The 71,383-nt window shown below is 44.7% G+C and overlaps 1 protein-coding gene across 1 annotated transcript; it reads left to right on the plus strand.

The window, feature by feature from the left end:
• The first annotated feature begins 5,100 nt into the window (after positions 1-5,100).
• On the plus strand, positions 5,101-33,570 carry FAXC (failed axon connections homolog, metaxin like GST domain containing). The gene is made up of 6 exons (XM_051615480.1): positions 5,101-5,369; positions 5,809-5,944; positions 11,758-11,954; positions 19,214-19,431; positions 24,547-24,663; positions 26,243-33,570. The coding sequence occupies exons 1-6, from the start codon at positions 5,101-5,103 to the stop codon at positions 26,524-26,526; spliced, it is 1,221 nt and encodes a 406-aa protein (XP_051471440.1). The 3' UTR covers positions 26,527-33,570.
• The last annotated feature ends 37,813 nt before the right edge of the window (positions 33,571-71,383 follow it).

Here is a 71,383-nt window from a genome sequence, read left to right on the forward strand (position 1 = left end):
TTCCAGCTGTTGGAGAAGCAGCAGCTCAGTCCCTCTCCTCCCCTGACCTACCTTGAAGCTCCACTTTACTGATGTGTCTTGGCTACCCCCAGAGCCCTGGTGGGTCTGCCCTGAAGGTGCTGCTGCCCCAGATGGGCACATCCACAGCCACCAGTGCCTGCCATCACCACAGGGACACTGACCAGTGTGTCTCTGCCACACCCCGGGGTGTTAAAAACCAGTAAACCCCAATGCTGTACTATCTAAACCCAGCAGCACTGGATTTCCTTCCAATGTCAAAGAGAGGTGGCCTGGTGTTCATTTCCCTCCTCCTCACCCTTCCCAATCCTAATAGTGAGACCATCTAATTCCTTGAGAATGCAAAGCATTTGAACACAGGACAGTTCCCTGATCATGAGCTTGCCTCTGCTCTGCAGCCAGGAGACCCTTTGAATTTTCAATCACCAGAAGAAGATTTCTCAGTACACCACAGTAAGAAAAGTCCTGCCAAAGCTGCCAACAGAAGGTGTCTTCTAAGGAGCAATGTGTGTATGGAGGATGAGATCTGCCTCATCTTGCTACGGCTGCTGACAAAGTACTCTGCAGTCCCCTTGTTTTTTCCTTCTCCAAAGGAAGTATGAAACCCCAGATTGACACAGATGCCAAAGTTTCTGAAGCTGTAGTCAGATGCGATGATGTCCCATGAAAGGGCAAAAAAGGGAAGAAGCAACATGGGCTGCAAGACCTCATGGCAAGGAACAGAAGAACCTTCACATTGCCTGTCTAGGCAGGACAGCATTCCCATGTAGGTTGTGCAGCAACTTACTGAATCCTACCTGTAGGTAAGAAAGAAGCTTCTGTCTACAGGCCTACTTGGCAAGCACCTTTTTCCAGAACCTAATTCACAATAAAGCAAAATCCTGCTATCTGCTATGGTGCTCATCAGTTCCCCTTCCCAGAGGCTGCAGGCAGCAGGCCCTTGGCTCTGCAGCTGCCTCTCGTATCCCTCTTTCTTTCCAGAGCTCTCAGGAGATGAAAGCACAGAGCTGGCCTCAGGGACATGTCCTCTGGAAGGGGCTCTCCTCCCTGTTTCCATTCCTTTTCATTTTCCTCCGGCAGCCTTCAGCTGGGAGTTGATTCACAGACAAATGTGTTGTGCTGGAATGATCTCCTCTTCACATCTTGTGGTCCTATTGCCCTGGATTGACAGGGTTTGTGCTCACTAATGGTACATTGCTCTGTTTTGCAGGGTCTGCAGCAGCTAGCACTCTGCCATTACCACCTTAGACTAGTTCCTAGCTAATCTAAGGCAGATGCATTAAACAACTTGTTTCCCCCCAAATCCACTTCTTTTACTTAATGAGGTTATCTCTGAAGACCGTGTGCATCTTTTGAAAGAGTAAATATGGTAAGGAAAGGAAATCAGTTTCAGGAAATCTGAAAAAACTTCATACATCTCTGTTATTCATCAAATATGAACTGAGAGACCAAGCAGGTCACAGCAGTATGCACTGCAAATCTTAATTCTGATCAGAGGATGCTGTAAATGGGAGAGGGAGGGCACTTAGAAACAGGCAAAGTCTGGGAGCCACTGCATCAGGCCATGGCAAGCAATCTGTAGCTGTTCCCAACACTATTCTGCCACTGAGCAAGTTTCACATGAAAGATCTGATTATAAAAGTGTGTAACTAACCCCCATAACATTATGAGGGTTGCCAGGTATCCCAAAAACTTGTGATAAAATAGAAACGACTAAAGAATTGTGACACTGTAGGTCTGTCAGCTGAGTAGCTTTTTTTCTGTATGTCTGGCTCTGTATAGAGAACTAATGCATGTGACCAACTTAGGAGCAAGCTGCCTGCCTCAGTATTTCCACCTGAAGAAAGCAGGAGGTTTCATGCCAAGCCTTTTATTTTGGCAAAAGCAAGGAACCCTGAGTTCTTTACATCATCCAGCACAGTCTTGGGATGTGCATCACCTCAGAAAGTGGCTTTGTTCACCAGAAAGTGCAAGGTACACTCGGGGGAGCTGCTGGAATTGCATTCGATGTGGACTTAGACATAGCTGCTTTGGTTATAGCACAGAAGTCGTCTGGACTCTAGATGTTTTGCAGGTCTTGTGTATTTGTACCTTTGCATGTCATTAAAGTTATCATTAACCTGCTTTCTAAATCCAGCTCAAAATGCAGCATGTCCATTTTGCAGCTTTACACTGACTGTTTTTATCTGAATAATTAAGAAGACATGTATATAAAACTCAAGCTGCCCAGAGAGATCATTAATATTACAACAAAACCCATCCTGGCATCAGTCAGTGATTGTTTCAGAAGGATCTCGGAGCGCCTGCTGGCAATGAAAAGTCTTTTTTTCATCCTCTCAAAAACTCATTCCTTACCACTAAACCCTATTAAATTATGTCTTCTGCAGACAAGGGCCCAGTGAGTTTGGGCTATTCAAGGAGAAGGAAAGCATTTCTGTACACCGGAGGCTGCCCTGCCAGCACACAGAGTGAGAGTCCCACCTGCTCAGGGGTGTCACTCTGGGGACAGCCAGTCGCTGCACAAGGGCACAGCAAGACTTCAGGCAGAGCAGCCCATGAAAACAACCCATACCAATTACCAGAGCTGTTAAAAGCTTTATGCTGTCCAAATTCTGGCTGCTTGGAACAGAGAGAGCAGTGAGTAGGAGCCATGGGTGACACCAGCGCGGCAGACGAGCAGAAATGGGTGGCCCTATTTCTTGAGCCCCAGGGCTCAAGACCTGGTGAGTGAAGCTCTGCTCTTCAGTTGGCAGCAGTAGAGGAAAGCAAAACTCAGGGCAACGCAGTGAAGGTGAGCCTTGATTTTCAAAACGCTTAGTTAGTTCTCAGCCAACATACAGATGGAACAGCTTCTGCAGCGGGGCGGTGCAAAGACCCATCCCATCTGGTGGGCTCAGAGCACGTTTTCGATTGGTAGGCTTATGTTTGTGCTAACTGGAAAAAAATCTACTGATTTTATTTGGTTACTTTGTCTTCCCTTAGGCAGCTGCACTAGAACAGATTACAGATAAAAGTGTCCTTTAATGTATTAAATCTTCGTTTGCGCTGCATGATGTGTTTGAGGGATCCTGGCTCCAGACGGTGCCATGCTTGGTGTGTGTTTGCAGCCAGACAGGTGTGTGGGTGTAGCAGTGCTCGCTCTTACTTGCACCACTCCAAAGAATGAAAAGTGATAATTTAGCAGAGAGGCAGAGCTGGATTCCCACCCTCCCTGAGTGAAACAGTGAGGTGGCAGAGCACAGCTAGTGAGTCGAGTGTGTGGGACAGGTATGAGGGTACAGAACTTGTGTTTCATCCGTGTTCTTTATTTGCTGGTGTTAAGCTCTGGCTACCAATATGTGACATTTTGACCTGCACCTCCTAGGCCATTTGCCTCTGACAGTCAGGCAGTGGCAGCAGCTGGCCTGTGGATGCCCGGGACCCTTCTCTGCCCTCACAGAGGCTTAGATCCCATCTGGAACTGGATCCCTCTTATCTGTAACACAGCAAGCAAAAGCTGAGACCAGCTACCAAGCTGTGACAGTCCAGATTTATTAGGCTGTCTGCCACTTGCAATAAATCTTCAGCCTGAGATTTGCATGTGCTGTAGTAGAGAAAAAACACTTTCCTTCTTTGTCTCTCCTCTGCCCTGTCATAAGAATTCAACAAAACCTCATGCAGCAAATGATCAGCTGTGGCATGAAGTGGCTGCTGCTCTCACTTTCCAATCTGACTTCGTTACCTGTTCATCATCTGCAGTGTGGAGAGGCCCAGGAGCTGTGAAGAGGGTGCTCAGCTAGTGCCTCACAAAGGCTGAGGGCAAAGGAGCTCAGCAGGTTTTGGAGGGAGCAACCTGTTTGTGGAACAAGATTTACCAGGTCCCTGGGATTTCTCTGATCCCATTAACTCCTGAGAGCAGTGTGTCAGCACAGCATCAAACACCTGCTGTGCATCAAACACTGCGCTCTAGCGCTGTAGCCTGTGGTTACTGAGCACCAGTAAACAAGTTAAAAGCCAGGAATAAAATGAAATGCTGCAAAGAGCTGCTGCAGGAATGTGTCAGAGCACAGCATCTTCACTGATGCTGCACAGCAGAACTAAATGCACAACTGGCCACTGCTGGCACTTGGAGAACTGGGCACATGGATCTGAACTCCACAGCTCGGCACAGACATCTCATCTTCCTCCTTTGTCTAATCTGTCCCATAGACTGAGGTAAAGCTTCTGCAACACCCTGGTCATAGACCCTGTCTATCCCCTACTGGACACTGAAAGTTCCTCGATTTCCGTGCAGAATTGGGTCACTTCTGTTGCCCCTGATGATAAAACCTCCAGCTTGCTTTTTGGAGCAGCCGCGCACATACCGCAGCGTTTAACCAAGAAGCATTTGGGCAACGGTATTAATCAGAAACAAAGGGCTTGGCTGGCATTTCAGGATCAGTGTGACGTGGGGACTTGGCAGAACAGAAGGCGAATCCCCGCTCCCACCATCATGGGGCAGCGGGAAGGTTGCAGGCAAGGGCGTGCCGGGACCCCGGGTGCCAGGTTCATCCGGAGGGATCTGCTGTGGGGACGCTTGGCTCCTGCCCTTCCTCTGTTATCTCACAGCCTGTCAAGGCGCTGTCTCCTCAGCCCCCTCACGGAGCATCTCACCGGCCGGCCGGACAGCCGCGGCGGGATGCCCGGTGCCTCGGGACGCTGCAGCCGGGCACCGGGACGTGCCCGCACGGCGTCCTTCCTCCCCAAACCGGGATAAAATCCGAGGCCTCTGCTCCTCCGTAGAGGAGCAGCAGACCACGGAGACCGGCTGCCGGGCGCAGCCCAGGCGTGCAGCGCGGCTTTTCGCCCTGAAGGTCGGAGAAACGCAGCTGCCCGCTGCTCCCGCCCGGCCTGCAGCGGGAGGGCTGCCCCGCTGGGGGACGCGAAACCCCCGCACGGGCAGGCCCGGCCCCTCCCGTCCCTTCCCCTCTCCTCCCACCCTTCTCCGCCCTGCGCAGCCGCGCAGCGAGGGCTGGAGGAGCCGCCGGAGCTGGGCTGGGCTGGGCTGGGCTGGGCTGGGCCGGGCAGGGCAGCGCGGCGGGGGATGCGGGGCCCGGGCGCAGGATGCTGTGGGGGGTGGGCCTGGCGGCTCCCCGCTCCTGCGTGGCGGACCTGAGCCGCAACCGCAGCCTGGCGCTGGGCTGGGGCGCGGGGCCCGAGGAGCCGCCGCCCGCCTTCTATGGGGGGGAGGTCGTCGCCTTCCCGCTGGCGGGGGGCGGGGGCGCGATGGCGGCGCTGGGCCCCGACTCCTGGTGGAAGAAGACGCTGTACCTGACGGGAGGTGCCTTGCTGGCCGCCGCTGCCTACCTGCTCCACGAGCTGCTGGCCATCCGGTGAGGCTGCGGGGGGCTCCGGGGATGGGGGGCTCCGGGGGGGCTGCGGTGGCGGCGAAGGGCGCGCCGACCGCGGGGCCGGGACCTGAGGGGAGGAGGAAGCGCTGAGGCCTGGTGGGCTGGTTTCTCTGGCTCAGCCTTTATGTAGGTACTGGTTTATTTATTTACCGCTTCCCCCCCCCCCCGGCCACGTTCGCCCCTTGGCAGCAGCCGGCTCTGAAGGGGTGCCCCCGCATCCTCTCCACAGGTGTCCCGGGGGGGCTGGCAGCCCCCAGGCTGGCCCTGCTGCCCCCCCCGGCCTGTCACGGCGGCCTCCCTGTTCCCCGCTGGCTCGGGATCCCACGGATCAAATCCCTGCAGCGGTACCTTGAGGGAGGAGGATGCGTGTGCTGTGCCTCGGTCCCTGTTCTTTCTTAAAATCCTGTTCTGTGTTCGGCAGGAAAGAGGAAGAGCTCGATTCGAAAGATGCCATCATCCTGCATCAGTTTTCACGGCCTACCAACGGCGTCCCGAGTTTATCTCCTTTCTGCCTGAAAATGGAAACTTACTTGAGGATGGCTGATTTGCCCTACCAGGTACACTCTGCAGGTTTCCTGTATGTTTTGGCTTCCTGGGATTGCACGAAATGGCAAATAGGCATCCCACCTCTGCTCCCCCGCAGTCTGTCTCACCTGGGGAGATGTAAACATACACCTACGACAAGGTGGGTACACAGACACTTCTGTGTCTCCAGTTAAATTTGGTGAATAACCTTTAAAGGTAGGAATTGAATTGCATTGGTCTGGAACAGCTTTAGATTTAACTGGTGAAGCTAAGTGAGTGTTACAAGCTAACTTGGCTGGAAATGCTGAAGTGGGAGGGGGGTTTGGAGTTTACGTAATGCTAAATAATACCCTAAAACTGAAGTGTAACATTATTTGGGCTTTGTATTTCACCCTGCTAAAGAGATAAGATTAGGCAGCTGCAGCTTCTTAGTTTTCTGGAGTTTTTCTCTCTGCAGCTCTCCTGGGAAGATGTGCTTGCCTCACGCTTTACCTCCCATCACCAGTGCTTCCCCACCAGTGAAGGAACACAGGGTTGCTTTTAGAGGTTGTGAATCCTGCTCCTTAATTGTGGCTGGGTGCAGCCCTTGCCATCCTCCTGCAGGGGAGGAAGAGAGCTCTGCAGGTCAGGAGAGCAGAAATTTCAATCTAGCAATCTCTCCTGTTAGCAGCAGGGTTTAGTTGTAACACTGCAGGTCTGGCGTGCATCTCAGGCACGGGATGGGTTTGTTTTCTGTTTGTTTGAAGCACTGAGTAGGTTTAAGATGATACTACAATGGTGACAAATATAACAAGGATCCTAGGAAGGAAAGAAAAATCTTGTAATTTTTTTTTTTCTTCTTTTTATTCCTCCAAGTGATGTAAATTTGGCATCTCAGTTTGTCTGAAAGAGTCTGAGCTATAGGTAGTTTGCATGCTGACTCCACATGGGTTCAAGTAACTTTTTACTGCTGTATACCAAGGTTTTAGGAATAATGTTGCATTTATGTCCAGTGTTTTACAGAGGAAAACCAACCATACTGCTGCTTAAAATACAATGGTGGTTGATACTTCTTCAGCTCTGTATGTGATTAAACTCCTTTAAATCAGAAGTGAAAGAAAACCCAATTACTACATGTTGCTTGAGTCTTTAAAAGCCTAAGTTTAATGTTCATTATCTTTAGATTTAATGGTACTTAAATCAGAAACTTCAGAGCACTACAGAGGGAGATTTCCATCCTGGGGGATGTATTTTCCTCATTTAGGTTTACAGAACCTGCAAGATACTGAAGTTTGAACATGTCATTGTGGCAGAAGAACTAGTGCACATTGCTTCTCCACCCAGAGTAATTTGGGTAGAAATTGCACTTTTGAAAGGAAAGCTATTTAATGAGCTCTGTTTTCTTTCTGATGGCAGCTGATGTAGTTCAGAGGTTTGTGATGATCAAACTTGCTCTGGTGGATATTAATTAGAGAAAGCTGCAGTGTAAGAGATCTTTGGCAGGTTATGATCACTTCTACAAGATAACCCTGCACATTTTTGCGGTGCAGGATGGGGCTGTTTAGGCAGCTAACATCAGCTTTTTTGGAGAGAGGGATTTACAGAGGGGTTGTCTTCACCTCTTTCTGTATTTTCTGCACTGACTTCTTGGTGTTGCATCTCTGTTGTGAGCACACTAAGGTGGCATGGGTCAGCAGGACCACCAAAAGCAGCAGCCTTACCTTCAGCAGACACCTCTTGTCCCTTCCTGCATGTGCTCTTCCGTGCCAGATTTGGCTGGGCCAGACCTGACCTACCTAGAGTCCTGAAGGTTTAGTTTATTTGGTCTTAACCCAGCTTGGTTCCCCATGTGCTCCATGTGCCATGCTGCAGGAGCAGGAATGGGTCCCCTAGGTGCTGGAACAGCAGGTTGCTACTTTTAGCTGTGCTAGTTTATATGGGCTGAAGGTGTTTGTGGGGTTGCTGACCCTGTGTAAGGTTTTGGAGGTAAATTTGGTGAAGGCATCATAAGCTGAGGATGCAGCTTTTTTTTTTCTGGAAGAGGCAGATTCCTTTTCTGTCCATGTGTTAGGAGTACAGTCCTGGATTCAGCTGTGGCAGGTGGAGCAAGGTATGGATGTCACCGTGGGATTAAGAGGTAGAGGAGTAGGAGAGTAGGCAGCAGGCAGTGCCTTTCTCAGCTGGAGTTACGAAGTTTCCTACATTCGTACTTCCTGGAGACATTTCTTTTGTTCCCTCATGGCTGTGCTACCTGTTAGGGCACTGTACATGACAGAGACATCTGATGGCCCCCCCAGTGGGTGGTGGGGTGGGCGTGGAGGGAGGATATAGCCAGATGCAGGAGGACACACCTTGCTTCCCTGTGTGCTTGGAAAGGCTGTGATGGAGAAGGAATGGCATTTTGGGAGGCAGCTGGTCCTGGGTCTCTCCTCTGGAGACTTGCTGTGATCATTACCTTCTGGGGGAGGGTATGCTTCAAAGGAAGGGCTGTGAAATGGGGTGAAGAAGAGGGAAGGGGGTGGTCAGACCGCTTTTTTTCTTTCCATTTCTTGTGTTTATTATAATGCATCAGACTATTGGATAAAGCTGTGTGTTACACAACATACCTTAATGGAAGGCAAGAAGTGGAATGGGGTGACACATTCCTACCTTACTGCCATCTGAATTTCTCCCAACAGATGTGCTCTTGTAATGTGCAGATGTTTTCTTGAAGTGAGCCTTTCTAAGTGTGACCTCTCCATCAGAAATAATTCAAGCAGCCCCACCCCAGCTGGGCTGTTGTAATACCTAGCTATTTTTTTCAAAATGTTTGATGCTTTTCTTGGTAAAGCTTGCTTTGAAAGAGCCCATTCTGGGTGCTTGTGGGGATCTTCTGGGTGTTCCTCAGTTCTCTCACCAATATGAAGAGGTGAGCATTTATGTAATTGGATAAGTAATTAGTACAGCAGAAATGTGCTGTTTTCATGCCAGGTCTGTGAAGATGGTAGCCTCCTTGGGAAGTGACATGAGTAAAAGTAAAAGCATAAGCAGCAGCAGTTGAAAATGTGGAACCTAGTTTCTTCTGAATGGTACTATAAAATTACCCCAGAAGTGCCCTATGCCATTCGGTTTATAAATGCCTCTATAAATGAGATTCTGAGGAGCTGTTGTTATTGTTGCTTTGCAGGCTGCAGTTCAGTTAAATGTACTATGAGGTACAAGAGGGTGCTTTGTTTGGTTGTTTTTGTTTTTAAATGGTAATACTGTAGCTTTTCTCTGCTTTGCAGCTGGAACAATTTTTAAGTGGAAAATGGATAAATATTTGAAGGCTATTAGTAGCAGCCATAAAGATAATGAGGTTTCAAACCTAAAATTAATCATTTGAGAACAGTGGATGCAAGAACAATATAATAGAATTGTCAAGAGACTGGGGTTTTCTCAGGTCATTGATTGATGTTTCCTGGTTTATTTGATAAGCTGTATGTAGTGAAACATGAAAACCCCGAGAAGGCTTTTTTAAATTAAAGTGAGTATTGCATGCAGTTTTGGTCCCCGCTCTACAAAAAGGATGCAGAGAGGCTGGAGAGGGTCCAGAGAAGGGCCAAAAGGATGATCAGAGGACTGGAGAACCTGCCATATGAGGAGAGGCTGAGAAAGCTGGGTTTGTTCAGCCTTGAGAGGAGAAGGCTCAGGGCTCCAGTTTACCATGTTCCATTACCGTGTTCCAGTTCTTCAAGGGTGGCTACTGAGAAGATGGAGACTCCCTATTTAGGAGCAGTCACATGGAAAAGACATGGGGTAATGGGCACAAGTTGCTTCTGGGGAGATTCCAACTGGATACGAGGTAAATTTTTCACCATGAGGACAATCAAGCATTGGAATAGTCTCGCAAGGGAAGTGGTAGATTCCCCCACCTTGGACAGTTTTCAGTCTCAGCTTGACAGGTGCTGAGCCATCTCATATAAACTATAGTAGTACCTAGAAAGGTTGGACCAGATGATCCTTGAGGTCCCTTCCAACCTGGCATTCTATGATTCTGTGACTTTCCTATAAGAACGTTAGCTCTCGTTTGTATTTTTGAGAGTGTAATATTAATGCAATACTAACAAGTTTTTATGCAGTATTTTTATCTGTGTTATATATGTGCTTTTGAAGAAATGTGCAGTTGAATAATAAGAATAATAAGGTTTTGTTTTTGTTTTTCTGGATTGAAAATGATACAGACTACAGTAATTGCAGTATGTAATAAACACATCTTCAAGTCTAAGTAGCTTCTACAAAACATCAGTGTGCACAGGAAGGGAAGTCTGGGGCTGAAAGGGCTTGATGAAGTCAGCAGTGCTCAGTGCCATGTAGACACACTATGTAGTTCCAGAAGAAGCTTATGATTCTGTAGTAAATTAATAATTAAAAATTGTGGAAACCTATAAGTCAGTGTGAGTGCTGAAAGAGCCCTTTTGATGAAGGAAAGGTCTGGAAGGTGGGAAGACGGGACAGTTCTCTCCTGGCACTTTCAGGTGTTAGCAGCTTCAGAGTTTCTCCCATAGACCAGAGTATTAACCCCTGTGTCACCCACACGTGCAGGTGGGGTGGATTCAGTTGCTTTGATCACCCACACAGGGATGCAGTAGATGAGACATCATATAATCTGGTGTCCCTACCATGCTATTTGTTTGGGCAGAAATCCCAGAAGAGGCTGCAGCCAGAAGGCATTGAGTTCCCAGCAGCGTTACCCATTGAGTTCCCAGCAGCGTTACCCGTTCTGTTTTCATCCAGGAGGGAAGAGCCTGTGGGAATGGCTGTGTGCTCACAGTGCTCTGCAGACCCTGGTGTTGAGCAGTAGCCAGGATGCTGTGCTCTCAGGTTGAGCTGGAGGTGTGTGCTGTGGTGGACACTCCTTGCTGCTAGAGCACCTTAACCCATCTTTATTGGATTCAAGAAGGGTAGATAACTTGAGTCCAGAACTGCTGGCCCTGAATGCTTCTGGCCAGAGGCCAAGTGCTGAGCTTTTACTGTGAGTCTTTGTGGTTGGGCCTTCTGAGCTAAGACTTTTTTGTTCCCTAATTAACAGGATGGGAGGATGGGAATCACAAGAAAGCAAGGAAGTTCTACCTTGTGTCTCTGCCTTCAGAAGTAAGAGAGCAATGAAGTTAAATGCCTGATTATGTTTTTGAAGCTGGCAGTTCCTCTCATGTCTGTCTGATGACATAAGATTCTTGTATCTCTGTGTTTCATTTTCTCCAACTGGGAAATGGGAAAAATACGTTGCTTCTTCTGTGAGAGGGCTACACTGAGCATATGCAGTGGTGCTGGACTCTTGGAAAACCCAACTGTAATGAGGGTGTCTGTAAATGGATGAAATTTCTCAGTTAGGAAGTTGCAGAAGCATATGTGACTGCAGATTTCCCTCCTGCCCAGTGAAGGAATGATATGCCTTTCATTATAGGCTTTTGATTGTGTAGGTTTTATCCTTGGAGGTAATGCAGCTATCTGAGGTAGGTAATGAATTAACCTTTATAAAGCACTTTTAAGATGAAAAGTACTGCTCTGTGCAAGAGCCAGACTTAGGTGTGAGTCCTGTCGTCAAAAACTTGTTTAGAATTACAGGCCAAATCTTCTGGGAGACTGAACATCTCCAACCCCTTCAGCAACCAGGGTATTTAAAGAATATTGTATCACATAACATCCAACATAAATAGAAATAATTTTATCTGAGTTGTCATGTAGGGTAAAGCTGTTGCTCTGATTGAACAGCTACCACTACAATATTAATTAAAAAAAAAAGAGTTTGTTGGACAATGGTGCCTTTATTCTCATTGAAATAGCTCCAGAAGGGCCTTTGTTGTCTGTATGTTGGTTTGTTTACTTGCCTTTTTTTTTTTCTTAGAACTATTTTGATGGAAAACTTTCCCCTCAAGGGAAAATGCCTTGGATTGAATACAATCACAAGAAAGTATCTGGCACTGAGTTCATTATTGACTTTTTGGAAGAGAAACTTGGAGTGAATTTAAATAAACACCTTGGTCCACATGAAAGAGCAGTTTCCAGAGCTGTGACAAAGATGGTGGAGGAGCACTTCTACTGGTAAGCTTGGATGGTGACACTGGCTGCGTCCTTGTGCGGGCAGATCTGCCCCTGTGCCCCACATGCCTGCATGTGAATGCTTATTTTCACTTGCAAAAAACTTGGGTACCCAATTATTAATTTCACAACTCTCTTCACCCTAGAAAACTCCTGCTTCTTTCTGTGTATGCTAGTTTCAACTGGGGTAATTCCCCTGAGAAGTTGTCATGCTGTGTAAGCAAGATAAGGAGTCAGGCTGTTCACCTGCAGCTCTGCAGAAGGGAGCAGGCAGTGAGCTGTTCCTCTTGTCCTGTTTCATATGGCCTCTGTGTAGAAACAACCTTGTTAATAAAGAGCAAAAAATTAAGGTGGCTGAATATATTTGATGTTTTGTGGGGTGCAGAGGAGCAAATCCAGCATTTGTTGTTAATCTAGAATATTGTGTTCTTGTGGTTACTGGTTTGAATTATGTGTGTGTGATTATGATATGGATTATTGCCTTTCCTGTAACGCAGGATACTCCTGTTGGTGTGTATTGTTGACAGCACTTGAGTTGGTAGGATATGGTGTTAGCCACAGTATCCTGAGAAGCTGAAGTATGTATATGAATGGAAAACATATATATAACCTTGTTGATACCTTATGCATTTTACTGGCATCTATGAAAATAATACCTTTGATTTCCCATCCACTTAACATTTCAGCCCTTTAAGTGCCCTTTCCTGTCTGGATTCGTAGAAGTAAGAGGTGGACTTAGATGCTGCTTTGTCAGCAAACTCAGCAAGCACAAGTCTTTTTCCCAGTAGTTTGCTTTCTGGCACTTGTTAAAGTCCTTGATGTACTGAGTATTGCATGCACGTTGCACTTGTTTTCTTCAAAACAATGTGTGATTGAAGTTGAATGCATTTATCTGCCTTTTCTTTCACCCTTTGATTGAAGAAGAGCAACAATGTGTACGTACAGTTTTTCAAATAATTTTTATTGTTTCCTAGGAACAATTTTATCATTCAATAAGAAGGTTTAAATGATACGATACAGAAACGTAATCCCTGCCTTCTAAGAAGTGTGACCATCACCATCTGCAGTGCCATAGCCTCAGAAATCTGACTCAAATAGCCTGCAAATCTAACTTGTTTCTTTGGTTTCCCATTTTTACCCTCAGTTATTATAGCTGCCAAAGGGAAGATGAGGACTTTTAATCCCCTAATGCTCCATCTCCTTGCCTTAGTGTTGTTTTGGGGTCCATAGACTTAACTTGTTTAAATGTAACATAACTGATGGCAAACTTGAGTGCTGCAGTGTTTCAATTACAAACCCTGCTTTCCTTTGTGAAGCTGTTGCCTCTCTATCCAGGCTCCCTCTGAGCTTACTTAGCACTGCTGGGCATGACACAGGGGAGCATGCAGGATATTGCAGATTCAGGTGTTGACCTAGGTAGGTGGCATTGAAATTGGTGAACAAAGCTGGGCCAAGTAGGAACAGAGATGTGCATGCCTGGCTGTATATCCCTCTTGCCTTAGTTGCACAGTTGAGTTGCCCTAAGGCATGCATTTTTGCTGCAGTGGAGTAAAACATCCAACTCTTAAGCCTTATCCTATATTGGTGAGGTTATACCATGATGGTTCTCTGTGCTAGGCAAAGCTTGAGCTTGGAGACATCACAATTGTACCACTGTAATCCCTGGATAACAACTTTGACCATCCTGTAGTTACACCAAATGAAAGCAGCCAGGCTTTAGCTGAGTAGGACTGCATTTCTCCCTGACAGCATTGTATCTGTGCCTGTGGGATCCCTTCACCTCTGTCCTTGAACCTGCCCACTTCCCACCAGGAGGCTAGGGCTTGTTCCTGGTGTCCCCAAGCCCTATGGTGAGGGATTTCTAACAGTGATCCCCTTTCTGCAGAATAAGGTTTATAAAATCAAGCCTCCAAAGCAGTGACATAAAACATGATTCATGCCAGCAGCATACAAAGTAGCTTCATCATAAATAAGTAGCACTGGAGTACATTTATTGACCAGAGCAGTGAAGTACATCCTGTGGCAGGCTGTCTCTGGATGGAGCTAATCCTGGTGGGTTCTCAGCATCTCCTCCTGTAACATTCGGCTTTTGCTGAGGTAATTGCTCCTCTTCACCAATTACTTTGCCAGTTAGTGGCTCTTACAGGTGTAAATTGCTGCTCTGGCTGGAGTTGAGAGCAGTGCAGGGCTGTTCTGAAGCTCATCCTCTAGACACTCTGCCTCTGCCCCAGGCTACGTTGCCTGGCGGGGGTCAGGCTGAGAGACAGTGACGGAGTGAGCATCCCTATTCTAGTGCCAGGATTAGAGCATATATCTTGAGATGCACAAGTCTGATTTGGAGCTGCCACTGGAGCTCCTGTTCCCTGGAGAATGTCATAGCTGTCAGGATTTTGCTGTGCTTAAATCAGCCAAAGAAGAAAAAAGCCTGCTAACCTGAATGGGTGTTGGGCTGAGTCAGCAGGGAAGAGGTGGGAGCAGGCCAGTATTGTGGCTCTCAGCCCAGGTCCTGGTTCTGGTGCAGACCTCTGTCACCTGCTGGAGGTTTGCCCTGGCTCACCTCTGCTGCCTGCAGTGGCCTGTGGGCCCTCAGAGACCAGCAGGGCACACAGCCATCTTCAGGATGCGTTGAGTTTTGGCTGTATCTGCAGCATGTTCATGGGATCAGACCTCTGTGTGAGATGGGCTGGAGGATGTCAGATTCTCATGTCCTTCTGGTGCTGGCATGCTGGGCTCAGCAGCACTGCCAGCATTCAGACTAGGCAGCTCCTGGTGCCTGAAGGGCTAGCAGTCAGTGCAAGGTGCTTTCTGGCACTTGATTCTCAGGAGAGGGATCTCATGTTGGTGATGCTAATGTGTTTCATGAGAATCTAAAGCTTTGAATATGCAGCTCAACCAAACTAACCCACTAGATTGGTTTAGCTGTATTGTCAAACCCAACCGTAGTGATTCATAGGTGTGTATATATACACGTATTTAACTAATTTCTTGCTTTGTCTCTCAAGAGGTCTGTGCAAATACCACATTATGTGATTGCTTGAAGTACAGGAAAAGCATGGAATGAGAATACAAATGCATGTGACTTTGGCTGATATTCAGACTTGCCATGTATTAAACATAAAATATGTCTATAATATAATTATATTTAAATATCTCCAGTTAATTATAAGAGCAATGTCTTTCCTGCTATTAGCAGTTACGAGGCTTGAATGCTGTTGGTAGCTGAAAAGCCAGTTGCTCTGGGCCAGCTCACAGCAGGTGAGGTCTCTACAGCTGATTGTGGAACAAATTTGTTATAATCCTTTTGTATATCAAGAAATTCCAGTCTGCACAAAATCAGATAGGAAAAATACCCCCAGTTCACATTCCTGTGAGCACCTCCTCCTTGCCATGATGTTCAGACACTTTAGAGATAATCAGGCAAGCTGCTGTTGATGAGTCACTTTCTCCATCTCCTCTCCTGATTTATGTATTGAGGCCAAAGCTGCTGTTACATTTAGACTCCAGATTTGCTTCAGCCCTGCAGCCTTGCTCTTGAGCAGTATTGTTTTATTTATACTCTTTAAGATTTGTACAGATGTGCTGACACAAATGGGAATGTTAATGTTTCCTGAAGTGCTCAGTTCAGGTCAGCATTTAAAATAATTATGTCATCCTTTAGCTACTAACTGAAGTTTTAACTGTATAGTTATGCTGAAGTAGGTTATGTAGACTACCTGATTTCTGGCATTTCCTAACAGAATTACAGGATTGTTCTGGTTGGAAAAGACCTTTAGGATCATCCAGTCCAACCATAACCTAACTCTACCAACCATTAACCTAACTCCACTGAGTCCAATGCTGAACGATGTTCTAAGCACCACATCTACACATCTTTTAAACACCTCCAGGGATGGTGATTCAACCACCATCCTGGGCAGCCTGTCCCAGTGTTTAATTACACTTTCAGTGAAGATGTTTCTTCTCATATTTAATCTAAACTTCCCCTGGCACAACTTGAGGCTATTTCCTCTTGTCCTGTTGCTTCTTACAAGGGAGAAAAGAACAACCCTCACCTCATTACAACCTCCTCTCAGGTAGTTGTAGAGAGTGATAAAGTCTCCCCTCAGCCTCCTCTTCTCCAGACCCTAACATTTTGTAATGTTCATAATACTTTAGTAATGTAGTCTAACCAGAGGGATGATGGGTGGGATTAAAGGCCAAGAAACATGTTTTGGTAGGTGGCACTTTTTAGTGAACCTTTGCATAGATTTAACAAAGTGCTTGTAAAGACAGTTTAAAAAGTGCATTTAACTTTCTCAGAATCTGAGCCTACTTTTTTCTTTGCTTTTGCGTGCTCAGAACCATAACATTTTAGAGGTAAACTCTGTGGTTGTTTAACTGCCTTCATTGCCCATGGAAATTTGAGTTCTGAGACATACGACAACTTTACTCACTCAAAGTGACAAGCAGATTGTGCTTGACAATTTAGCCTAAGCAGGTTTATCCTGTGCAGTTCTGCTCTTCTTGCCTTGCTGTCCTGATCATTAAGTGCTTCGTCTGATCTCTGCCTCTTCTAGACCCGAAGACCTGCTGCCCCGTAGCAAGCAAGTGCCAGGGAACTGTATTTTTGCTCTAAAGTATAGGCTAATTAGCTTTGTGGGAAACCTTGTTCATCCTGTCTCATGAAATTTAAGCCATCCTGGATGTGGTTGATCATTCTTGGTGTGGTGCCAGCTCGCTGGAGTGGTTGGAGTGAGCAATAGTGATGACAAGTCCATACGACCAGGTTAGTCTTGTGCAAAGGGTTAGGTTTACAAAATGCTGCAGCACAGTGTCCTCTCTTTTTCAGTTTTGTTTTGGCTTCTTTTTCATGTTGTCCCTCTCTGTGGCCAGGCCTGTTGTCCTAAAGCAACTAAGTTTTGTTGCAGAGCTGCCACCTGAAGCTGGTCAGGTTTCTGTTGGGGAAGGAGGGTCTCAGCAGAGAGACACACAGCAGTGCTCTCAGAGAGCAGGTTTTGCTTAACTTACTGAAGTAATCAGTAGTAACTTACAGATACAGACAGTAATTACTTCCTGGTGTTTGCGTCAAGACCAGAGATGTTTTTTTTTTCCCCCCTGTTCAGAGCTGAACCTGCCTAAGGGACCTTGTCCTTTCCCAGCCCAGTGAAGCATGATTACTGAAAAGTTCTGCTCTGTGGAGCACCCTTATGCTTTCAGCCCAGTCTTTGTTCCATCCTTCTTAAATCTTGTTTTACCTTTGTCCCTGGAGCAAAGCTGCCTCACACCACATCTATCCAAAGTTAATACTTCTGGAGTTACAGTAGCTGTAGACTCCTGTGCTTGCTGGCTTCACATCCCCCCTTTTGTGCTGGTGCTTCTGACTGAATCTGACTTTGTTTCAAACTTTGCTTCAACTCAGTGACTTGAGTTGATCCATTTGGTTTGAAAATCAAAGGATTGTGCAGAACAACCCCATTAGGAGAGTAGTACTGGAGTGTGTGAAACATCAGCAGGATGCTTGTGGTATATCAATAGAGCACAAGAGCTTGTGGAGAAACCTGTTGAGGATAAAAGCCATCAGAAACATAGCAGGTACATTTTAGTTCTTCACTTTTCATTTTGTTTGCAGCAAAACTTGCACGAGCCTCACTGTTAATGACTTACATGAAATCACTTTGAGCACAAGGCATTGTGCTGCAATGGACAATTTTTAATGGAATTAAAATGCCTTTCACTCACTCTGTTGGGATCATTCTATATTTGAGCTGTAGGTGGATATTTTTTCAGCTGTTATGTCAAATATTCTCCTTCTACTTCATTTTACAAGTAACTCAAGTAAAGAATGTAAGGAAACTTAAAGACAAGAATATTTTCATCATGTAAATGCAGTTGTTCTCTGATGATGCTGCTGAATTCAACTCCTGATATACAGGAGTTTGATTCTCTAGGAGATAACTGCTTTGTTTGGGGTTTTTTTATTTATTGAGTTAGGTGATCCATATATGCACTAAGGAAATTATGTGCCATTAGAAATATACATAAAAGTGAAGTCATCTTCTGAACTAAAAAGATTCAACTCTGACCATATTGGAAATAGAAACACTCGGTTATTAAGTTAATATTTAATATAATTGTGTACACAAACTTGCAACTTGAGAAGTTTCAGCTTTCCAGTTCAGCTTTACTAGTTTACCTGTCTCCGTGAGCCTGTTTTCATGCAAACTCAAATTTCTAAATCCACTTTTAGATCTGGAAATGGCTACAAACATAATGGAATATGCTTATCAACTCTCGGTGTTTCTGAGATCCTGTTGGCTTCATATGTTTGTCATGAGTACTTTGAGGTATCTTCAGCCCATTTTCCCACATCCCTGTAACGTGGTGACAAAAGTCTAATGGTCTTTTTGGTTTCTTTGTAATGTCAGAAAAGGCTAGATATTTAAAAAGTTAATGTTTCTTGTTTCAGAAACTTCTTGAGTAGCAACAGCAACAAATAATTTTTTAGTTTGCCTACAATATTAGTAAAGAGCAAAACTTCATATAGGAAAAAAAACTTTGAGCTGGTAAGACAAATTTTTATAAAAGACCTTTTGAAATAATGTACTTGCCATTCAATAAAGCTGAAATACAGGAGAATCCTTTAGGAATGTGTCTCTCATAAACACTTAAGCGTTTTGAAATGAGAAAGAATTCAAGAGAAACCTAACTCAAAAATCCCCACCCTTTCAATTTGTTTTTAAATTGTATTTTAAAAGATTGTGTCATTGTTAGTTTCTGAAGAGACCAAGAGATCTCTTGAAAAATCACTGCTACAATATTGATGTTGGGGCAGAGTTACTGCTTGGCTGAGTTTCAGCAGTGTAGAAAGCAAGAAGAGTTTGGTGGGAAGTATTGGTTTCTCTGTGGGGTGTTTTGTCATTGTTTTCCCCAGGTCTGTGTAGTCAAGTCATCTTTAGCTAATAAACCCTTTGTGCCACTTTTGTCTCTTTGTTAATGTGAGTTTAACAGAACTGCAGCTTGAAAAATCTCGTTTTCTCTGGAAGTGAGTCAGAATTTCCTGAGAGAATAAGCATTGGGCAGTGTGGTGTAAGTATTGCACAGTCACTTTGCTGTTGCTCCAAGCTGCATTAGGGTCTGCTCTTTATGGGAAACTCCTTCTCCATCAGGGCAGGGAGCACTCAGCATGAGGAAAGCTCCTTGCCTAGTCTTTGTGAGAGCCTCTGCAGGGTGGCCATGGGCTCTCTGATACTGCACCACCGTAACTTGTTTTTGCATCCTTCTAGGACTTTAGCTTATTGCCAGTGGGTGGAAAATCTTCATGAGACGCAGAAGATGGTTTCACTTTTTGGCCCCTTCAGCGACTTGCTGAAGTGGATCCTCTGCCACCTGACCAAAGGGATCGTGAAGCGGGAGATGTACGGCCACGGCATCGGTCGCTTCTCGGAGGAGGAGATGTACACACTGATGGAGAAGGACATGAGGACTCTAGCAGGCCTCCTGGGTAATGTACAATGAGTTACATGTGTTCTGTTTGTTCACAGCCCACTGGCCTCAGGACAAAATCGATTCCTTCCTGGCCACTTCATCACATACACAAATAACCTCCCTTTGTCAGTAGGTAGAATCTGTGCTGGTGCTGTCATTCAGTGCCACCCTTGATCTGGCAGGGACAGTGTTTGTTTCCCAGCTGTTTGCTACCAAATTGTGCTTATGAAAGCCTAGTGTTTAGTCCTGCAAATCTCATTTATATTTTTGGGGGTGTAACATTTTTTCATTTTGGGACTCGTAGCTGTTTGATAGAATGTTATGAGGCTGCCATTTGTAAACCCTTTCCAGATATTATTTTGATGAGCTGGACTTTGTTGTATTTGGTTGGTGTTAGCAGCTTTATTCAAAGCTGCTAGTAGGAGTTGGGTCTGTGTTGTCAAAATAGGTGGTTTTAGGCTTCTTGGTTGTCATGGGTAGATCCCATGGGGTAAATCTTAAGATTGAGCTCACTGAGCTAAAACCACATAAGCCTCGTTTCTGCTGTGTAGCTCAGGCTGAAATCTGCACCTGTCTGCACTGTGCTCCTCACCTTGCAGTCTGCTGAGACTCCTCAAAATGTGCATTTTGAGGAATTAGTTTTGGGCAGATTCTTGATTCCCTTGAGCTTTTATCTCTCTTGCACAAGGAACCAAGAGAGATGGTACCTGTGTGGCTGCTTTGTTCCCTGTTATGATGACTTTAAAGAGGTGGCTGAGTGGGGGAACAGGAGGAATGGCTCCTTGCCCTGCACTCTGGATAAAGGTTGTATTGCATGTGCTCTGAATAGGTGAGTGTGGAGTGGATGGAGGGAGCAAAGTGAGGAGAGCCCAGCAGGAGGCAGAAGCTTCTGGACTTCCGAGGGGTTTTGGAAAGAAAAATATTTGCAGAGGACCTAGATGGTGATGTGTGGAGTTCTCTGTAACTTTGCTTTCTGAAACATGCTGAGTTGCTGGATTGGGAGCAAGGTGGAAAAGAGACACGTGATGCGTGGGTACAAAAGGGGGAGATTTGTTGGCAGCTTATCTTCTGTCAGTGCTTTGTCATGCTGCATTTTGTTTGTTAACAAAAAATTTAACCCAACTCCTGTTCCAGCCCCCTTGCTGGAGGGAGTTGTCCCTGGTTATCAAGGGTAGATGTAGCCTCCATGAGAAAACTGAAACGTGTTCCTGAGTAAATGCAAAAGTCTCTTGGTTTGCTTGTTTGAAGTCTGCATCCCTCTGTCTCTGGAGTCTGTGATGACACTCAGATTTGTAAAGTTTTGAGTTCAAAGGTATCATTAAATTGTCTAGACACATGTCTAAATTGGACTGCTTGGTTGCTGTCTTGAGGCCTGTGTCTTTTTTCTGGCTGAAGCGTGTTTTTCCAAAAGGCTTCCAGTTTTAATTATGTGATTTTGGCAGGTGGAGTTGACACCACTTTCATTAGTAATTGGTGACATGTGTTAATCAAAATCTGTTCAAAATTGACCTGTTTCAAATTGGAGTTTGACCAGTTCTATCCTGAAGGCAGATGCTCCTCGTATTTCTTCCTTCCTGGGTGGCCTGGGTCATCATCTTGTGAAGGTAAATGCTATAATCAAACAGTCTCTTTTGGTTTTAGTGGGAAGAGTCACCAGAAATCCTCAAGGATCAGGTGTTTTCTTCACTTTATCAATTTTATAAATGGCATGATACATATGTTACAAGCAGGGGTTTTATTTTTACTTCCAGATTATTGATGACAATGTCGTGGCTTGTGAACTTCAAAATGCATTGATGGGCATCTGCTGTATTTCTGGTTTTTTACTACATTAGCAGCTGAATATTGTACTTTTTTTCATGTTCCCCTTTGAAATGGATGTCAGATTAGTCAGTGGACACTTAAGTGAATAATTATATTTGCCCTTTTGGTTATTGCTGGATTTGTCTACTTTTCTATAATTGCCTTGATTTTTATTAACTCCAGCATACTCAGGTATTCTCCAGGCAGCTGTTTATGGCTGGATATAGTAACTGTGGCCTCCAGGTAGTATCCTGGTATGGGGACAGGCAGTGGGATAAGGACTTCCAGCCTGATTGGAGACTATTCTGTTTCACAGGAGGATGGGGAATGTGGTCAGTCAGCCTATTGCCTGCACAGAAATCTTAGAGATTCCCCTCCATGTTTATGTGCTCATGTGTTTTCCCAGAAGAGGAAACAGCTGAATTTTTGGCCACTGATAAGAGGGCAATCTGAAGAGCTTAAAAAGGTTGTGTGTTGTGCAGAGTAGCTGCACATACCAAACTGTAGCTGTCAGTTGTCAGGCATATCAGATTATTTTAATGCTCCCCATTTTTTAACAGAGACCATTCAAGTGGGAACAAGAATAACTTTTAAATTCCAAGAGTGGCAGCTGCCAGGTCTTGTGACACTCATTTTGTCATTCCCAGTCACATCTTGGGTACTTTTTTCCTTTTTAATTTCTAAGAATCCTTTTCACTTCTCCCATGTACCTATTTCCCTAACAGACTCCACCAGATCTCATATGAATATGGGGAATGGAACTAATCCTCCTGTGTTGGATCAGCCCACCCCACTGGTATTATCTTGCTCTCTGTCCTGTAGTCTTTAAACCACAAATGTATTTCTTTGTGTTGTAGTAGTTTCCTACTGCCTGGTAGTAGTGTAAGGAAGTAGAGGGACCTGGACATATAACTAGCAATATATTAAAAATGTACATTTTGGTAATTATTTAAAAGATGCAAGTGAATGAGCAGTGTCCATAAATCTGTTGGTGCCCTCTGAGCTGCCTGCCTGCCTCAAGCTTTTTGGGAAATGGGGGTTTTGAGCAGGGAGTTGCAAGGCAGCAGCAGCCTGAACTGGCTTTTGAAAAGCATTTGCAATTTTGCAGAGGGCAGGGCTGCTCAGCACTGAAAAACAGAGGTGGGACTAACCTGAATGCCAGCCTCTAATGCTGGTTGAAATGCCCTGCAGCAGCCTGCCTGGGCTGTATGTGCTGCTGTGGAAGGCTGCAGATCTCCCACCAGTCCTGTATCTCATCAATGTCTCTTGATGGGGTTTCTTGTCTCTGTGCTGGAGTAGCTGCTTGTTAATTCTCTGGTGTATGCACTGGTGAGTTGCAGAGCTGTGTGCTCTCAGATCCTTGGGCGGTACAAATTGGATCCAAGTCCAGTGTGACCAGGTAATTGCATTTCTGTTGGATTAGCCAGAAGATGCAAGGAGGTCTTTGAGATTATTAGCACTGTGGTAGCATCAATGCCACAGGTGCTGTGTAAGAGATGGCACTTGGTCTGTCAGAAGGTCTTCCGGAAAAGAGTTGTGCTGGAAGTTTTGGGAACAGATTGGAACTGGTAGAAGGAGATGTGCATCAAGGCCATGTTATATATTGCAAGGTGAACTAAGGCCAGGTTTAGTTTTATGGAACCCCAGCTCTATTTCTTCCTCTTCCCCTTCGTTTCCATGCATGTGAAGGTGTGGGGTGTTGTGCCTGGGGAACCACTCTGCAAAAGAGCAGGATGGTACAGCTCTCACTCACTGTTGGCCGTAATTGTAGCAAGATGGAAACGGCCAGTGTTACTTCCCAGCACAACATCATTATGGATTGAGTCTCAGGCCCCGTTGTGTGGTGCTAAATTCCTGGTGTTGGCTTATAAGTATGTTTTGGGGACCAATTTCTGAGCTGTGTGTGAGCTAGAGGTCACATAAATACTGAAGAGATGCAACATTTACCCTGTGCGTAGTTTTCAAGCAGTAGATGGATGTTGCTGTGAAAGGGCTGGGGAGAGTTAACTCAGTGTTAAAATTACATCTGGCAGGTTAGGGGAGGTTATTGTTACTGGTTATTACTGAGCACTGCTTTGCTACACTGTAGTACAGGAGGATGACAACATGTGCTGTACTCTGGAATTTGATGCATTTTACTGCTGGACAGTTTTTCTAGACTCACTCAATAAACCTAACATTTAATAACCTGCTGAATTACAGGCAACTTATATTGGTCAGGGGAAGAATGTCCTGGGGAGATGGCATAACTGGATTTGAGAAATTCAATTATGTACCACATTTCACAGTTTATAGTGCTTTGGGCCAGGGCAGGGACAGTGCAACAACCATCTAACCTGACCCCTGCAATACCACGCGTTTCAGCTGTGTGCCCTGTGTGCATTCTCTGCTCCATTTGTGCCTGTGATGAGGAACCAACTTTATACTGGATGTTCCTTTGCAAACAATGGCTTTGAAACATCATTTTCTTCCTGTCCTGGGTGGTTATCTGTCTGTGCTGTGGTGGGCACTTAGGACCATCATGGCATTGGGGTACCCAGAGAGTTGAGCAGAGTAGTGTGTTCAGCAGGTACGTCCCTCTTCTGACCTGGGCCAGTCTCAAGTGGCTGCTGTTTCACTTGCCTGCCTGTATGCCTGACTGTTTGGCCCATGGCAGGCAGAAACCAGTGTTTGGTGGGGACACTGGTGGTATGTGAGGGGAACTGTTCACTCCTGCCTACAGCTGTGTCCTCCTCCTAGAGGTGCAGGTCATTTCTGAGCAGTTGCTGCCAGGCGTAGTGGTGCATTGGTTTCACCTGAGCAAGTGGTGGGAGAGGAAAGCTTTGGGCATGACTTTCTTTTGTGTGATCAGATTGAGTGACCTGAAACTGGATCTTCACACTTGAGAGATACAGGGTAACCAGCTTCTTTCAGCAGGCACATTCATGATTTGGAACAGTGGTTGAACAATTTTAGGTCTGTGCCAAAGGAGAAAATGGTGCTTTCAGGGACCTGCTGGCTGCAGAGAGGATTTGAAAGGCAGCAGAGCTATTGCAGTGTGTCTGCTGCCAGCTGTGAGGGGCAGAGGAGGTTACTTGGCCAGTGGTGGCTCTGTAATTGGCCTAGTTATAGAAGCGGTGAGCACAGGGGAAGCTGCAGTAATGGATTTTGCCTGCTGAACCCTAGCAGCAGCTTTTGAACCGTACTCAACATTGGATTCCTGTCTTTGAATGAGTGAACCTTTTCAGTTAAATTAAGTGAAAAATATGCTAAAGATACAATCAACCATTTTTTTTGAACTGTGGAGAAGTGACATCCAGGTGAGAAATGTTTGCTGTTGTGTTTACAGGTGACAAGAAGTACATTATGGGACCCCATGTTTCCACCGTGGATGCCACTGTCTTTGGACATCTGGCACAGGCAATGTGGACACTCCCAGGGACTCGGCCAGAGAGGCTAATCAAAGGTGAGAAAGCTAAAGTGATCTCTGATGAAAAGCTCTTGGTGGCATTTGCCATGTTTAAACTAGGAGCATCTTATAAGGACATTTGAAGACTAGAGCAGCACTTCAGCTGCATCGCAGGCTGTTCTTGGCTTTGATGTAGCATTTCTATCCTGTAATGTTGTTTTCTCTTAAACTCTTGTTCACTTTCTCTTTAATGTTCTGTACAGTCATTGTTTCTATCCCTGTACTTGATCTCTCTGCTGTTTAATGTAGCAAAGACTGAATGCCTCTGATGCTAAGTAAAGTAAGAGAAGACAGAAGCACAATTATGAGCCAAATTCTGCTGAATTGAGTAGTTTCATTGATGGTATTGCTGCAACTGCTGTTGTCCCATTGCAGTTACAGCCTTTGCTGTTATTGAACGTGCTGGAGAAGGAAGAAGTTCAGCCTGACTTTGGAGCCACTGTGCTTTTGCATGAATTGGAAACAAACACATTTTTAGTTTCCTTTTTTTCCTTGTAGGGTGGTATAGGCATGTGAAGGTAGGTATCTTTGCATCCCTTCTCAGAATAAAACCATGCAGTCTGAAAAACGGGAAGAGTTAAAGAGGAAAAGTATGTGAAATTGATGTAACAGGAATGAATCTGATCTGTAGATCTACTCTTCTGTGCAAGAGAGAGCTAAAGCAACAGCTAGGAAGCCTAGACTTGCTCTCTATTAAAACTTTGAGGCGAAAAAAATGTTTGAGATGAGGACATTAAGTATTGTCTCTACAGTTCTTCCCCTTGATGTCTGGGGAATCACAAATGAAATTCTGAAGGGTCCATGGCTTTCAAGAAGGAATACTTTGTTTATTGAACTAGGATGTCTTTAATGAAAATAAATAGATGGTAATAGATGCAAATACCCAAGCAGTATGGATGGTTCTCTGTACCCATCCACCTACTCAGGCTATTGTGAGTGTAGGTTTCACATAGGCATTCCCTTTAATGTATATTATATATATTATACGTTCCCGTTTTTTAATTTCTTCTCTAAGGACACTCAAGCATGCCTGTATGTATAAACATAAGGCATTAGGTACTCAGGCTAGGAACGTTAGGCGTGAGCCAGTGACCGTGTGAAAACTTTAAAATGTGAATTTATCTTGCAGACAAGGCTGCCACCTGGTGGTGGAAAACCCAAATTATCTGTATTTTAGTAAGTACTGTGTATATATAGGATCAATTTCTGTCTTTAGCAACCACGTTTCTGCAAAATAAGCAAGAATATTACTATGAAAAACTTAAATTTTTAGTATCTGGTCTTGATTTTATTTCTGTAGAGGCTGAATTTGGCATAGGTATTTTGCTACATGCTTTTATATTCATTCCCACACAACTTTTATTGTGTGTAGGTTAATAATATGTGCTTTAAGTTACATGAAAGTTACAAACAGAGCTGTTAAGAGGATTGATGGAATATTGGAATTTTGAAATCTCTTTGGAAAGAACCTACAGGATTTGTTCCTGTACCGTGCTAACATGTTTCTGCATCAGCTGGCAAGTTAGAGCATTATTGACTGGGTGTATTTACTGGAGTCTGTTTTGCTGTGTTGCAGGTGAACTGATTAACCTTGCTATGTATTGTGAGAGAATAAGGAGGAAATTTTGGCCAGAATGGCACCATGATGATGATAACACTCTGTATGAATCTGAGGAAAGCAGCGAAGCAAGCAAGACTTACTCTCCTTTGCAGGACTTCAGTTTTTATTCAAGGACAGAAACATTTGATGAGGAAGGGAACAGTATTTCTCAGACCCCTGACACAGATTACACTGGACACTCCCTCTTTGATTCGGATGTGGACATGGATGACTACAGAGATCATGAACAGTGCAAGTGATGGGTGCAAGCATCTTCCATTTTGGAGACAAGCTGCTTCATGGGATCAGTGCAGTTTCTTTTCTCCTCCAGATCAGGAAGAGATCACTTTGAAAGTGAACATTGTGCTTGACTCAGCTGCCATACTCTGCCTGGACTATTTCAACCTTCTTTCATTTTGTGTAACTGTTCAGGTGGAACCATGGAAAGCAGTTACTTAAAACACATATGGACAGACTAGAGGTTTAGAGGGCAACAGGACCTTTCAATCTACGTTTTTGTTTGTGTTCAAAACCAGATCCCACAGCTGGTTCAGACAGACCTCTGGGAAGTGGAGCATTTGCCAGAGCTCGTTTGAGTTGATATCTTGTCTTTACAGGAATGGGTAGAAGACAGAAATGCAAGAGGCATGACTGACACACCTTTCTCCCATGGAAGAAAATAACTGATGCTTTGTTGGGGGGGATTTTATTTCATAGTGACCCACACTCTGGGTGCACATATTATAGTGTCTGCAAGAAAAGACTGCTCTGAGTTTTTTTTGAGACAGTCAAGGAGAGGCAGGAGGAAAACAAATTCCTACTGAAGAAGCTTTGTAGTGTTTCTTGTTCTTTGCAGAAGATAGAAATCACTATTGTAGAATATTTTCATTTAAGAGGGGAATGTCAGTTTTAATGTATAATCTCCCAAACACTTAATCTGGAATGTGTGTTGGCCAAAGCCTGCCTCAGGCATCTAAGTTTCTTCTGTGTTTTCAAATTATTATGATGTTTTACTTCCTGCCACTGGCTGCTGTCTGCTATTCTGAGGCAAGGATAAAGAATCAGGATATTGTTACTGAAGTCTGGTGTGTCTCTCAGCAGTGGATGCTTTGTGCTCTTTACCAGCTGACACCTCAAGCCCATGAATCATGCAAAGTGATCTGGGGTATTTCTAGGCGTGGGATGCTGAGTAAATGCAAGATGTTGGGCCAGGCAATCAAATGGAGCATTGACTCCATCTCTAGGAAGTTACTTCAGTGGGTGCTGGGCACTGTGCTGATTTACAGTGCACAGTCCCTACAGTCAGTGCATGGGAGGTGGTTGAGATAGGACAGCTGTGTCAGCACCACCATCTGTGGGGATTCCAGGTGCTGAAAGACTGACCAGAATGGATTTTAAAGCACCTTTGCTAGTACATCTGTGGATCTGGAACTCCAAATCCAGCATGATTTCACAGGTGCTGACATGCTTTCAGTCTGTGTTTCCCTAAATGCAGGTTAGAGGTGGGAATGAATCCATTGGATTTACTCACAACTTTGAAGGTAAGCATGGACATCAGTGCTGCTTGGCCATGACTTGTCAGTTTTAAGTAGAGATAAAGCATTTAGAACATATGGACAGTTGTGATATTTGCAAACGTGCATATGAAAGGGGGTATTTGCCTGCAGACTTTGGTGGTGGCATGTTTAAAAATATTTTAATTATGGATTGGATGAATCAGGATCCCTCAGCAAAACCTTTTTAATGTGTTGGTTGTGTCAAACATTCTGGGAGCAGACAGGGTAGACAGCTGCTTTAGGATGTTAATTGTTGGTAATCCTAATAGTCTGGAGCTTGAAAGAACTCCAGCCTTCAAGGAATACCTCTTTTTCTTGGATCATGGAGTGTGTTCTCCAGAGGAGAGTGCTTGTCCTGGGGAAACACCGAGCTAGCGGTGACTCTGAAACAGCGACACACACATCTGCAGTGAGTTCCCAGGTCTGTTTGTGCATGGGAGCCACGGCAGGGAGAGCTGACCAGTTTGGTGTAATCTGAGGTGGGTGTGAATTTACACCTGTTGGCTCAGTTCCCCAGGCATGTCCTTGGAGCCCCGTTCCAGCTGATGGTCTGTGATGTTGTGGGCAAGTATCATTTGCAAATTGAACCAAAACCCAAGTAGGAAGAAGAAATCATCCAGTTACTTGGAACTCTTTTCTGGAAACTAAGCACAGGAATAGGGCACAAGAAAATAAGTTTTGGTCTTGAGACCACAGGCCTGAAATGCCTGTGAAACTTCAAAGCCAAGTCAGGGCAGATGCTTCCTGCAAAGATGCAGTCATTAGTAGTCTGGATAAAAGACATCCACATCAAAAAGCTCCACTTTAAAAATGTTTGTGTGTTGGAAATTCTGATGGAGGTGTTCTCATGCATTTAGCCATGTGTGTTTGAAGATTGTGCTTTCTCTGTTCCAGTCTTGGCAGGGTGTCCTTGCAGCAGGTGAGTCCCAGCCAGGAGTCATATTTGTCAAGACCAGCCTGAGTTCATTGGACAGTATCACCTTTATAATTTTGGTGGGCTGACAGGTCAGTCCATGGCAGCATCCTTGCAACATCCCAAAATGTGGGTTAACCAGAAGTCAGCCGTGTCATTTTACCCTCCTGTGTGTGTACCCTCCCTGTGTTCCCTACACACGGTGTTGGGCACAGGGGCTGGAGGCACCAGCCTGATGCACAGCTGGTGCCACACCATGGACTGGTTTGCCTGCTGGCATCTGGAGCTGCTGGCATGGCAGGTAGGGTCAGTGCCACTGCATAGGGACCTTTGATGATCCAAGGGCTGGAGCACCTCTGCTATGAAGACAGGCTGAGAGAGTTGGGGGGCTGTTCAGCCTGGAAAAGGCTCCAGGGAGATGTCACAGTGGCCTTCCAGTACCTGAAGGGGCTACAGGAAAGGTGGGAAGAGCCTTTTTACCAGGGAGGGCAATGATAGGACAAGGGGTAATGGTATTAATTGAAAGAGGGTAGATTTTAGGTTAGACATCAGGAAGAAATTCTTCACCATGAAGGCAGTAAGGCACTGGAATAGGTTGCACAGAGATGTTGTGGCTGCCCCCTCCCTGGAGGTGTCCAAGGGCAGGTTGGATGAGGCTTGTGCAGCCTGGTCTGGCAGGAGGTGTCCCTGCTCATAGCAGGGAGGTTGGAACCTGATGATCTTTAAGGTCCCTTCCAACCTTCACCATTCTGTGATTCTTTGACCTCTGCTGAGGAGGTTGGTGCCCTGCAGGGACACAGTTATGTTTGCACCTGGTGTTTGTTGCTTTTGTTTCAAATAATCAGTGTGCCTCAGCAGAGGCTGAACCTCATCCCAACTGGCCAGGTAGTGTGCTTCACCCCTGGGGAGGGTGAAGAAAGAGGGAATCAGAAGGGGCTGCAGAAGGGGAAGCAGCTTCTTGCTGTCAGAGATGGTTTTGTAGGGTGTGAGGTGAATGAGTTTTGCAGCTCATCCCATGCCTTCCCTTCCTGATGAACTACTCAGGTTACTTCAGAGTAGAAGTTAGTTGGGAGCAGTTAGTTTTCTCCTCATGACAGCTACTCTAGATGGAGTTTGGGTTTCTGTGCTTGGCCGTGTTTCAGATGAGAGGTGAAATTAGGAAACAGTTTCTCTTTACGAGTTCATAGGTGTAGTATTTTGTCCGGGTTTGGTGGGAAATCCCATTCAGAAACAAATACTGAGTCTTAGGCCTGTTTGAGAGGATTTAATGCAAGTTTTTTTCTTTTGGAAGCTTATCTTAGCACAATGTTCCTGGGGGAAAAAAGAATGCTTAAAGAAAATAATTGTTTTTTAACATCTATGAAAAAGTGATGGCTCATTTTGGATTGCATGGGGAAAGAGAAGACAGAGTTTTCTTCAATAAAAACAGAAGTGATTTTTTGTCTTTCCAAAATTCTGCTAGAATAGCAGTATTTTCTTAGTCCTGCAGTGTTCTGGTTTTGTTTCCTTCAGTTATCTTTATTTTTTATCTTGGTGCTGATGGGCTATGCAGAACCAAAACCAGTCAGAGAGCATCTTTGTTTCCTGTGGTTTCTTTTTTCCTCACTGATGAGGACTCCAAGCAAATCTGTCGTAGGGATTCCAGAGGTCCTGGCCATGCTGCTGGTGGGGGCTGGGGACATCAGGTGTCTCTGCAGCAGTGAAGCCCAGGACAGATGTGGGGTGCTGACTGCCCAGTGGGTGAGCTGGGACGGCCACTTCAAGCTGGAGCTGGAGGAGGAAGGAGGCCGTGATGTTGGTTCTGAGGTGACACTGACCACACAAGGCTTTTTTTCCCAGCTGGGGGTCCCACCCCTGCAGCCAGACACTCCCTGCAGGTGATGTCAGGAAAGCTTCAAGGACTGTTGTCCCAGAAGTCAGATGTCTGAGGTCCCTGAGAGCATCACAGCCAATCCTGTCTGTGGTCCCAGCTGTCGCCCCAAGCTGCGACGCTGGTTTCAGGTAGACCATGTTATGTGGTCCTGGCAGGAGGAAAGCTAGTTTGGGGCTCCTATGTGCTGTCTGTTCTCTCCTAAAATAGGGCAGGGGGCCCTTGGGTAGTCCAAGGGAGGAGGCAGCACATGGGAGAGGAGAAAGGGGGATGCAAAGAGGGTTCTGAGTGATGGGTCACCCCAGGATGACATGAGCTGAACCTGCAGCCTGGCCACAGCTGTTCCAGCAGCCAGGCAGGAGCCCTGCCCTCCTCACAGCCTGGAGCATGACCCCACATCTTGAGGAGACAGTGTGGTTCCTCCTGGTTACTTTGCCTTCAATACCACCAAAGGCTGAGTAGTGCCTTTGTTTCAGTCGTCCTGCTTTAAGAGAAGGGATAATTGGTCTGCTCCTCGTTTGGCAAATGGAAGTTTAAAAAGCAAGCATTTCCAATAGCTGGATTTGAAGCAGTCTGTTTTTTTCATGTGAATTGCAGTGTTTGACTGTGTAAGGCTCTGTCATGTCAGAGGGGATTTGTTTACCCCTGTTGGACTCATTGGCTCTGTCAGCAGAGCTCACTGTTACCGAGTGGAGGAAGCAGATGCTGGGATGTATAGGTCCTACAGAAATCCTACAAATGTGGTGCTTGATTTAAAAACCAAACCCAACCCGATGTTTCAGATCTGGAGGACTGTTCCCATCCAATTATAACACTGCAAGTCACACGTTTTTATCCTTAAAACCTTGGCAATGTCCCTCCAGATCTGTATTCTCTTTGAAAAAATACTGCCTGAAATATTTCTGTAGCAACAGTTCAGGCACAAATTTCCTTTTGTCAGTGATGTCTGCTCAAGTAATCATGACAGTTTCATACTGTTTTCATTCAAGGGGCTGTATCTGTCAGCTACGAAGTCTTACAAAATACTGCCTGCTGGAAAAATGTGTTATGTGCAGATTTATGCAGGGCAGCTCACCAAGTGGAATTTCTGTGACAGGGGATGAATTCAATTGGGTCCTGTCCTTAGATGTTTCAATAAGAATTTCAGTCTGTTTTCTGACAAGCAGCTCTTTAGCCTAGCCCCTCCCCCACCCCCAAATACTGCAAAATTACAAATTAGGCATGTGATTGGAATAAAGCAAATTATGCTCTCTTAAGTGCTGATTTACATTGGGCGGCCTGGTAGCTGGCAGATGGACATGGACATATATAGTGTAGGTGTGACCTGTGCCTTAGGTGTCAGTGGTTGTGATCTGGAGGAGCACACAAGTAGTTGTGTCCAATTCCATGGACCTAGAGGACCCTTTGGATGACCTCAGTGGTTTTCAGCAGTTGGTTAGTGCTGCAGGCATTCATGGATGCTGTGATGTGGGTGTTCATTAGGGATAGGTAGACAGCACAGGGGCTCCTTTCAGTAGCTGTGGTTGGGTGAGGCTGCCAGTGTGCTGCCATCCCGTGCCTGTCCTGCAGAGTCATCTGTGTCCTGGGGACAAAGGGCAAGGACAAGGATCTCTTTGGATGTGACACCTTAAGAGGGCCTTGCAGCGAGCACAGCTTTGAGCTCATGGTGAATGTGGGCTGTCGTGTCCAGCTGGTAGTGGCTGTTCCCCTGTTGAGGGAAGGTGTTCTCTATCCCCCTCCAACATGTGGGTCTGTGACGGGGGGGGGGGAGTTAATTTTCAGGCCAGCAACCCTTGTCTTTATGTCTTTGCCTTAGTGGAGAGGTGTTGAAGCACTAACTGGCTGTCTCAGCAGTGTTGGGCAGTCCTCCCTTTGATGGCCGCCAGGGAGGGCTTCTCTTGCCTTCCTTCCCCATGGAACTACCCTAAGATGAAGTATTTCTCAGCAAATTTTTCTGTAGCTCCCAGAAGAGTTTGGAATAAAACTGAAATGTCTGTACAACACAGGAATCTCAATCCATGAAAACGTTCAGTGTGTTGCTGCAGTGCTAAACTGTTAGTGTCATGCCCTGGTTGCCCCACTTCCAGATTTTTAAGGCCAGGGGAGATTGTTATAGGCATTTAGTCTGGCTTGTACATAAAAAGGATTGTAGGATTTTGTCTAATGATTTCCACAGTCAGTTCAACAAACTAAAGCTGAAATGGAGCATATGCTTCCAAAAGGCATTTAGCTTCTGCAGAACAAATAAAATCCTGCCCCCTTTGAAGTTGCTGACAGAAGTGCCATTTGCTTCAGCGGGACCAGAGTTTCCAACAGAGCTTCCAAGAGATCTAGAATTTACCACTTCTTTTACTTCTCTGCCTAACTATCCTTGCCTAAAAATTTGCTTTGGGGCAGCAAGGCAAACAAGATGTGACCCTTGTTTTTTTAAGTGCTGTATAACAACAAAAAAAAAGAAGTGCATTTTCAAGCTTGACTGACTGTGTCGATACTCTCACTGGGCACTGTTTGTGTCTGTTGTTCCCTCACTTCTTAGTTTCTTCTTAAAATGAACCTTTCCTCAAATGTACAGGTTTTTATTTTTTTTCAAGATACTTGAGGAATGCAAGTCTCAAAGTTGTAATCATTGGGATGTGCAATCCAGGAAGAGTGAAGTATGTGTGGATAGGAATAGGGGGAGGGATATATCCAGTTAGGTGGTGTGTACAAGGTTTAACTGAAGGAACACATTGCTAAATGAGGACTTTAATGCTGTAGCTGCATTGTTGTTTGTCTATGAACTTACATGAGACATACATTATTTTAGCACTGTTATAACTACTAGTTTATAAAGCCATATTTAAAATTGTACACTTAATTGTAACATAACTTTAAATTGTGCACTGTGTTGATCCATGTGTGTATATATATGAAGATCTGTATATTTTGTCTTTATGCCATATGTCATTGGTGTGTAAATTATAACTAATGGATCAAAAATACCTTTCTGGTTCATGTCCTTATTCTGAATATGTCTGTGCTTTCTGTAGAGCAGTGAACTAATGGTGTCAGCTTTTCAGTGTGAGAGCAGGGAGTGTGTGAAACTGTACTGGCCAGTGAGTTAAACCCTCATCTCTACAAGCACATACTTCAGCCACCAGTGTGACTTGCATGAGCTCACTCACTCACTGCTTCTCTCTCCCCTTGGTGCTGCAGGAAGGATTTCAGGGGCCAGCAGAGGAGGGAGGACTGCACTTAAACTTGGGCCTGAGGAGGGGTCCTTGTTCCCCTCTCTGTTTCATGGCTACTACCACCAGCATGAAAACAATTAATCCTGAGAAGGGAACTTTGTCAGAATAGTGCATAAGCCTTTGCCCAAAGCACTGTGCTGGCTAGTTTCATTGCATGGTAATATTTTGGACATTTTTGGGCAAGTGTAAGTCCTTAGCTAGGCTGAGCATTCTGCCCTGAAGGCAGCATAGGAACTGTGTGACAGGAGATGTGGCCTGGCTGGAAGAAATACAGGGCAAGACTGTGCAGGTGGTACATGTGCAGGACTACACACCAGTGCCTTGCAGGGAGCTGGGCCCTGTCCTCAGCTCTGGTGAGGCTGCATCTCCAGTACTGAGCTCAGTTCTGGGCCCCTCGCTGCAGAAAGGACCTTGAGCTACTGGAGTGTGTCCAAAGAAAGGCGAGGAAGCTGATGAAGGGTTTGGAGCTCAAGTCCTGTGGGGTGCAGCTGAGGGAGCTGGGGTAAAGCTGGTAAGGAAAAATGAAATAAAGTGATATTATTCAATGTTTATATCATGTTTGGGCCCAAGTCATCTGACCAGCAGGAGTCTTTGGATGCAGTGTTCTCCTGGGGCTCAGACTGCCTGCCAAGAGCTCTACAATCCCAGAAAAACAGTGATGCATCCATAGTGAGAAGAGAAAGAGTAAAGTGGCTGTTGTTTCAATATTTGTCCCTGGCTTTGGCTGTGTACATTTGATTTCATATGAACACCTTGCTAGGCATCTGTAGATGTCTATGTTGCTGTAATCCATGGAGATCTGCTCCAGGTGGTCTGTGCCAACCCTATTTTGATAGTTTTTCTGGGAAACGATGGAACACTGCAGTCAGGAGCAGTTGTAACATTGATCCAGGTGGGAAAAAACAGAGTTCAATTAGCTGTGTAGCTTTAATGCCACCTCTTTTTGCATAAGTGTTGAGTTGCAGATTTGACTTCTTACTCTTAATGTTTGTTTGTTTTTTTTCTTCCTTTGCCTCATCTGGTGCAGGTGGTAGAAACTGTTAGATTAATAATGAGCTGGTGGTGATTTCATTTGCAGTGTGACCCTCAAGCCTTATTTCCTGCACAGGATTCCAGCCCTACAACAGCAACAGAAGGATTAATTTCCTGATGAGCTTCTGTGTAGCAGTCATGGCCGTGGTTTCTGGGTGCTTCGAAAATACTAACAAGTTTATTTTCACAACGTCCTTGTTGAGGTACACTAACAGACCAGGCTAGAAAGACAGAGTCACCAAGAGCCTCGAAACTGAGCACAAAAAATTGGACTTTGATCTAGGAAAAGCTGGTGGATTGACTTAAAGAAAGAAAAGATATAAAGTAGCAATAGTCATTGAAGGTGTTCTTAGCAGATGCACTTTCTGTGGGTTAGAGGGTCTTGGAGAAGTGCTGATTCCTCTAGCGTGGAAGCTGAAGGTCTAAAATAGAACCTTGTTTGTTAGAACAGGAAGGAAATTATTTAAAGGGGAAGTATGGCACTGAAATAATGAGATGTGGAAAGAAGAGGCATGGGGTGTCACTGGGCAAAGGCCCTTTTTCTGTCCTTCACAGCAAAATCTGCTGCAGCCGGAGGTGTGCTGCCCTTACTGACAGCAAGGAAAGGAGCTGTGTGTTCTCTGTCCAGGCATGAGGGCTTTAAGCTTGGGCCACGCTTAGCCATTGTTTGGGAGCCACCTGAAGCACAGTTGCTACCTAATAAGCAGCTTTGATTTGTCAACTACATCTGCACCTAGAGGAATTGCCGTAAGTTCCCACGCGGTGCTTTGCTGCGGCAAAAATGACCATCATGATTCAGTGAGCAAACTTCCCTGCATGCTACCGTGGCTCTTGTCAGCGTGGCTTCTCAGCAGCCCTTGTGACCTGTGAAAACAGCATCACGGGAACAGCCAGAGGAGCAGGGAAAGGTGATTGCTCCCAGGAGGATCTGAAGTGATAGGAGGTGGAGCCGCACCTCGCTGGCACTTGGGAGACCCGGAGCTGAGCATTGGAAAGGCTCCCCCTGCCTCAGTCTTTCTCTGTGCTCAGCCTTATTCCTGGTCCCATCACCAAGGGTGATCAGTGATTCACTGTCACACAGTGATTCAGAAGGGGGAAATGTGAAGGTTTGCTGATGAAGAAGGCAGCACTGTGGAAGCAGTTGACTCCCAAATGTGTGCATCTTTTACTCCTGAAAAAGCTGAGGGTGACATTTCCTTTCTCCTGAGTTGTTGTGCAAGTCGTGAACAGCCCATGCTTTTCCTCTTACAGCTTTCCTATAATATTTCAGCTGTAAAGTACTGTTACACATCTGAAAGGTGGGACTGTAGCTATTCTGCATCCTCCTGGCTCAGTGCCATCTGAACAGTAAATATCCCAGGTCTCTTCTGAAAGCCAATGCCAGCCCTGATATTCTCATTAAAATAATTTGACAGATTACATTTAGTTTAATACATGTTTTAAGGAATGAGAGTTGGGAAGTGCTTTAATTTCATTGTAGCTCATAACCAGCTACCAAAATCCTTCAGAAAACCAAGGGGTTGTAAAAGCTTAAGGATGACATGGAGACTTTCCAGCTATCATTATTGACAGTGAGTTTGCTTTCTGCTGTGAAGCCACAAGCAAATCATAACCAAAGAGGGGGGGAAAGTGGCTAAATCTGATGCCCCACTTATAAAATAAGTAAATTCTGTAATGGATCATTCTGGAACCCACTTGGGGAATTGGAGTGAACAGCAATCTTTTCAAAGCCTTCTTAATGAAGTGATTCACAATATCAAATCCCTTAGAGAAGTTGTTAAAGAAGCCTTCAGTCTTCTACTGAAAGCTGTGAAAATATTATTACTTTTACAATGAGCCTAAAAATATGACAAACAATGAATTGCATGATTGCTAACTAATCTCTCCATGATTTTGGAGCTGGCTAACAAGATGGATAAAAGTCAAGTACTTAGTGATGGTTTGCCTTGTCTATTATTGTGTATTTTTAAAATCCATAGATAGATTTTGGAGTGCTTTGGAAATGTGTTGCCTGAGCCAGACAGTGTGAGACAATGTCAGAAAGGACCATGTATGTGATACCTGCTGGCAAATAGCTGCAGCTGGTGGGGAAAAAGAGCAAACATTTAAGCAAATGCAGTAAACCAGAAGCTATTGATAGGAGGAGGATGCAGAAAATGAGCAATCATTTTACAAATTCAAAACTAATGGTTGTTACCTGGGGGGTGAAGAGAGTTGAACCATAAGTGTGTCCCCCCATCATACTCCTGGAGAAGAGAAGGCTTTGGGGAGACCTCATAGTGGCCTTCCAGTACCTGAAGGGGCTACAGGAAAGCTGGGGAGGGGCTATTTACAAGGGCTTGTAGTTAAGAGGACAAGGGGTAATGGATTAAAACTGGAAGAGGGGAGATTTAGGTTAGACATTAGGAGGAAATTCTTTAGTGTGGGAGTGGTGAGACACTGACACAGGTAGCCCAGGGAAGCTGTGGAAGCCCCATCCCTGGAAGTGTTGAAGGGCAGGTTGGATGGGGCTCTGAACAACCTGGTCTGGTGGGAGGTGTCCCTGCCCATGCAGGGGGGTTGGAACTAGATGATCTTTAAGGTCCCTTCCAACACAAACCATTCTATGGTTCTATGATCTGTCAACAGAGATGGAATGGATGCAGCAGGTCAGTTCCCCTTCACAAAGTCTGCATGAAGCACTTTGCTTTATTGCCACAATGGTTCAGTCAGTCTCTCAAAGTAGCTGATGCTGGCAAAGGGGGCAGGTAGTTTTTGTGATAAACTTTTACCAATCTAAACCCAGACTCCTAGGCTTGTTGGTGTCTTGAAGGCTTCAGAATGGCTTCTATCAGATTATATTAAAATTCAGCGGTTTTGTGCCAATAAGGTGAGAATCTTCTGGATTTGGTGCTTTTATTTGAGGTTTCTTTTAGCACCAGGAGGAAACATAAGTAGATTCTGTGACAACTGTTACTTGCACAAAATATAGGTGCCTAGTAGCCTCATTGGATTTTAAGTCAGGAAGAGGTTAATTCATCATCTAAATTAAACAGTTTCTCAACTCTACAGACAATCTTGTATTCTACTGTCTTTTGGTGGCTGAGGAGATGGGAAGAGGGAGAAGGAACAGGGTTGAGGAGGAAAATTATAAATAAAATACTTAACATTCAGGAAAACATGTTCATGAAATCATAATCTTCACAGCCCTGGTTCCAAACATTGATGATTGCAGTTCATGATACGAAAACATGGCTTGAATGACTCAGAGGAGACACAAGTCATTTATTTTGGCTTGAGTACTTCCCTGCAGCCTGCAAAGTGCTGCCCTCTGGGACAGCCTTTCCATATGCACCATGCCACTCCCTAGGGCAAAAAATGTTGAAGCAGAACAAGTCATCCTGCAGCCTTTCTGCTTGCAAATATTATTCAATTTTCCTGTTTGCATCTGGAGTCAAGACAGAAGGAAGCTTCAAAGTAAATACATTTTGAGGGAAACAAGTTTGAGGCAGCCCTGACCCGAGCAGCAGCCTCATGCTGTGCCCCTTACCTGATTCTGTGCTTCTGGGAGGGGCCAAGGCCAGTTATTGATTGCACATCCCCAAGCTTCTGTGCTTAGGTGTCAATCACCCTGGTTTGGATCAGGTGTAGCAATGCCCTGGGTAAGGAAAGGACCAACAAAATCCCCGTTTAGCTGGTTTTTCATTCTCGCTCTGTGTGCAATCTCCCTCCAACAGAAGTGCTGTTTTTAGCTGTAATCTAAACTTATTTGCCTCAGTTCTGGAGTTGAGGGTAGCTCATGTCATCAGGGCCACTGCAAACATAAGCAAATGAAGCTTTGTTAGGTAAGTAAACATTTTTTTCTCTGTGACATGTGGATGAAATGGAATAGATACAAGGGACTGACTGACACTGGAGATGTCAGGCCCCTTGGATGCCCCCCTCCTGGCCTAGTTCAGCCAGCATTTTGTTCCATATATGTTAAAAGTATCATTAGTTTTTTGTTTATCCAGGACTCTAAATGAGAGAACAATGTTTGTAATTTAAAGCGCTGGTCCTTCCCCTCCTTTAGCCTTTCCATCCTAAGCAGGGCATAGTCAGCCAGTTTAATGTTCAAGCCAAGTCAATCATGCCACCAGCTTTTGGTGACACAGTTACAGCATCTAACATGAATATGCCATGTTTCTAAAACATCTGGTGCTCCCTGCTTTGTACTTTCTCTCTTAGCAGCCTTATATGAGGAAGCCGAAACAAATCATCCATGTTGTGCTCCATCTTTGTGGAGGATTCAAGTTGGGCTTCTACCTTATTTGCCTTCAGTTTGCTTCTGCAGGTCAACCTTGTCCTGGTTGTTGGGATGAGCCTCCAGCTGGGCTGGCTGCTTCCACGTGCCATGATGTGCACCTTCCTGCTCCTGCAGTCAGCTCTCTTGCTAGGAGAGAATCCAGCGGTGAACATTTCAACCATAAATATTCCTGTTTTCTTTACTGGAGAAAACTGAAAGAGACTCTGCAGAGATCTTCTGGAAGATGCTGCAAGAAAGGTCCCAACATCTTCCTTCAAGGGGTTGCCCCTGTGGTTTTTTTGTTGATTTTAGTTATGTACTGTTACTAGAGGAAAGACATGAGATGTCCCATCCAATCTTGGTGCATTTATACATCAGGGAACTGTACATAATTTTGTTGTTTCTGCCCCTTTCTTCTCCTTCTGCAGAAGCCTCCTCCATGACTGATTGCTGTCAGCTGCAGGGAAGGTTCCCATCAAATCCTCAATCATTCCTCTGCAGATCCCTCTTCTGTGCTTGCCTGGATGGGTACCTGCTGGTGGTGCAGTGCTGCCGGCATGCCCAGATGGCTCCTGGATCCCCATGTGGTGACTAATCTACCCCCTTATTTTCTCTTATTTCTAGTTCCTGACCACCTACTCTTCCTTTTGTGGTGGCTGGACATGGCTGTCCAAGTGTACTTGCTTTCTGGAGATGCTACGTTGTGCTGAAACAAATGGCTCCAGGCTTTGCTGTCACCAGCTCAGCCATCTCTTCTGTGTTCTGGTGGAGAGGAAACCAGGGCCCTTCCTTCTCCCTCCCCATCAGCTAGTTACTATGGAGTTGTTTTTAAATGGGAAGAATTGTATGTCCTTCAAAATTCCCATTTCAGCTCCTTGCTGAAAGGATGTTTAGGGGTTTTAGGGGTTTCCTCACAACAGCTTTCACAGTAGAACATTCTTTGAGTTGACCAGGCAGGGTGGCTGTGGGGGGTTTGGGCAGGATGGGACATCCCTCCACCAGGGTCCCCTGGCTGCCTGCCACCCTGCCAGCATGGGGACATCCACGGCAGAGGAGCTATCCCTTAATTATCACATCTGTGCTGACACTGCCTCTGTCAGCAACCTGTCCTTCACCTGACCTCCAGCTCTCACCTCTGCATCACACCTGCCTGGTATTTTCATGTTGTTAAACATCTCTTACACCTCAATCATCTACACTTTGACAACAATTGCACCACACACCAAGAATGCTGCTGAACTGACAGCCACAAGAGAACAATTCCAACAAGTTCAACAGTCCTAGTCCTTGACCTTCTGGAAATTGCATAGGTAAGACTTTGTAATCCTATCTGTGCTCCATCCAGGAATTTTTCAGGGCTTCTTGTGTTCTAGTAAGGAAAAACACAGGGTTAATCTCAGAGAGTAATACTATTACCCGTGTAACATACCTTCTGTTTTTGTTTGGTTTGGATTTTGGTTTCTGGGTGTTTGTTTTTTTTTTTTTTTAATTTATATTGTACCACTAATTAATTTAGAAACTTCCTTTCAGGCAACAGGCAAGCATTAAGTGCTGGGGAAAGACAAGGCAAAGATAATCTAAGTTGGGAAATGTATTTGAATAGATAAGGCCCTTGTCTGCCACCAAAGTGCTTTGGAGGTGCTTTCCACAGCCACGGGAGGGCAGTGGATGACTTGGATATGCGGTTTCCTTCTAGTTTTTTATCTGGTTTTTAATCGTTTCGTTTCCCTTCCACCCAGCTCCTGTCAAGAAATAAAAATTTGAGGCCGATGCAGGAAAGGGGATTTGATTTTCATTTCCCTCTGCGGGTCCGGAACATTTTCTTCAGACTCTTGTTAGTTCAGCTTATCATCAGTGTGTGGAGGGTGTGTGGTACCATCCCTGGTGCTGCACCCAGGGCAGGAGGGGAGCAGGGAGGAACGTGTTTGTGCACCTTCTGTGTTTGCACAACTTTCAAGGTCAGGATTTCCTTCCAAGAAAAAAAAAAAATAACAGGGAAGGCACAAATAGTTTAATGGCTATCTGTGGTTCTGGGCTGTCCTAGATGCACTCTGAGTTCCTCCTTCTTCATGGAAAGACCTGACCTGTGTTCAGCCCAGGTTTCAGCCAACAGTTTAATAACAAAACCATAGCTCTAAACCCATGGCTGGCTCCAAGATGGATTGGTGTCTTTTTTTTGCCACTGTGATTCAGCTAAACCCAAGGTAGGACAACAATTATTACAATTATTATTGTTACAACTGTAATTATAACCAGAATTAAACATTTTTGGCAAAAATAACTGCAGGCGGGTCTCCTTGTGATCAGCGTTTGTGGCCAGAAGGTCTCTGTGATGGACGAAAGACAACTAAAGATGTCAGGACAAGCTCTCCAGATTGACCCTTTATCCCTATCAAAGGTGCAGCTCCTCAGGATCAGAGGAAGTCCAGCCTAGCAAGGAGCAGGAACAGCCACATTCCAGCTGGACAAGTGCTCCATAGAGACCAAATACGTGTTTTACAGTTCACAACAGGAGTGATGTTTGAAACATTTGGAAGCAAGCTGGGGAGAACAAAGGCTGTTTCTGTGGCACACGGAGTGTGGGGAGGAGAGGAGAGCACCCACAGCCTGCCAAGGCGGTATGAAATACATGTCTGTGTCTCAATATGCCAGAAACTTCTGGGCTTTATTCCCAGAACTCCCACTGGCGTGTATGACCTTGTGCTACTCACCCACGCGTGCCGTGCCTCAGTTTCCCTGTTGCAAAGTGATGACAAAAGTACCTCTGAACGGCTGTCAAGAAGCTGATTTTGTAACTTTTTGATGCTAGGGAGAGGGTGTCTGTTTGCATTTGAGCAGTACCAACTCTCAAGCATTTTTGGAGCTTTTTGCTATCTGCAGTAGAGTAGCCAGTCTCTGTGCTGAGGCACTGCAGAAGAGGGTCACAGCAGAGGCAAAACTCACATTTCCCCAAGTACAAGCTCCACCAGGTAATTATAGAAGAACATCCCCTAGTAGCTGACAAGGTAGGAGTTGTGTGACTTGTGCTGAAGTGGTTTGGGCTCCATGTAACAGACAGTGCACAGATACACAGGCCAGATGCATACCAGTAGGTTATTGACCCATCGTTTCATCTGCCAGGTTGGCTGGTCACCAGTTCCCAACACAAGGTTCAGCATGTCCATGCTGACAGGAGAGGATGTTCAGATGGCAGTGGAAAAGCAAAAAGAGCCTGGCCCTTAACCATGAAGGGCAGATGAGAAAACATGGAGTGACTGACGAAAATCTCTATTTGGCCAGCCTGATGCTTGCTGGGTCAGACTCCACATGCCCACTGTGAATGGATTGGGCTCGCTGTGTAGGTACATATGTGATTTATCTGGCAGTAGTTTTCCATGGGTTTAAAATCTGGTTCACTTTACATGGGACTGCAGCCCCCCAGCTCTGTCACTGGCTTTGGGTTGCAACACGTTTCTTTCAGCTGCAGGCTTGGATTACGGTACATCCAAAATGACATGTAAACTTCAAGTAGCAAAATTTGTCTGTACTTGTGTTGCTTTCACTATTCACCTACTTCAAACTGAGCCTCCAGGTTTGTACCTTGTACCTTGCACAGTGGGGGGGGTGTGTGTGTGTGTGTGTGTGCAAACCCACATACAGCCCACCAGCAGCTCATCTCCGGGGGAGGCAGGGAGAGCATTTCTGCAACTAGATTCTGATTCCTTTTTCTGTTGGTTTTCTCAGTATTCAGGGCAATCAATTTGTTGACAGAAACACCTCACAATAAGGTAGGTTCTTATTTTCTTTTGTAACACAACAGGAAGGAAACAAGAACCCATCTCTGCAGCGATGCCTGTTTGTGTTACCTTCTCTGAGAAGCAAATGCAGCATGGAGGTGGTGACCATTTCAGCTGTTTCCAAGGTTCAGTATGGCATACTGTCAGCTAGTTCCTTGTGACCTACCTACCAGGAAGTAGGCATTTCCCTTTGTAATTATTATTAATGTTATTATTATTATTGTTATTATTATTTTCCTTTTAATACCTGGAGCTTTCCCCAGCATGTTGACAACCAGTTCTGAAAACTCAGCTCCTTGCTGGGAGGTCTTGACAGGCTGCTTGGCCTTCAAGTTCCCTATTTATAAAGTAGGTACCATACTTTTTCACTGGATAGTAGGAATTTTTTTTTCCACAAAAAGGTGGTCAGGCACTGGAACAGGCTGCTCAGGGAAGTGGTTGAGTCACCATCCCTGGAGGTAATTAAAAGACATGTAGATGTGGAGCTTGGGGACATGGGTTAGTGGTGGATTTGGGAGACAGTTGGGGCTGTTCAGTTTGGAGAAGAGAAGGCTCTGGGGAGACCTTATAGCACCTTCCAGTACCTGAAGGGGCTACAGGAAACCTGGGGAGGGGTTTTTCACCAGAGAGGGTAGTGATAGGACAAGGGGTAATGGTCTTAAACTGAAAGAGGGTAGATTTAGGTTAGACATCAGGAAGAAATTCTTCCCCATGATGGCAGTAAGGTGCTGGAACAGGTTGCCCAGAAAAGCTGTGGCTGCCCCCTCCCTGGAGGTGTTCAAGGGCAGGTTGGATGATGCTTGTGCAGCCTGGTCTGGTGGGAGGTGTCCTTGCTCATGGCAGAGAGGTTGGAACCTGATGATCTTTAAGGTCCCTTCCAACCTTAACCATTCTATGATGATCCTAAAGGTCTTTTCTGACCAAAATGACTCTTTAATTCTATTATTTCCTCTTCTGAGGAGAAGTCCACTAGAAACTGTGTTTCTCATGTCCTTCCATTAGGAGGGACAGATGAGGTCTACAGTAGTTAGTTTTTTTAAGTATTCATATGAAGTGCTGCTAGCTTGGGAGCAATGTGTAAGGACACAGAGGAATGGTGCTGTGTAGGAGGCTGGAAACCTGCTGCATAAAGGTCCCACCTGGAACATACCTACAGAGTTCCCACGGAAGGACTACCGATGTTTCTCCTGTAAGGAACATGTTTTGTTGCATGGAAAGGGAATTACTGCCTATGGCTGGTAGGTCTGTGTGAAGTGAAGTTGGAGGTAGTACACGGAAATGACAAGTTGTTTCCAGAGGAGGATGTTAATTTTGATTTGCAGTCCCAATCCGTAATGACTTCTAACCTTTTTCTATTTGAGTATTTGCAGTAAATCATTTAAATACAGATCAGATCTTCTCAACCGACTTAGGACATTCGCTTGAATTGTGGGAGACAACACTTCAAATTCCTCCTCTAATTCAAACTTGGTCCAAACTCAGGTGTTTTCCACTGCACTGCTGTGTGGTCTTTAGTGATGTGTTCCCAGTTTCTTCTGCTGGAGCTGTACTGCTAAGTGTAGGTCCATAAACACATTTGAGGCAGGGATGTGCTCTCCACGCTCCCCAGCAGAGCAGCTGTAGGTTCAGGAGGAGGACAAAGTAAATGGATTTCAGGTTTGTGTTCAGACTCACCTGCCCTCACAAAACAGCATCCTCCAGATAATGTGTACCAAGGACCACTGGTGATTTAGGGCAATGCTCTGCAGAGTGGAAGGTTTCAGTTCAGCTCTCTGCTCTCATGCAAGTACAACCATCTCCATATAAATGACCTCCATCCTCCATCAGTGCCTTCAGCACCAGGACACAAAGTCCTCCCCATTACTACCTTACCTCATGGGAGTTATTTTTTGACAACGACTTGCCCAGAGTGATCTAGTCTTTACCAGAAATGACCTGATGTGCAGGCTCAATTCACCAGCAATGCTGAAAAAATGTTGGTCTGGGTCAACCCAAAGGAACGTTTTGGTTCTGAGAGTTGGTTCTGTTGCCTGTGGAACTGAAAGCCAAATGCTTCCCTCAGGCTCCACAGTGGGTGGTGGAAAGGGAGAGAGGACCATGGGGTTACCAAGACCAGATAGTCTGCACTGAAAAAAGTTTTGAGACATGTCTGGTTTTGTTGTTGTTGTTATTTTTAAGCCACCAAATAAACAAGAAATATGAATGACATCAGCAACCCCTCCTGGACATATGCCTGGTCATTAACTTATTTTCCTAAGCAAAGGCAAAAACATCACATTGAGTTGATGTTTTGTTTTTGGTTTTGTGTTGTGGTTTTTTTTTCAAAAATATATCAGTAGCAAATAATCCTCTTAAGGAAGTGCAAGTGGCTGCAGGCAATGCTTGGGGCTAAAAAACACAAAGTGGACTCAAACCAAAACAACTGCTCCCCTCCATGCTGCTCTGCTGATGGGCCACTCTCAGAATACTAATACAAACAGATCTGGTTAGGTAGACACTGGTTCACAAAACAAAAGATTTTTGACCCCTTTTGGTTGAAAAAAGCTATGTTTGATCAGTGAAGATTGTCAAATCTTACAAAGGTTAGAGGATAAATCAGGTAGCAGGAAATTACAGTGTCAAAACTGTGGTTCAAGTCCATCCCTGCTGCATGCCACTGGAATTCTGATAGGTTTGACCAAATTTATTGTGTTTTTACCTGACACGTCAGCCCCAGCTCAACTTCAAAAAAAGGTGGTGTGAGGTGGTTTTCAGTGGGACTTCAGAAGCTTTGTTCAAGGTGTTCCCAGACTTGACTGCTCTAGATAAGCCCAATTTTAACAGAGCAAATGTGTAAGGCAAATAAAAGCTCTGTGCTTTGCAGTCTCTTTGTCTTAGCATCTGGAGAGGACTCTGAGGACTATCCTTCTGCAGATTTAGGCCCTGCTGACTGGTAGGACTTCCTCCACAGTCACAGATACATCTCAAGGGCCTGATGCCAAGCTTACAGGTGAAAGTTGAGAGAAAGGGTAGCAGGAATAAGGTTTTCTGTTATCTTGAATTGATACTCATCAGCAAGCCCATTTCAAGGGAAGGTTGCATTGAACCTTCTTGTTTTAAGCCAGTTTTGTTTATGCTCCCTGGTATTTAAGTGTCACTGTTTGCTGGAGACAGGTCAGAGCTCCAGGCAAATGTCTTTGTTTCTGGTGCTGGGAGCTCTCTTAAATTTTCATTCAGATATTTGGACAGGCTCAGGTTCCTCTAGGCTGTTTACTCTGATGTGGTATCTAAAAGCCACCCTCATTACCTGTTTTCTCCCTCCCCTTTGTAGCATCACCTTTGATTCTAAATCGAAAAACATCCGCATCCTGTAGAGCCTCTGATCCTTCCCAGTCAGATTAATTTCTTACTGTGCAGTCAGTTCTGGAGCTTCTTCACTGCATCCCTGAATATTTGTGCTTTTAAGCCTTGGTGAGCTCCACATTTGTACTGCCCAGCCTGAAAATCTGCCTTAGCTTTATTTATTTTATTTCTTTATTTTGTAGCAAACCACACCCTTCCTAAAATGTTTTTTGGTCCTCAGGAAGATGAGCACGTGGCACATGTAGTTCTAAGAAAGGAGACAAAGACCTCTCTAAGTGTAGTTTAAGATCACTTAAAATTTTTGTTTAGTGATCTTTATAAGCCTGTTTGCCCTTGTTTTCACACTGCTGGAATTCAGGGAACCTTTTCCCCACTATTTCCAGTGCTTAGAAGCTAAGTTCTCTAGGAAGCCTGTAAACTTATTTGTTCAATTAACCCTTCCTCAGACCACAGGGTTTTGGGGCTGGGAGAGCTGCTGGGAGCCCAGAGCACGACTGGGAAGGTGTGCAAGAGATCATAGAAATGTTTTGGTTGGAAAGACCTTTAGGAGCATCAGGGTCACCCCTAATCCTAGCACTGCCAGGTGTGTAGCAGGACTGAGTGGTGGAAGAGAATATTGCCTGGAGGGCCTCTACAGCCTGCCTCTTGCAGAGTTTGGGAAGTGAGTAATGGACAAAGCAGAAAACTGCAGTAAGAAAAAGGACAGCATCGTGGTTCAGCTGATCCTGAACAAGTAATTTAAATCACCATGTATTCACAAGCAGCCACACCTGTGTGGTCCCTTCCTCAGGCTGTCCAGCCTGAGTCACTCAGCCGCTGGTTCTCAGAGCAGCAAAACATGCAGCAATAAATGGAGGACATGGAGATTGACCCCAAACCCAGAGGTTACTACAAAAATACTGGCTGTCCAACAGAACAGGCATCACAGTGCTTTTTTGTCCTGCTGAACTGTGAACAGCTAATGCTTTAGTTGGGAATGAAGTTGCTCACAACCAGAGAGGGAAAAGGTTCCTCCAGAGGGCAATACCCCACTGAAGACATGACCCTGCTTCTGCTACACTCCCAACTCCCATAAACTGAGTATCAGGTTTATGGAGTGTGCTCAGAAAAAGTATTGTGTGGATTGTTTGATTGTGTGTGAGTGCATTAAATCCAGCTGTCAAACCAGCTGGTGAGGTACCTTGCGTATCTGCAGTTAACTTCTTGCTCTGGGAAGTGTCAGATCTGGTGTATGAGCATGGGACAGTTGTTGGAGTGTGTGTAGCTACACTGATGTTAGGGACTGACAGAAAAGGTTGGGTGCTACAATAGCAAATTTCTAAGGAGAAAACAGGAATTTCCCTACCCAATGTTTTGGGTACTGAAAGAAAGGGAAAAAGCAACGGTAACATAATTAAGGACTCCACTGTAAAATTTACACTCAAGAGCTTCAGGGTTGCATTAATTTTGTCATTTTCTAAGTTCTGGACACTTATATTGCTTTTATTTATATAATAATTATATAAAAGTCATGGGCTTAGATGCAGGTGGGTGTTTCCTGCTCTCCTTTTATGTCACTGGGGCAATGATTTTTGGCCTCTGCTAGCGGTCGTGACAACATTTTAGAAAGTGCTTCCTGGTTAGGCAGTGTGGTGACATTAGAGCAAATGTTCTCTAGGACCTCCTGGACTAAATACCTCTTGCCCAGCCAGCTTTAACTGTGGATCCACTGGGACTGTGCAGCAGGGAAGCAGCTGCTGGTGCAAAGCCTTGCTCTGGCTGATGAAGTTGATCTGCAAGAGAAGGCCAGTGGCATCGAGCTCATGGGGTTTTGTTGTGGTTTTAAGACAGGAGTGGCTTTCTTTCTTTCTTTCTTTCTTTCTTTCTTTCTTTCTTTCTTTCTTTCTTTCTTTCTTTCTTTCTTTCTTTCTTTCTTTCTTTCTTTCTTTCTTTCTTTCTTTCTTTCTTTCTTTCTTTCTTTCTCTCTTTCTCTCTTTCTCTCTTTCTCTCTTTCTCTCTTTCTCTCTTTCTCTCTTTCTCTCTTTCTCTCTTTCTCTCTTTCTCTCTTTCTCTCTTTCTCTCTTTCTCTCTTTCTCTCTTTCTCTCTTTCTCTCTTTCTCTCTCTCTTTCTCTCTTTCTCTCTCTCTCTCTCTCTCTCTTTCTTATATTCTCCTTCCTTCCTTCCTTCCTTCCTTCCTTCCTTCCTTCCTTCCTTCCTTCCTTCCTTCCTTCCTTCCTTCCTTCCTTCCTTCCTTCCTTCCTTCCTTCCTTCCTTCCTTCCTTCCTTCCTTCCTTCCTTCCTTCCTTCCTTCCTTCCTTCCTTCCTTCCTTCCTTCCTTCCTTCCTTCCTTCCTTCCTTCCTTCCTTCCTCCCTCCCTCCCTTCCTCCCTCCCTCCCTCCCTCCCTCCCTTTCTTTTTCTTTCTTTCGTTTTCTTAGTGTGCGGTGGTTTGTTTTGTTTTTTTTCCTGATTTTCTGTCATTATTACTAGAGTTCACATCCCACCCATCACTTTTGCCTGTGCTAGGTCTAGATGGAGCCTCTGCCAGAGCAGAACTAGACCTGGACTTTTCAGCCTCTGCATGGCCAATGGTGAGGCTGGTGGCACTGGCTGTGAGAGTTATGAACCCTGGTCTGATCACAGAGAGATAAACCAGTCCTCATATATTATGAGGCAATCACATGAGCTAATGATCAAGTTTTCCTACTCAAATTGTAAGAACTCTGCTTTTTATTTCCAGCCAGAACCAATCTGACACAGGCCCTGGCCAAGCCAATAATGATTGTCAGTTCCCGTTATACCTTTAAAAGTTGAATAATCTATGTAGCACTTGCAGTGTTTTAGTGGCACTTGACATAGTCAAAGAGCTGAGCAAACACTATTGCATTTCTCACTAATTTCTGTCAAGCAGGTGTTCACAACTGCTGGCCCCACCAGCATTTCTGCAAGGAAGCCAGGGACTGAGGAGAGAGAGAGAGGTGAGTTTTCAGCTCAAGCACATCCATGCAGTAATGCAGCTCTGTTTTCCATGCTGGAGTGGGATTACATCCACCTGCACCCAGTCATGTAAGTGTGCCTCTCATGGCTGCTCATGTTTCCCTTTCTCCTCTCCGTTGTGGGTTTAATGGGGTAATGGGGAAAATCTTGTGGGTTTGGTGGGGTTTTTTTTGTGTTGTTTTCTTTTCCTTTTCAGCTGTCTGCACGCAGTTTGATTCTTTGCCATGAATGCAGGTACACGAGCTGTTAGCATGAGTCTTCCTGTGGTTTACCTCAGAAGGCAGAACTATGTATATGCTGGGGTCATCCTAGCTAAAAAAGCAAGTGGCCAAGCTCATCTCTGGAGAAGCTACTGCTGAGGTTTGGGCCACTGCAGTGCCAGATGTTGCTGGCTCCAGCTGTGCTCAACATCTCTTTGGATCCATTATACAGTGTCTACCCAGAGTCACTACATGCTGGGGTCACAATCTTCTTCTTCCTGTCTTCTGGAAAGGGAAGATGGCATTAAATGGAAGGAAGGCTGGGTGAAGGCCATCCAACCAGACTGGATGAAGTACATCCATCTTAATTCAGCTATCTTAAAGTTAGATATGTAAATCAAAGCTAGTTTTTTCTATGTGTCTTGGATGTCTCTGCTGGAAGTAGCTCATGAAGGCACCCTTTGGAGTCCAATGTATAGAACAGATGTACATAACATCCTCAGATAGACACCTACAATAGGTGGCAATGAATCACCTCTGGAGACTTCTGTTTCTTCCTCTTGATAATTAAAAACACCCATATATCAACAAGGTCAGGCTTTGTCATCTTTTCAGCCCTGAGAGGGCTGGAAGGGTAGGTTTAGACTGGACATTAAGATATTTTTTTTCACAGAAAGTGAAAAGTGAAAGTGGTTAGGCACTGGAATAAGCTGTCCAGGGAGGTGGTTGAGTCACCATCCCTGGATGTGTTTAAAAGTCATTTGGATGTGGTGTTGGTGGGTATGGGTTAGGGGGGAACTTTGTAGAGTAGGGATGATGGTTGGACTCAGTGATCCCAAGGGGCTTTTCCAACCTGAATAGTTCTGTGATTCTATGAAAGTTAGGGCAGATGGATCCTTTCATTTGTCAGTGCTAGGTTCCCACATTTCATTCCCTCTTTCAAAATCTTACCCTTTCTTTGTTACAGAAATATATCCTCTTTTCTGACTCTGTCCAGGCTGCACTTCTTCTGTCATGGAGATGGGTCAGTGATTTTATTTAATCATTATGATCTTTGGGGCCAGGCATAATTGCACTTTTTTTCCTCTTGTATTTCTCTCATTATAATCAATTTACACTCCAAAAGACTCGGGCTTAAGACATGCCATTATGAATAACTTCATACATTGGCCATGGTGTCTCAGGTTATAAAACCAAACCCAGAAATTCTTCTGCAGAGGATTTGCTGTATTCAGTACTACATATGTCAGCAGGTCACACCTCTCTCTCCCTCTCTCCCCCTTTCTCCTTTGGTGGGAATGTTAGAATTTATTCTGTATCACTTCACTTCAGCCTTAAATCAAAATAAACCAGACTTAAAATGTATTTTTGGGCCCTAGGTTTACAGAACACAAAACATGTGATGTAACGAACTACAGAGTTTTAAGTATGTTGTACTGGGAGAATGATGGCAAAAATAGCTCCTCAGCAGCCCAAGGCTCAAATACCAGGAAGTATAGCACAACTACATGTTACTGACATAGGGTTTAAACTTTTCCTTGTTTTGGGTGATTCTCCCCCTTTATTTGGCTCTCCTGAGACTCCACCTGGAGTACCGTGTCCAGTTCTGGAGCCTGCAACACAAGAAGGAGCTGTTGGAATGAGTCCAGAGAAGGACCACGAAGATGATCAGAGGGTTGGAGCAGCTCTCCTACAGGCTGAGAGAGATGGGGCTGTTCAGTCTGGAAAAAAGAAGGCTCTGGGGAGACCTTATAGTGGCCTTCCAGTGCCTGAAGGAAAGTCGGGGAGGGGCTTTTTACAAGGACTTATAGCTAAGAGAACAAGGGGTAATGGATTAAAACTGGAAGAAGGGAGATTTAGGTTAGACATTAGGAGGAAATTCTTTAGTGTGAGGGTGGTGAGACACTGGTACAGGTTGCCCAGGGAAGCTGTAGAAGCCCCATCCCTGGAAGTGTTGAAGGGCAGGTTGGATGGGGCCCTGAGCAACCTGGTCTAATGTGAGGTGTCTCTGCCCATGCAGGGGGGTTGGAACTAGATGATCTTTGAGGTTCCTTCCAACTCAAACCATTCTATGCTTCTGTGATTGTATGACTGCAAATTTTCATTATATACAGGGAGAGAAATCAGCTGCTCTATTTTATGCCAAGAACCAATTGAGAAGAGGGGACGGGTGCAGAGCAGAGCTCAGGTAGAAATACAGGTAATCACTTAAAAACTAAGATCAGTGGGAAAAATGTTCATTGACCTTTAAAAAGAGCTGATGCCAAAAGATAGGGTGTTCACAGGTTTAAAAAGAGGATTTAAACAAACAAACAAACAAAAATACTTAATAGATTGTGATGTGGAAAGTGAAAGTTTCTCTTCATAGTGAATTGTGGTAGCTCAAGAGGTCTGTGAAAGTGGCGGATCAACAGGCAGAGATGGGTGGAAGGTTTGAAAGGCTGGCCATGCAAAGAGTGGGGCTGAGTATCCTACCTGGGAGAGTCCTATCTGACATGTCATGAAGGCACAAATAATAAAATATGACATCATCCAGCATTATGGTCTAAGCTTTGCTTCCTTTGTCTCAAAAAGAAGTGTGAAGCAGAAGCTACCATCTCTGTAGCAGAGGTGGCTGTAAAAATAGAAGATGCTTCCATCTGAGTTACGGTTGGAATGACTAAGCTGCTTAGTTTGGAAAGAAGACAAGGAAGCAGAAACGTTGGCAGAATAGAAAATAATTAAAATGGAGAAAGCAAATCAGTTGCATATTCTTTCTGGTAATGCCAGATGAAATTAATTTCTAAGCTGAAAAGTAGCATTACTACTGAAAAGTCAAAGAAATGCTTTTTTAACACAATGAAAAATAAACTTGTGAAACTTCTGGTGGCTACAAATCATAGAGCTCCAAGTGACTAGCAGGATTGAGACCAGATTAGACATTTAATATGAGGGCAATTAGAGTGAACTAAGAAGTCTATAGTCACATTAGCTAGGATGAAAAATGCAAAAGGGTTATAAGCATTTTTGCCCCAGTGAATAGGAAAGTCATTCAAGAGACAGGGGTTAAGCAGACACTTCCTCCAAGAGCAGCTTTCTCTTCATCAGTATGAAGACTTCCTGCATCTTTTTTCAAGGGCTCTGTCACTGGGCATTACCTAAGGTTGGCTTGCCTATTCCATTTTTTTGATGAAGATTGGAGGAAACCTGATCAAAACTGGTGAACGAGGCAATTCTGGACCAAAATAGATACCACTGTTCCATAAAACATAGATTGTTTGTAGGCCTGGTCAGAAACTTATTTACAGGAGGGAGGGGAAGAGTTAGACCAACTACACAGCCCAGAAAATCCAAGGGACAGAAGGAAAAGGACAGGAAACATGATGCTGTAAAACAAGAGGAAGAGAATTCACCTTCTGGACAGAGTGTGGGCTGGAAATGGGGTAGAGCTATGTACTGAGGAAACTTTCCTCTTGATTCCTGCCCTGCTTAGGAATGTGTGCCTGTAAATAGAAAGGATTCAAACTGGTAGCTGACTGCATCATCCATTTTATCTGATTCTAATTGCCAGAATAGAGGTTAATTGATCTGGACAAAGAAGTAACTTCTCCTCTGTCCTGCTCTGCCATATTCTGCTCCATTCTGCCACAATGACACTGACTTCTCCGTGTCTTTATTAAGCTTCTCCTTTGCTACATGAAACAGTACATATTGTAATGTTTGGGGTTTTTTTATAACTAAATTTTGTATTCTTCCCAGGGCAGAGAACTGTAGAGGCACGTGTTGCAGGGTCTCTCAGATTTTTTAAAAGGTACTTGCTAATAGAGCTAAAGATTATGAGGGTGGTGAAACATGCTCTGCATGTGGAGCAGAGGAGAATCAGCAATGGTTCATCATCACCCTGAGAGATTTGGTTTGGCTGCCTCAGACGGGCCCAGGAGAACACTTTTGGAGGGGTGAACCTTATCTAACAAGAAGAAGTCCACTGACCTGCTCCCATGTGGCAATAATTGCACCCTCTTGTATAATTGGCAACACCAAGATCGTTAAGTGACATAATTAGGAAGAGTCCGACTTCACACGCACACCCTGTGCTCACTTTGAGGATTTTATTTGTGCCTGTTCCCCTCTCCTGGACAGTCACCGCTCGGCTGCGCTTCTGCTGGGAGATCTGCCTTGGCAGCTCCGGCCAGCCTGACTCTGGCAGGGTGTCAGCAGAGCCCCCAGGATAGCACATGGCATCTTCAGCCTATCTGGCCTTCAACATTCCAGCAAATGCCTGGTGAGATGGGAGTCCATGGCACAGAGCTTCACACCAGGTGCCTCTGATGCCTGGAACTGGGGTTTTCCAGGGCTAGTGGCAGCAGCAGCGCTCTGCCGGGCGCCCAAGAAAGGAATCACCCAGTAACAGCAAGGTCCCTGTTCCACAAAATTAATGAAGATTGATCCTCCTCTCCTAGATCTCTCAGAAAAAAACCAACAGTAACACATTTATGGGAGAGCAGCCCTTGGAAGCTGCCTGAGTGGGAGGAGACAGTTTTGTGGTGGGTCACGCAGAGCTGGTGGGAGCTTGCCATCTCTGCTGGGTCAGTCTGAAACCAAAAGAGAAAAATCCCTGACCATCTGGCAGGATGCAGCTGGCACCTGGGGTAGTTTGAGATCTTTTTGCTGGTTGCAGGGCAAGGGAGAGCTCGCCACAGAGCAGTGTGCATGGTTCCCAGACAACCCCGGGGAAAAACTCCAGTGATATGTTCCAGCTTCAACTGGGACTGATCTGCACAGCTAACATGTTTGAGAACCATCCTCTGCCTTGAAAAAAGAGAAGGAAAAAAGACAGGAAACACAAACTGCTGCTTTGTAAGTTGAAATTAGGTAAGTGTGAAATGTAGTGTGACATTTGTGGTCACATGTTGGCGTGGAAATCTGGCATATTGACTCATGATGGATGTAGTCATGTGCAGTGGATCACACAAGAGCTGAGTCCCTAAATATCCTGGGCTTGGGGAGCAGGACCCTGCAGGAGACACACTCCTCACATCCCATGTTGGTGCCACCATCCTCCTAACACCTCCTTGTGACTGGTGGTGAGGAGCATCACACAGACCAGAGACCAGGAGAGGTGATGGTGTGGGCTGGAAGGTGTTGCAGCAAAATGGGAATCAGGGGACACCAGCTGAACAGGTCTCACAGGAAATATCTGGCATCTCCTCTAGGAAAAAATAACTTGAGAAAATCTTGAAATCAGTACAATCCAATAACTTGGGAAGACACATGGGGGCAAAGAGAAGAAATGGAGAATTTCTGAAGAAATACCAGAACTGGCAGTCAAACCAACCCCTTGTGAACACAGAAGGTAAGGAGATGGGAAGGTGGTCGAAGAACAGGTGACCTTCTCAAAACCCTGCATGTCCATGGGTTTGTGATTTTTGCTGCTGTATAGCTGTCCTCTGGCTCTCTAATGCCATTTGGGAGAGGCCAGGGCAGTGAATGACAGTGGGCAGTTTTCCTCAGGTCCAGTTCTCATTTACCTTCTTCAGCACATTGTCTGTGGTCTCCAAAAAACAGGTAGACCTCTCACACATAATATGCATTTCTCCTATTTCTCTTGATTCATTAGATAACCTCCACAGTCCCATTTCTCAGCACAGCCCCCATGTTATGCAGGAGTTTACCTCCCCAGCTTATTCAAGCTTAGATGTCAACCTGCATCAGTTGTTCTTCTGGTCCCTCACTGTGTGCCAGCACTACCCTGGGATTTGCTTTCACAGGCTTTGGGGAAGAGGTGGGAAGATAGGGTGAACAGTGAGAACAGACCAACAAACGTGGCAGAACAGGTCTGAAATGAGGATTAACATCACAGGTCTTTGCAGACTCTGAAGGTGCAGGTACCACTAGGCCATACCAGACTTCAAAGCATCTACTGGGAACATACTGCAAACCAGGGGCCAGCCTCTGTTTGTTATGCCAACTATTCCTGCAACCCAGTCTAAATACAGATGCCTTTTTCCCTTATGATCATTAATTTCCATACATCAACATAAACAGTAATAAAGAGTAAAGGAAAACAAAAGAAGTTTCCTGTCAGCTAAAATATAAAGGGAGGGGGAATTAATATAAAGAGGAGGTTCCAAGGCATGAAGGCATCAGGCTGCCTACTGGGAATGGAGGAAATAAAAGCAGCTACAGATGAAGATTTGTAGGGATATTTCTAAATGTGCTCAGCTGAAGCTGTTTCAGAAAGAGAATGGATACAGTCTCCTACACTAGGCTTTAAGCTGGATTCTCCCTGCCTTAACACTCTTTTGTTTTGGCAATGATAACATTTGTGTTTATCCGCACTTCTCAAACTCCAAGTAATCTGAAGAGTTTGCAGTATCACGTAGTAGGGCTGACTCAGACACTAGAAACAGCTTCTACATAAGACTATGTAGAGAGATATTTTTGCATTTTTGTCACATTCTTTCCAAAATGTTGCATAAGCAAATAATTTCAGGATTTTTATTGTTTCTACCAGCAGGAGTTGATGTAACATCGTCGTGCTTTACATTTTATGATCTTTTTATTTTGCCATTCTTATATGGAATAGAGAGACCAGAATGGCAGGAGTCACATAACAAATGATGGCTTAACATATATTTAAACCAGTCCTCTGCTTTTCACACAGTAATAATAGAGACCAATTACTATTTCTAGTAGTAGCAGCAGACAATGCTTAATTAATGATTGATTAATACATAGTGAGCTCATAATCAGTTGATTTTGATCTACCTGGATTTGTGCAAGGTGTTTGACACTGTCCCACATGACATCCTGGTCTCCAAACTGACAAGGCATGGATTTGACAGATGGGCCACTTGGTGGGTAAGAGATTGGCTGGATGGGCACACCCAGAGAGCTGTGGTCAATGGCTCAATGTCCAAATGGAGGCAGGTGATGAGTGGTGTCCCTCAGGGGTCAGTACTGGGACCAGTGCTGTTTAACATCTTTGTTGGAGACATGGACAATGGGATTGAGTGTATCCTCAGCAAGTTTGCTGATGATACCAAGCTGTGTGATGTGGTTGACATCCAAGAGGGAACGGTTGCCATCCAGAGGGACCTTGACAGGCTGGAGAGGTGGGCCAGTGCCAACCTCATGAAGTTCAACAAGGCCAAGTGCAGGGTCCTGCACCTGGGTCAGCACAACCCCAGGCACAAATACAAGGTGGGGGAAGAATGGCTGGAGAGCAGTCCTGAGGAGAAGGACTTGGGGGTGGTAGTTGATGAGAAGCTGGACATGAGCCACCAGTGTGTGCTGGAGCCCAGAGAGCCAATCGTGTCCTGGGCTGCATCAAAAGAAGTGTGGCCAGCAGGGCCAGGGAGGTGATTCTGCCCCTTTACTCTGCTCTGGTGGGACCCCACCTGGAATACTGTGTCCAGTTCTGGTGCCCTGAGCACAAGAAAGATATAGACCTGTTCAAGAGGGCCCAGAGAAGGGCCACCAAGATGATCAAAGGCCTGGAGCAGCTCTGCTATGAAGACAGGCTGAGAGAGTTGGGGCTGTTCAGCCTGGAGAATAGAAGGCTCCAGGGAGGCCTTATAGCACCTTCCAGTACTTGAAGGGCCTGCAGGAAAGCTGGGGAGGGGCTTTTCATCAGAGAAGACAGTGATAGGACAAGGGGTAATGGTTTTAAACTGAGAGAGGGGAGATTTAGGTTAGATATTAGGAAGGAATTCTTCACTCTAAGGGTGGTGAGGAACTGGAATGGGTTGCCCAGGGAGGTTGTTGATGCCCCATCCCTGGAGGTTTTTAAGGCCAGGTTGGATGAGGTTTTGTGCAGCCTGGTCTAGTGGTTCCCTGCTCATGGCAGGGGGGTTGGAACTAGATGATCTTTGAGGTCCCTTCCAACATTTATGATTCTATGATTCTGTTTAACTGATGATAAACTCGTGTGTAACTTGTTATTAAAAATCAGAAGACTGTTGGACATTGAAAACATATGGCTGGGGCCTGCTCTGTCTGTACAGAGAAGAAGCTCACTGTGCTTGGTGGTGTTGTGTAGGGTGTAAGGAGTTGAGCTCAATGGTGCACGAAGGACTCAAAAAGTAGGACTGTAGAATGAAGGAACTGATGCTTAGTGGAAGGGACTGGCCAAAGCCTTTCCTTCCCAAGTGTTTTCTTCAAATGGGAAATTGGTACGTTGATGGGGAAAAAAGTATTTTCTTCTTGAAATTGCTGCTTGTAAAATAAAACCTATAAACTGCTTTTCTTTTGGCAGACAACTGAAAAAAATGGTTTCTAGCTTCTCAGCAAAATTTCAGAATTCTGGAACGAGAGCTCCCACTGTTTAATCAGCTCCCCATGTGCCTGTGCCTCCTGACTCCTGGAGCAGCTCCATGGTAGGTCAAGCAGGATAGCTCAGGAGAGGTCATGGTTTGCAGATGCCTTCTTTCATCTGGATATAAGATGCAAAGTCTGACAAGTTGTGCTGTCTAAACTTCCCCATCACTTTCTTTTGCCATTTCACACTTAGGCCTCGGTCAAATGCTGCCTGCTTAAGTTATTAGCATTGTAAACTCTTATTATGTTCAGCATGCACTTCATATGTCATTGGCCTCCAGCTGTTGGTGCTAGCGTAGGAGTAGATGACTTGACCCAAGGTGGAGAGGAGAAGCGTTATGGGAGACCCTTGGAGTGAGACAGCCTGGGAAGCTGTCCAAGGGCATGCATGTACAAAGAGCAGCTGTGAAAGTTAGGAGTTGAGCACAGAGCCATGCCCTGTCACTCAGATTAGTGATTTCCTTATCGTTTCACACTTTTCTACAATATCAGCTGAGGCCACAGTTGACGTGGTAGTATAAGCCAGCCAGTAATGCATGAGCTGCTGCGTGACACCAGCACTTTCTGAGTACAACCTGACAGCGTGGTGGCTGAAGAGCTAACAGCCAGCCCAACCAGGGAGCCTCATGTTGAGAACTCAAAGGAGGGACAGAATTCACTTCTGAAAACTAGTACTGAGGATGGGCCTTGTCTCCAAAGGAAAAGAAGTTCAGCATCAGTGGTAACAGAGCGGTCAAGCTTTTTTACTGTAGAAGAGATGTACTTTTAACTTATCTGGAAGGAATTATAGACTATGGAAAGGGAAGTTTTGATGGAGGGAATCTGCATGGAAAGACCAGGAAAGCACAGCTTCAAAGAGTACCTAGACAGACAGAGAAAGTGAATGCATCCCAGGAGGCAGGAGGTAATGACAGAAGGAAGCTGGGAGCAGCAGAAGAGCCATAAGATGTTAAAGGTCTTTGGTCAAGGTGGGAGGATACATCTGTGTTTGTAACAGAGGAAATAAAAAGGGCAGGGGAAGGAAAGCAGGTAGAACAATAGTAAGGTGACACAAGGCCCTTTCCCTCCAAGGTTCCCCTGAGCTGGAGAAGTTATTCTTTCCTGTTGCCATTAGCACTGTTGCACAGCTTCTCAGGAGCAAAATGAATGCTGGAGATCTCCCCGGAGCAAATGTCTTTGCAGTAGAGGATGGCTGCTTGTATGGAGTTCAGCTGCTTGGTAATGTCCTGTGGGGGATTTTCAGGATCATGGGCCAGAGTTTACAGGGAACAGAGGGCAGGAAGATTTCTGCTACTAGGAAGATAATGTGACTTTGAAGCTATGAGACCTACAGCAGTTGGGGAAAGTGACGAGTCTCATGTCCTTCCTAACACTAAACCAGACCCACAGGTGACATGCTAAGGGTGCTTTAGCACTAGCTTCTTCTCTGTCCCTTTCAGTTTGGCAGACTTTACATTTCAGAGTATTTTTTTAGCTTTGGTAGTAACAGCCCAGTCATGATGTAGTAACCAGGAAGCAGAAAGTGGCTTTTAGGAAGAAACTATAAGGTAATTTATTTACAAAGGGAAGAGAAAGCCAGTGAGTGTGTGCTGTGTCTCACACAAACCTGAGTGGAAGGTTTGCACAGGAAAGACTCGGATTGTATTTCTTGTATTGCACATGTATGCCCAAGTATTTATATGAATATGCATTTATGACTCACATGTGTATGGAATTTATTTTTTAGGGCTATTATTTCTAGGGAAAAAACCTAACTGTGCTGGCAGCATCCTCTAGACTAAGTCTGTTAGAAGCAGAGATGAATGAAGGTCTGAAATGCCCAGATGCCAGAATGATTTGGGAATGCTGCTGCTGCCTGCAATCTGCACTGGACTTATCTTTCTAGGGGTGAGATTGTTTCCAGTCTCTAGAAGAGGCTGAAGGGGAACAGCCCTGCTCTCTGGCCCTGGGGAGGGAGGGACAGGTCAGTATCTAGGTTCAGGCCCCCCTTTTTGTTGTTAATTGTGCGAACGGCAGAGTTTTGAACCCAACTGAGCTCCTCTGTGTTTCAGGTTACACAATGCAGCAGAATGGGATGCGATTGAAAAGGCTACAGATAAAATCAAATGCGAGGGAAGGATGAGAACACGTCCTTTCTTCTAGCCATGACTATTTTGTTGTGTCTGTTATCTAACCCTGTAATTAGGACGGCATTCAGAAAATGCGAACAAAGTTGGTATTCTTTTCATAACCCCCAAATCTTTGCATTGCTGCATGAAACTTTTGGCTTCAGCTTTTCCCTGTTCATTAACCATGCCAAAATTTTTAATCTAACACCACTGTTAAAGAGTGGCAGGCTTCCAGGGAAATATATCAGCCAGGCTTATTAATTTCATGCCAAGTGCTGGAGGCGTGAATGTAGAGAACGCTGTTTGACTTTGGATAATAGGAATCAGGCAGCTTAAAGGCAGGGGATAAAGATCAGGAGCCCTGTGTCTCAAGAGGAGGAGCAGGTGCAGGCTGCAAGCAAGGCCTTCAGGCCCAAAGGGGCAGCCAATGCTTAAAACAATCTGCAGAGCCTTTTTTTTTTTTTTCTTTTTTGCCTCTTTTTTTTTTTTTTTTAATTTGGCATGTGCCTCTCACAGCTTAACAGACCGCTGCTCCACAAAGAGTGGTAAACAGAGAAAGGGAAATTAAAAAGGGAAGTCCCATGATAGACAAAAACAAATTAGGGCAAACAAATTACACAGAGTCAACAAATAAACAAGGGAACATCTGTGAATATATTTCGTGGGTTTTTCTGATTCTGAAAGCAACCTGAGAAACAGTGGAGGGATGTATAAAATTTAATCGGGGAACCAAGCCTCTCCTCCTCTCCCCCAGCCCCTCCTTCCCTGGGAAGGCTGAGTTGCAGCAGGGGATACCTGTGGTGTCACTGGGGACCCCACAGGCAGGGCACGTGTCACGGCCTCTTTGCTCCCCATCCCAATCCCAGGCCTGCTCCCATCCCACACGTCCCACCGGTGCCAGCCCCGCTGGCTCCCCTGGCAGCACTGGTGGCAGCCAAGGCACCTCCACCAGCAGTGGGACAAGGTGGGACGAGGCTGTGGCCACACCAGGACTTGAGTGGTTTCCCCTTTTCCCATCCTGCTTCTCCCAGGGACTGTGGCTGGGTCTGTGTGGTACAGAGGAGTCAACATTATGTTCTCTGGCACTTTGATATATCACTTGTTACATCCACATCTCTATATCTATCTATGCATATATGTGTATACGTGTACATCTACATACAAATAAAAATGTAAATATATAGCATATACTTATATGTTTTTAGAGAGAGATACGTAGAGAGATTAATTGATACAGAGATATAGACAGACATCCTAAACATTTTAGACTTTCTCCTCTGAGAGGTTTTGCTGGGATGCCTCGGGATCTGGAACAATATAATTATAAACCTGCAGTTGGGTAGGAATTCTGAGACAAGCTCTTCGGAAATGAATCAGGTGAATAAAAAAACCCAAAAAGCCCCCAAAACAACCGTATATACTTTTTATGCATACACTGTCAAAAAGAGGCAATTGCTTGCTGTTGGTTTTGGTGGTGTATAAAAAAGAAAATGGAAGAAACTTGAATTTAGCAAACTAAATGCTTATATTGGCTTCTAGAAATGTATGGACTTTTTTGTTTGTTTGTTTCCTTTAGAAAAGTTCACAGAAAATGTCTGAAATCACAGCAATCCATCCAAGGGACACTCAGCTGAAGAGTCCACCCAAAAGCACAAAACAAAGATTTAATTTCTCTCTGGACCTTCATGTGGCTGTGAATAATTTTGTTTCCTTCTCTTATATCTATTACACTCACAGACACTTTCAAAGGAAGTTATTATGTGGACAAGTACTCAAAAGAGATATATCAATAGTGTTCAAGTTCTCTGTGGAGCTCTTAATGTACCCCCTGCATAACAAGCTTCAGTCATAGCCTTGCATAATATTTTTCCCACGAGGCTGTGGCCTTATTCTGCACATGGAAGGGGCAAAACTTACTTAACAGACAACTATTCAATACTTTGTTTTTTACTTATTCTGTGTGTGGTCTCTCTGTGTTATTCAAGAATGGCTCTGCAGGCAGAAGTTGATAATTTTCTTGGGGTTTTGCTGTATTGTCCATTGCTGGGGTTTTGTGGAGCTTCAGAACCCTTGTTTGTTTTCATGGCTCTCCCATGAGGGTGGTGATGGTGACAGTGCTGCTGTCTTACAGATGAGGAGCAGGGGCAAGGAGGAGCTGCAGGAGGACTTCTTTCAGGTGCTCAGTTTGAAATGCCTGGGACCTGGGCTTAATTTTCCCAAACTGCTTGTGTTTATATGTAAGCATATACTTCCAGTGTAAGGCAAGTTCACTGCTGACACACCTTTTTTTGCAAACCTCTCAGCACTGCTCTGCTGGTTTCTGAGCCCCAGCTCCTTGCTCTGTTTCTCCCAGCTTTTGTCACAGCTCATTTTCCCATCTTGGTCTTTGCATCCCACAGCGTGGCTATTGCTCTAGCCTTACACTCCTCCCTAACTCTTGGTCCTTCTTTGATTTCCTGACACCATTCCCTCTCTGCCTGGTTTTAGATAGAGGCAGCTTCTTCTCCCTTGCCCTGGAAGTGTTACACAGGGATATCACAGAAAGCACAGGGGAAATAATTACATCTTATTGCAGACCCCCAGTTAAGATATTGAAGGAAGCCCCTGTATGGTCCCATGCAGCATCTCATCCTACATAGAGGAAATTAATCTAAAGGCAGCAGGCAGGCAAGGCAGAGCAGCTTTGGGCAGTGACAGCTGGGCAGGCACCTCCCAATCATTTATTTCACTTATGCTGTAGCTAACATCAATTAAAGAAGTCCAGGTAAGTAGCTACAAGTAACTTCAGTGAAAATGAAAAAAAAAACACCAACAAATCTTATTGCTGGTAATTTTAAGTAGGGGTCTACAATTGTATTCATTGATCAGCAGTTCCAAAACTGTCCTAACAATAATAATAAAAAAATACATTCAAGACTAGACAAAAGTTGAAGCAGAAAGCACAGGGATAGAGGATAGTTCCTGCCTTACAGCCTGATGCTGGAACTTTCCCTGTAGTTTTGGACGCTTAGCTGCTCAACTTTCAAGAGCAATTTTCAAATGCAAAAACTGGGAAAGAAGTTAGAATTCAGGTTGCTCTGAGTAAAATGCATTTATCTGAAAGGAAAATCACATTTTTGAAATGCACTTTCTGCCTCACAGCTTTCGTGTGGCTCGGTATGCAGATCAAATTGAGTAGGTGCTGGATAAACACGATCAGTAAAGGTTCATATCAGACTGGTGCACACCAGACTGGTGGCTTCCACTGTTATCCAGGCTGGTTATACCATGCAAAGAGAGGAAAAAAGATGAGGCAGTGAACACTGTCACTTCCTCTGTGATCAGGCTGGCTTGGCCAGGTGCTGGAGCAGAAATGCTGAAATAGTTGAAGAAACTTTTCTTGTCTAAGACTTGATGAGGAAGGGAGCTGGAAGAGGAGAAGTTACAGGGCAGTCTGTGCATATCAACACTCCAGGCACTTATGTTCCTACCTAATCGTGAAGACAAGAATGAGAAATGTCATCAGGAAAAATAAAAGACTCAACCAGAAGCTTAGTGTAGACTTTCAATTGAAAGTTTTACATGGTTTTGTGCTCATAGTGTTAGTTATTAAAATGCTTGGCTAAGGTCCTTTTTTTTTTTTTTTTCTCCTCATCCTTCCTTGTGGCAGATAAAAATAGCCAGAAGCTTAAGGAGTTTTGCTGGTTGATCTACCCAATTTTAAGTGTAGGACAGGAATCCAGGGTGAATTTATCTTTGAGGAGTTTTGTACCTTGCCCAAATGGTGTCTACTTGGGATCACCACAAAATCCTGCTTCATTTCAGGGGGGCATAGTGAGAAGTTTAATTCTATCATGCAGTTGCAAGTCCTGTCTGTCCCACCAGACCAGGCATATTCCCAGTGCCTGGTGCATACTGGGACACTGATTAATGCAAACTGACTGAGGGTTCATCCTCATGGATGGGATTTGGGAAACATGGGCTGGGCAATCCTTTGGTATGATCCAGTCTCTGCTAAGAAGGCTCTTTATCAAACAATGAAGATACATTTCCATTTGCTCCCAGTTACTGGAGGCAACTATAATGACCTCCTGTATCTGTTTATGCAGTAATGACTGTTGCCTCTTCAAAATAGATCTTGTCTCATCCCTCCATATGTTTGTAATTTACAGGTTATGGTTTTCTTTACCTAAATTCATCACTGAAGAACAGTTATCTCTCTGGTCTGCTAGAGGAAGCCTATTTCCTTAGTAAGGCCTGCTGCAACTGTCATTTAGAGAAACCACCACTGTACTTCTAAGAGATAATTCTGTATTTAATTTCTGCTTTCTGTTAACTTCACTTGCAGCACCAGATTGTTTATGTACCTTTAAATTCAGATCTGAGTCCTGCTTGTTTCTTCTGAGGACCACAGGTTTCAACTGAGGCATCTTTGCAACATCATTTCAGACATGAGTGAGGAACCAGGAGTTACTCTGTCTCTTACAACTACAGGAGCCTGCTGGAGTCTCTAAGTACTGGACACACACGTTCACCTGATTTCAGGAGATGTCTAACAACTACATGCTTTTATCTTCCAAAGAAAATGGTTAATTGCACTAAGGCCACATTTAAAGCTTTTAATCTAACTTCTGAGACTGAAAAAATCAGTCTTTTGCCAGCTAATCTGAAGCCTCAAATGCTGAAATGTAAATGCTTTAATGTTACCTGCATGACAATGGTTTCAATATCTGTCCCTTCTCTTCACTCCCAAAAGGATTTGAACACGTTTTGTTCAAATTTCTTCTCTTTCCTCTAACTTCTGGGCAATCTCAGGGACTTTCAAAGCTAAATAACACCTGTTAAAAGCAAGTCCCATGTTCCCTAGGGATGATAATAACCTACAGTTTTACAAGTCTACCAAGCACTGTGGTGCCTGTTGCAGTGGAGGGAGGTGGAGGTGTTACCTGCTCACAGGGAACATAAAGCCTCCAGTGGTAGTGAGGGAGATGGCAAAAAGCCACGAGTCTTTCTCTCCGGATACCTATGGAAACTCTCCTGCCAGCCTACAGCAGCGTACCAGGAGACAGAAAAGTATCTTCAGACATCAGACTGCTCCAAAATCTGCCTTTCCAACTCCCAGCTGTGAGGAGAATGTTAGCTGCATAGGCTCGTGTCTCCTCATGGTCACACCTCAGCAGTCTGCATGGCTCAAACCAGGACCCACAGCTCTCCAGCTTCTCTTTTTTTTGCTCCAGACATTGGCAGAAGGAGGCAGTGGGAGGGAATGGAGGAACAGCAACAAAGATCCTGAGCATGAGGCCTTCAGGAGGGAGAGAAGTTCCACTGAAGGAGAGGGACACAGCTTTGAGATGGAGCCAGATGGCTGGCAGGATCCAGTGCAGAATTTTGTGTTGTAGCTGGTGGCTTGTGGAGGACATGAGGGTTGCCTCACTGGACCTAGAGACAACTGTAGCTCTGCACAGAGTTGTCATGATGCATTTTAAGAGGACTTCAGACTGGGGAAGAGAGACATTTTCTAGCAGATCATGATTTGCGCTGCTTCAATCTTTTCTTGATCTTGTGCTGGCTATTTTTTGATGACCATTTGCAAAAATTCTTGTTTGATATTTATCATCCCATCCAATCAGCAGGTTTTGATAAGGTTGTAGGTGCTACATATATGTATATACACTGAGACAGGCACGTGGACCAGCTCCTGTATGTATACAGTGATTGCAATGGACATGCTACCTTGCTTAGTTATTTGTACCATGGGGCTCAGAAGCCCGGAACCTCCTTAGGTTGCTACACAGCCAAAGGTTTCCCACACTTCCTGGGTTCTCCATCAGCAAGGCTACTCAGGGAGTAAGGAGTTACTCACAGCAAGGGAAGGGATTGGATCTGGCTCTTAGTCACTCATGTTGACAGCAAACACCACTTCAATAGTTGATCATGAAGGGAAGCAAGGATTTGGTATTCTCTGCACAACCTGGTGTGGTTCTCTGCTGCCTTCACCTTTATTTTCAGCAACACGTGCTCACAAGTACTTATGACTTCAGTGGACTCCTTCTAAATGAATGTTTGTCTGATGCATGCAATGGAAGTAAACTTGGAGGATTTGCTGTAAATGTGTTGTAAATAACTTAAAAAAAATAAAAAAAAGATCTTTCTTTGTTTAAGAATTGTGGTGCTACAAATAACTTCTTATCTTTTCACAATACGATGCAACTGAAACAGAACACTTGGTATTTTAAATACCTTGAAAACATCAGAGAGCAGATGATCCTTTGCTGGCAAGTAAAAATTCTGTTGCTGGCAAATGCTGGTCAACCCAACATCACGTTTGGAAACCTCAAAGGCAGAAGGCCAAAGAGAGGAGACTGCTACTTTCCAGCCCAATGGTCAACCCACAGGCTGGAATTTTTCCATCTAACACATCTGCTGTCCAGCTAAACAGGAGGCCAAATCCCCTGCAAGATCCACAAAGAGTAGAAACCTACTCCTTTTTTTTTTTTTCTTTTTTAAAAAGAAGTGGCTTTTACAAACTGCCCTCAGGAAGACTAGAAAATATCTTGACAATTCATTAATGAAGCATAAAATGTATCAGAAAGTGGCCTTGATGGCAGTCCACCTGATTCCTAAGTGTTAAAAAATTAACCATGACAAAAGATTATTCTTAAATTAAATGGGCGGGGAAAATGATTGTATAAGATGAAATGACACATAACGGGGGCTAATAAGGCCTGAATCATTCTGGTTTGATTCATTAAGCCCCTGAACTGAGTGCCAGTTTTCTACACTCAGTGTTAAATCCCAATATGAGGTATGGTCTTTTCAAGAAGGGTGTCTTACCTGGAAATTAATGTATAAATCTAGGTTGGAGAGGGAGAGTTTTTGTGAATCTGACACTGAGCTGAAGATCAGACTTTGGTAAAACTTAAGGCATATGGGCACAGAAATTTTCTTTGATTCATAGTTTGATTAGTTTAAGAAGAAAGATTAAAGCAGAGATGAATGGCTGCGCTAATGAAAAGTGATAGGTCTTGGAATGGGCTTAGTTACAATGTTGATCTCAGTGTCTCAAAAATATAATGTCATTATCCAGGATTAGAGATTATAACTGGGAAAAGGTTTCTTTGTGTACATAAAGTTGTTCCCAAACTCTCTCGGTTATTACATTACACTGAGGGCTTCAACATCACTATATCTAATGTAGTATGAGCCAGACAGACGAATAAAATAAATAAGCAAACCTTCTCTGAATTGATTGCAATACTTTCCCCCTCCTTCAGCCTGTTCTCACTCCACAAAGCGTGGGCTAATTTCAAAGATTTTATCAGTAGTGGTTCTGGGCTGCAAGTAGGGGTTCGTAGGCTCCAGGTGATTTCTTTCTTCCTGCAAGTTTCATAACTTGAAACAATTTTCTTGGTGTCTCTGATAGTTTCCACAGGACTTCAGGGCCAGAGGAACCCCTGTGACCATCTAATGTGACCTTCCTCAGGACACAAGCCAGGCTGACCTCAGTTCTCTGCAGCCAGGCAGCTCCTATGTCTTTAGAAGGTTATCCAGTCCTCAAATGAAAGCTTTGAGGGATTCACAATCCCAGGATTCCTTTAGGTTTCAATAATGCTCCTTTTAAACACTCTGTTTCTACTGTTTTTTTTCTCCAGCTTTGGCTTCTAACTCCTGCGTTTCTTTTTCTGCTGAATCCAAAAGCCACACACCATCAGAGATCGCTGCCTCCTGAAGGTGCCTGCTCACAACACTCACTTCTGAAGTACTATTATTATTTTTGTTTCAATGATATAGCTAAGATTTGGAAGTCTTTTGCCATGAGCCAATTTTTCTGAATGTTTACTACAACTTTAGTTTTTCCCCAGTATTTCCAACTTCCACTTGCTCAGAGCTTCAGCATTCACATGCCCATCTTCCTGGAGCTTCATGAGGCAGCCCTGCCAGGGACTTGCTAGCTCAATGCACGTGAGTGCCTGAAAACCACTCATCTAGCTATAATTGATTTTCTTCTGAGAGCAGCTAGGCAGCACACTAATGGAAGAGAAAGACAAAAATCAGGATGCTCTTTGTACCTCGTTCACTGCCTGTATGTTCCAGCTGTTGAGGTGGAAACAGAGAGCCTGCCAAGCCGGCCAGACTTGGCTCACAACAGGCATCGTTTGGAGAGCTCAAGCTGGGTTAAATAAAAAGCAGGGAGAAACATCTTGAGGTATTTCAGGTCTCTCATTAAGTGAGTCCTGGAGCAGGTCCAGAGGAGAGCAACGAGGCTGGTGAAAGGACTAGAGGGAAAGTCTTATAGGGATAGACTGAGGGAGCTGGGGTTGTTTAGCCTGGAGAAGAGGAGACTCAGGGGAGACCTTATCACTCTCTTCAACTACCTGAAGGGAGGCTGTAGTCAGGTGAGGGCTGGGCTTTTTTTCCAGGCAACTAGCGCCAAGACAAGAGGGCCTGGCCTCAAGCTGCTCCAGGGGAGGTTTAGGTTGGATATTAGGAAGTACTATCTCACAGAGAGGGTGATTAGACATTGGAATGGACTGCCCAGGGAAGCGGTGGAGGCACCATCCCTGGAGGTGTTTAAGGAAAGGCTGGATGTGCCACTTAGTGCCATGGTCTGGAGACGTGGTGGTGTTGGTCATAGGCTGGACTTGATGATCTTAAAGGTCTTTTCCAGCTTTGGTGATTCTGTGATTCTATGACAGTTTCTTTAAATGTATCACTACTCAAGAGTTTAATACCTGAAGTGGAATCCTGCTGCATTTAAGGAAGTTTATTTTGTAATATATTTCCTGTTCCTGCAAGGGTTATGAAACGTGAGTGCTATTAAAACATCAGAGTCATCTTCCTTTTTAGAATTTTCCCCTTCTGTCTCTTCTGTTCTTCTTGTTACTTCAAGGATCACTACAGTTAAAAAAAAATCAAGTCTGGATCTCTTTTCATTACAGATTTTGTAAATTCCAGCTAGGCATTTCTGAATTTGTATTTGTCATCCTTTAAGCTAATTTCCAGTGTTGCAAAACAACTTTAAATATTGTTTGAAGCCCTCCACTGAATTCTTCTTAACATGACCAACGTAACCTTCCTGTAGTCTTTCACTTCAATCTGACCAGTGTTATCACACAAGGCCAAAAAAGGGGGAAAACACAAATTTTATTTCTACACGCAACAATATCATGAAACTCTTTCAATGATGTGACTTCAAAATGTTTTCAACGGCCCCAAATATTCGGTTATTAAAAAAAAAAAGGTGAGCTAAACAAACAGAAGTTGGAAGGAATGAGATGAAAGAGGATGAATTCACAATTTTTCCTCTTTTCCATACCTCTGTGATTAAACAGAAAACCCTTTAGCAACCAAGTTACATTTTCACTTTAAAAAATCTTCAGCAAAATATAACCTTGCAGCTGTAAACATATGTCTGAATAATTATTCTGGCTTTATATCAAAAAACCCACCTCTGCCAGAGCAGACAGATTTTAATTTAGCATTCCCCCCAGAGCTCTGGAGGGCAAGGTGGATGATTGAGAGGGCAAGGTGACTTGGCTTCAAGGGCTATCTTTATTTGCATGAACGAGTAACCGTAAAGCACAGAAAATATCTTTAAGTAAATTCTGCCTGTCACTGACAGTGATCTAAATGGAATTACAGTTGCATGAAACTCTCTTTTGCTAATATATATATGTATTTTTTTTCCCTGAGAACTATCTCCCCCCTGCCCATTTAAAAATTGTGTAAAAAAAAGATGCTAGAACAAACCAAGCATTATCGAGGAGTAACCAAGGAACATGATTAAAGGCAGACACACCTTTCAAACAAATGGAATCTTGCCACTTCTGAAGCACACTGGATGGAAGGTGTTGCACCTACAAGCCTCCCATTTAGGCCCCCAACAGTTACTGCTGAGCCCATGGCAGCAGAGACTTCCCTGTGGTGGTACCTGCTGATGTAGCTCTAAGGCATCCTGGAGAGGCACCTTCCCAGGTGAATGGAATGTCCCAGTTGAGCCTGTTTTTATGACTGGGATCTTAAGTTGATGAGCTCTCTGTACACAAACATTAGAGCCTGAAGAAGAGGGAGGGTATAAAGAAGCCAGGCTTTTTGCAGTGGTTCACAGAGGCAGGACCAGAGGCAACAGATCCAAATTGAAACACAGGAGGTTCCCTCTGAACGTCAGGAAACATTTTTTTTACCATGAGGATGAATGAGCACTGGGATAGGCTGCCCAGGGAGGTTGTGGGGTCTCCATCCTTGGAACAATTAAAAACCCAACTGGATGTAGCCCTGCTTGAGCAAAGGTGTTGGACCAGATGACCTCCAGGGGTCCGTTCCATCCTCAACTAGTCTGTGATTCTGTGAATATTCACTCATTTGGGTGGTTTCTTTATTTCAATGCAGGTTATAAGCACTTCTGAAGATTACACCCTACTAGCCACACAAGTTAGGCAATGGAAATGAATATTTCTTGAAAAAAAAAAAAGAAGAAAGAATCCTTAAATCTGTTCTGCTGAAAGACAGAGTGCAGGACAGTGTTTATTACAGGAAGCAGACCCAAATCCTGCCGACTCAAGTCTTTTGTTACTGAAGTAGCCCCATATCATAACTCCTAGATTATAAGGGTGCCCTGGATTTAAAAAAAATAGCATTTGAGCTGTATTGTTCTGAAATAGATTGGTGTGCCCTTCTGCAACTCCTGTGAGTGGGTATCCTACGACAGCTCCATAGCCACTCCTGTAAGTTCTCTCTGATTCAGAAAAATCCATTTACAACATCACCCATCACAGTGATTTATTACAATTTGTGTATCACCTACTCTGACAGGCTTTCAGTTTTTGGGGGAGGAACACTTACACTACTAAGTTTTGTGAGGGAGCAGATGTCCAAGATGTCACATCCTTTGATGCATGATTAATTTATGATTGAGATCTTTCTCTCTACAGACATCATTTGCTGAGAACTTATTGAACAGTATGTGACAGATTGGCCATTTTGTGTCTGAAAGTTGGAAGAGGGAGGTTTTGTTGTAATCCTGAAGATGACCAGCACATGGGAGTTAATGCAGCCTGACTTACTGCAGCTGAGGGGCAGCTACTGTAGGACACCCTGGCCTGGACATGCTGCCTCCTTGGTGAAGTTTACTGGCTTTCTCCAATTGCTTTTGGAGGAGATGGAAAAGCCTGATGATGGAAGATCTTCTGAGAGCCCTTCCCAGCTTCTCTGGTGAAGCTGCCAAGCACAGTTTGACCCCCAGAGTGCCACTGCTTTTTGCAGGAAACACAGAAGTCAGCTAGAAGGGCGACAGGCTGGCAAGAGTGGAGAAACTACCCGTTATTTAGAGCCAGATATGATTACGATAATTATTAAAGGCTAATTCCCAGAAAAAAAAAAAAAAAACAAAAAAAAAAGCCTAGTTAGCATTTATCACCACATGGAATAGTAAGACTTGGGTCTATGTGTACAAATCTCTGTAACCTTGCAGGTATTTTGCAGTGAGATTTGTCAGTACGGCGGTCTCGCTTTGACTGGAATAATTTTTTTTTGAAGACAGTTCCTGCCTTCTTTTTGTTTGGTCTGCTGTATTTA

Source organism: Apus apus, chromosome 3, assembly GCF_020740795.1.
Source record: "Apus apus isolate bApuApu2 chromosome 3, bApuApu2.pri.cur, whole genome shotgun sequence".
Taxonomy (NCBI): domain Eukaryota; kingdom Metazoa; phylum Chordata; class Aves; order Apodiformes; family Apodidae; genus Apus; species Apus apus.

Excerpts from the sequence above, each read along its gene's own strand:
- FAXC (XM_051615480.1), top strand. The coding sequence starts at position 5,101 with ATGCTGTGGGGGGTGGGCCTGGCGGCTCCCCGCTCCTGCGTGGCGGAC. Across the intron at positions 5,945-11,757 it reads TGGCTGATTTGCCCTACCAG|AACTATTTTGATGGAAAACT; the intron begins GTACACTCTGCA and ends TTTTTTTCTTAG. Across the intron at positions 24,664-26,242 it reads GCCAGAGAGGCTAATCAAAG|GTGAACTGATTAACCTTGCT; the intron begins GTGAGAAAGCTA and ends GCTGTGTTGCAG.